Raw genomic sequence first — 60,948 nt, forward strand, 5'->3', positions numbered from 1 at the left:
AGACAGTACCAGCTGCCTAGAGACCAATGGGCAAGGTACTTGACCCCAGGGCTAAAAGGCAAAGCCCTGGAGGCATTTGCTTCTCTTCCGCCAGAAGCCGATGATGACTATGACGCCATAAAGCAGGCGCTGATCGCCAAATACCGGCTGACACCTGAGGTATACCGAAAGAAGTTCCGACACCTCCAACGTGGCCCACACGATAGCTACAGTGATGTGGTGCAAGGACTCAGGACCCACTTTGACCAGTGGATCCATGGACTGTCCGTTGAAACCTTTGAGCAGCTACGGGACCTGATGATCAAAGACCAGTTCCTGCATCTCTGCCCAGCTGAGGTCCGACAGTTCATCCTGGACCGCGAACCAACGAACGCGGACAAAGCGGCGCAGATCGCCGACAACCACGAGGCCAACCGGAAGCCCGAGACGCGGAGGCCAGTCGCCACCAGCTGGAAAGGGGGTAAGCCAGCAACCAACCCCAATGCCCCAGCTAGCCGTCCCTCCGGAGGCCCAGTCCCTGTTGCCAACAGCAGGCCGGCTACTGACAGTCGCCTGTGTCACCACTGCCAGCGGCCTGGTCACTTCTTTTACACCTGTCCGAATAGGCCGAAGAACCCCCCAGCCAAGGCCCCCGGGCCCAACGCCTCTGTTCTTTTGGTGGGAGGTGTGGTTGGGAGGGCTGACGACAACGTTCAACCTGTTCAGGTGGGGGCCCGTCTTGCTACAGGCCTCAAGGACACCGGGGCTGAACGAACCCTCATCCGTCCTGGACTGGCGGCCCCTGAAGAGTTTGTTGAGGGGAAAACCCTGACTGTCACCGGGATTGGAGGAACCCGTTGTCCCTTGCCAGTGGCACGAGTTTTTCTTGATTGGGGTGCCGGGAGCGGGTTGAGGGAGGTGGGAGTGTCTGAAAATTTGCCCACTGATGTTTTATTGGGGACTGACTTGGGGAGGATGGTTGCATACTATGTCCCTGACACCCTTCCCCAAACTGATAATAAGGGTAACGTTAACCCTGATGATGTTGATGATGGGAAACTGAATGTGTTACCTGCTAATGCCTTGATGAGTAATGATGCAACTAACAACCATTCTTTCCCCAGGTACGATGCTGATGCTGATGTGAATGTACCAAAGCAAACTGATAACCATTCTTCTCCTAGGAAGGATGATGATGATGTTGATGTATCTGTGCCGACTGAACCCGTTAACCCTTTCTTTGAAGCGGTAGATGTGTCCACAGGTACCGAAGTGCTCAGCCCCGTCACTCTGCGGAGTGAGACGGCTGAGGAACCCCTGGCAGGAGTAAGCAACGGTGCTCAAGGAAATGGGGAGGTGCATGGGGACCATGAGGAAGGTAATGCCATGCAGCTGACCAGTGCCACCGAGGAAGGTAACTGGCCCATAAGTAGCACTGCTCCTGAAGTGTTGGGGGTGGATGGGGAGGTAGAGCCCAGGGCAGCACCAGCTGGTGGGTCTGCAGAAATCCCCAGGGAGACAGCATACATAGCAGCTGTCACACGCAGTCAGAGTGCCCAGATCGCAGGTAACGCACTGTCTTCTGGACCCTCTGCTGCTACAGGAGAGACTGAACCAGAGGTGAACCCAGAGCCGGTTCCAGAGGGTCCCAGTAAAGAGGGGACCCTGACGTCACTTCTGGCAGCCTCCAGCATGGAGTTCCAGGCTGCTCTGCACTCAGATGCCAGCCTGGAGAAATTGAGAGGTCTCGCCGAGACGCCCACCTCCAAGTCTGATAAGGAGAGGGTGTTCTGGGAACGAGGAAGGTTGTACCGGGAGACAGTACCCGGAGATCCTAAAAAGGAGTGGATGAGGGAAAGACAGCTGGTCGTCCCCTATCAGTTCAGAACTGAGTTGTTGCGGATTGCCCATGAGATTCCACTCGCTGGACACTTGGGGATCAGCAAAACAAAGGCACGGCTGTCTCAACACTTCTATTGGCCCAAGATGGGGACAGATGTAACACACTTCTGCCGCTCCTGCATCACCTGTCAAAAAGTGGGTAAGGCGGGACCTGCTCTTAAGGCTCCCCTTATTCCTTTGCCGGTGATAGAGGAGCCTTTCCAGAGAATCGCGGTGGACATTGTAGGACCGCTGTCCGTCCCCAGCAGCTCCGGAAAGCGCTACATTCTCACCGTGGTAGACTACGCTACCCGGTACCCAGAGGCAGTAGCTCTGTCTTCAACCAGGGCAGATAAGGTGGCTGACGCACTGGTGACCATCTTTTCAAGAGTAGGATTTCCCAGGGAGATGCTTACCGATCAAGGGCCCCAATTCATGTCTCGCCTAATGGAGGCTCTCTGTGAGAAAATGCAGGTGACGCAGCTGGTATCGAGTCCGTATCACCCACAGACTAATGGTTTGTGTGAACGTTTCAACGGTACCCTCAAACAGATGCTCCGCATACTGGTTGAGACCCAAGGGCGCGACTGGGAGCGGTACCTCCCACACCTGCTGTTCGCTTACAGAGAAGTTCCGCAGGCCTCGACCGGGTTGTCCCCCTTCGAGCTCCTGTATGGCAGGTGAGTCCGGGGACCCCTTGGGTTGATAAGAAAATCCTGGGAAGATGAGCCAAACCCCACAGAAGTGTCCATCGTGGATTATGTCATGTGCTTCCGTGACAAGATGCAGACCTTGACGCAGTTGGTGCATGACAACATGACGCAGGCTCAGGCTGACCAGAAGCGCTGGTACGACCAGAACGCCCGGGAGCGGACCTACCAGGTGGGTCAAAAGGTGTGGGTGCTGGTCCCTGTACCAATGGATAAGCTTCAGGCAGCCTGGGAAGGCCCGTACGTCGTCCACCAACAGCTCAACCCGGTCACCTACGTGGTCACGCTTGACCATGCTCGGGGTAGGCGCAAGGCCTTTCACGTCAACATGCTGAAGGCGCACTACGAACGTGAAGCTTGCGTCCTACCGGTCTGCAATCTGCCAGAGGATATTGAGGAAGATCCCCTCCTGGACATGCTGGCCCAGGCCAAGGCCGATGGGTCCATTGAGGACATGGAGATAAGTGGTTCGCTAACCGTATCCTAGCGGTTGCAGTTGATGGCCACCCTGGAACCCTTCCGGGTCGTGTTCACCAACCAACCGGGGAGGACGGAGTTAGCGGTTCATGAGGTGGACACCGGGAATCACGCCCCATTACGGCGAACACCTTATCGGATCTCTGAAGCGGTGCAACAAGTCATGCGCCAAGAGATCGATGAGATGTTAAGGCTGGGGGTGATTCGACGGTCAAAAAGCGCGTGGGATTCACCTGTAGTCCTCGTGCCTAAAAAGGATCGAACCACGCGGTTCTGTGTGGACTACAGGGGGCTCAACGCCATCACAACATCTGATGCCCACCCAATGCCGCGCATCGAGGATTTGCTTGAGCGGTTGTCGAAAGCCAAGTACATATCCATCATGGATTTGAGTCGGGGATACTGGCAGATTCCCCTGAGGCGCAGGAGAAATCCGCCTTTATCACCCCCTTTGGACTGTACGAGTCCACGGTCATGCCTTTCGGCATGAATAATGCCCCTGCCACTTTCCAGCGGATGGTCAACCACCTGCTTCGGGGACTGGAGGAGTACGCGGTGGCGTACTTAGACGATATTGCCGTCTTCAGTTCCACCTGGGAGGAACACCTTCAGCACCTCCAGGAGGTGCTCAAGCGTCTTCACCAGGCAGGCCTGACCATCAAGCCGGGGAAGTGCCAGATAGGCATGCGCAAGGTCCACTACCTGGGGCACCGGGTAGGCGAGGGTTCCATGAGTCCGGAGCCAGGAAAAGTGGACGCAATCGTGTCCTGGCCCACCCCCAGGACCAAGAAGCAGGTGAAGTCCTTCTTGGGCACTGCAGGGTACTATAGGCGGTTCGTGCAGGACTATAGCGCCGTTGCCAAACCCTTGACTGACCTCACCAAGCAGAGGCTACCCAAAACAGTCAACTGGACAGATGACTGTGAGGCGGCTTTCCAAGCTTTGAAAGCAGCCCTGTGCAACTCTCCAGTGCTGAGAGCAGTCGACAGCAGTCGCCCGTTTCTGGTACAGACCGACGCCAGCGAGTTTGGCCTCGGTGCTGTGCTTAGCCAGGTCGACTCGGGGGACCAAGAGCACCCCGTGTTGTACCTGAGCAGGAAACTTTTGCCAAGGGAAGTGGCATACTCGACCATCGAGAAGGAGTGTCTGGCCATGGTGTGGGCACTGCAGCGTTTGCAGCCCTACCTGTACGGGCGTGCCTTCACGGTGGTAACTGACCACAACCCTCTGAGCTGGTTGCACACAGTGTCCGTAACCAATGGAAGATTGCTCCGCTGGAGCCTTGCCCTTCAACAGTACGATTTTACTGTAAAACACAGGAAGGGCAGTGAAAACGGCAATGCCGATGGGTTGTCCCGCCGGGGCGAACCCGCTGAGGTGCGCATGGCCGATTACCGAGAGGTAATGCCTCCTTAGCGCCCTCTTAAGGGGGGAGGTGTGATGTACAATGTCTGCAAGATATGTTTTCTGTTGCAATGTGCTAACAAATCCTCCATTTTCTTTGAGAAGCTGCCTGCCAGTGTCTCAGTTACATTGCACACTGCAGCAGCTTCCCTTCCCCCGAGTGCCATAAACCAATTTCCTGGTTTAAAGGTTAGAAGTAACCCTTTAAGAGCCTGCCCTGCGAACACCGTACCAAGTAGAGATATGGAAATCATATTTTTGTAACCTGAGCGGTCCCAGCTTCGATACCGCATATCTTTCGAAGTTCTACCCTGTCCAGAACATGAGATAGGATTTCCGCCCAAATGGACGGTCATATCGCATAGATGTTTGATGTTTTCTTGATAGGCTCATTACGCTGGGAAACATGATACCACTGATGAGTCCATACCAGCTTCTCCCATAAAGTTATAGCTAATCTAAATTTTGTAGCCAAAACATAACTTGGATAAGAGAGGTGGGATCAACCCAGAATGCACCTCTCTGTGATGTCACATAGGAAAGTCTATAAGGCATTCCCTGGCAGAACCAGCTCAGAACAGCTCAAGTCGTCGTGCTAGAAAGATCCAGATGAGCGGAGAAGTGCAGCTCCGCCTCCACCCACCTTAGCTGCATGGTCTGCCTAAGGAACAATATGGAACTGTGAGTGTAATCTCTTTGTTTTCTCCACTTTTATTTTATACCTGTACTGTACATATTTTATGTCTCAATTTTATAGCAACTTTTATCTGTAATCACTGTCCTCTTTCGGAAAATAAATGAAATTATTTAGATCTGTCTCCATGCTCTAAGAATCGAACTATACGCCTTTGATAGATAATCGCTACTAATTCAAGGGGTTTGCCACGGACCCTCTTAATTTAACACTGTGAATTAAGTAACCGTGACTGGTGGCAGCGCGTTGTGTACGGCTATTACGGCTTGCTGGCAGTCTAGAAGGGTCTTATATTGCTGAGTAAGGGGCTTCAGCCACAGCATTGATAATTCCCTTACTGCAGAAGCCTAATTGCCGGTTCACAACAGGCAGCCCGTCCGGCGACTAATTATCCTAGGTGCAGTTCCCTGACTGACCTGAGGGTAAGGGGGGCGCCGGAGAGCTGCGAGTTCCAAAGTGGAACTGAGAAAGTGGGATATACATAAATCCCCGCAGTACTTGGAAGATTGATAGCAGTGGTGGGGCATCCAAATTAAACTCCCCCTGCGGCAAATTGTAGAGCGAGATTAGCTTGCTGGATATTTTTGGTCACATGGTGCCAGTGTTGGGATAACTAAGATAAGCCCCACTGCGCCTGTGATAGCCGTGTGCCGGCATTGTGTCACGCCCCTCCGTCCGCTGATACACCCGTGTCAGTGGTGGGACTGTGACATAGTGGTGACACAGGGTCCGCTGTCCGTCGCGTTTTGGTGGCAGCGGGACTCCCGTTAGTGTCGCCCGTAAGTGGACGAACGGCGGTGGGCTGTTCGTCACATATTGGTGGCAGCGCGGTGGGATAATCCTAGAGCATTAGTGATTTGGTTTGAGCAATCATTCCTCTCACTAAAAACCTGCACGGTTCCTGCGGGAATCCTGCATCATAGGTTTTGGAGAACAGACTCAGTGGTTACTAGTCCTGAGACATTAGTGTGTACTTGCAAGTATCCCCCTCCCGTTTCTTCGTTTTTCTTTTTCTATCTTTTATTTGGCAACCATGGCGGCAAAAGGAGAACCTTGGTACACCCGGCAGACAAAGGAAGTTCTTGCTGCGTTATGCACGTACCAAGGCCTTGACGCCACGAACAAAAACAGAGCTCAAATGATCGCGGCTCTAGTGCAGCTGGACAACGACCAGAATCCAGCGAGCGCAGAAGTTGGCCCAAGTTGCAATGGGGCTGCAGCAGAGGCTCCACTCCTGAGCGCTGGCCCCACATTCAACCAGAACGGGGTGGACCCCTATCTGCAAATGGCCTTGGACGAACTCCCCGCCGAAGACAGTGATGGGCGGGTGAGGCTGATCCAGCAAGCTCGAGAGAGAGCAGAGCAGCGAGCCGAGCGCCAGGCAGAGAGAGCTGAGCGCCAAGCTGAGGCTGAGAGAGCCGAGCGCCAGGCGCAGAGGGCCCATGAACTGGAGGTACTCCAGCGGGGTGGGAATGCCCTCACAGCCCGAAGCCGTGAGCCCAGCAGCGTCCAGACTCCTAAACCCCGGCCAGAGCATTTTCCCGTGATGGAAAAGGACGGGGACTTGGACACATTTCTGCGAGCCTTTGAGAAAGCCTGCAGACAGTACCAGCTGCCTAGAGACCAATGGGCAAGGTACTTGACCCCAGGGCTAAAAGGCAAAGCCCTGGAGGCATTTGCTTCTCTTCCGCCAGAAGCCGATGATGACTATGACGCCATAAAGCAGGCGCTGATCGCCAAATACCGGCTGACACCTGAGGTATACCGAAAGAAGTTCCGACACCTCCAACGTGGCCCACACGATAGCTACAGTGATGTGGTGCAAGGACTCAGGACCCACTTTGACCAGTGGATCCATGGACTGTCCGTTGAAACCTTTGAGCAGCTACGGGACCTGATGATCAAAGACCAGTTCCTGCATCTCTGCCCAGCTGAGGTCTGACAGTTCATCCTGGACCGCGAACCAACGAACGCGGACAAAGCGGCGCAGATCGCCGACAACCACGAGGCCAACCGGAAGCCCGAGACGCGGAGGCCAGTCGCCACCAGCTGGAAAGGGGGTAAGCCAGCAACCAACCCCAATGCCCCAGCTAGCCGTCCCTCCGGAGGCCCAGTCCCTGTTGCCAACAGCAGGCCGGCTACTGACAGTCGCCTGTGTCACCACTGCCAGCGGCCTGGTCACTTCTTTTACACCTGTCCGAATAGGCCGAAGAACCCCCCAGCCAAGGCCCCCGGGCCCAACGCCTCTGTTCTTTTGGTGGGAGGTGTGGTTGGGAGGGCTGACGACAACGTTCAACCTGTTCAGGTGGGGGCCCGTCTTGCTACAGGCCTCAAGGACACCGGGGCTGAACGAACCCTCATCCGTCCTGGACTGGCGGCCCCTGAAGAGTTTGTTGAGGGGAAAACCCTGACTGTCACCGGGATTGGAGGAACCCGTTGTCCCTTGCCAGTGGCACGAGTTTTTCTTGATTGGGGTGCCGGGAGCGGGTTGAGGGAGGTGGGAGTGTCTGAAAATTTGCCCACTGATGTTTTATTGGGGACTGACTTGGGGAGGATGGTTGCATACTATGTCCCTGACACCCTTCCCCAAACTGATAATAAGGGTAACGTTAACCCTGATGATGTTGATGATGGGAAACTGAATGTGTTACCTGCTAATGCCTTGATGAGTAATGATGCAACTAACAACCATTCTTTCCCCAGGTACGATGCTGATGCTGATGTGAATGTACCAAAGCAAACTGATAACCATTCTTCTCCTAGGAAGGATGATGATGATGTTGATGTATCTGTGCCGACTGAACCCGTTAACCCTTTCTTTGAAGCGGTAGATGTGTCCACAGGTACCGAAGTGCTCAGCCCCGTCACTCTGCGGAGTGAGACGGCTGAGGAACCCCTGGCAGGAGTAAGCAACGGTGCTCAAGGAAATGGGGAGGTGCATGGGGACCATGAGGAAGGTAATGCCATGCAGCTGACCAGTGCCACCGAGGAAGGTAACTGGCCCATAAGTAGCACTGCTCCTGAAGTGTTGGGGGTGGATGGGGAGGTAGAGCCCAGGGCAGCACCAGCTGGTGGGTCTGCAGAAATCCCCAGGGAGACAGCATACATAGCAGCTGTCACACGCAGTCAGAGTGCCCAGATCGCAGGTAACGCACTGTCTTCTGGACCCTCTGCTGCTACAGGAGAGACTGAACCAGAGGTGAACCCAGAGCCGGTTCCAGAGGGTCCCAGTAAAGAGGGGACCCTGACGTCACTTCTGGCAGCCTCCAGCATGGAGTTCCAGGCTGCTCTGCACTCAGATGCCAGCCTGGAGAAATTGAGAGGTCTCGCCGAGACGTCCACCTCCAAGTCTGATAAGGAGAGGGTGTTCTGGGAACGAGGAAGGTTGTACCGGGAGACAGTACCCGGAGATCCTAAAAAGGAGTGGATGAGGGAAAGACAGCTGGTCGTCCCCTATCAGTTCAGAACTGAGTTGTTGCGGATTGCCCATGAGATTCCACTCGCTGGACACTTGGGGATCAGCAAAACAAAGGCACGGCTGTCTCAACACTTCTATTGGCCCAAGATGGGGACAGATGTAACACACTTCTGCCGCTCCTGCATCACCTGTCAAAAAGTGGGTAAGGCGGGACCTGCTCTTAAGGCTCCCCTTATTCCTTTGCCGGTGATAGAGGAGCCTTTCCAGAGAATCGCGGTGGACATTGTAGGACCGCTGTCCGTCCCCAGCAGCTCCGGAAAGCGCTACATTCTCACCGTGGTAGACTACGCTACCCGGTACCCAGAGGCAGTAGCTCTGTCTTCAACCAGGGCAGATAAGGTGGCTGACGCACTGGTGACCATCTTTTCAAGAGTAGGATTTCCCAGGGAGATGCTTACCGATCAAGGGCCCCAATTCATGTCTCGCCTAATGGAGGCTCTCTGTGAGAAAATGCAGGTGACGCAGCTGGTATCGAGTCCGTATCACCCACAGACTAATGGTTTGTGTGAACGTTTCAACGGTACCCTCAAACAGATGCTCCGCATACTGGTTGAGACCCAAGGGCGCGACTGGGAGCGGTACCTCCCACACCTGCTGTTCGCTTACAGAGAAGTTCCGCAGGCCTCGACCGGGTTGTCCCCCTTCGAGCTCCTGTATGGCAGGTGAGTCCGGGGACCCCTTGGGTTGATAAGAAAATCCTGGGAAGATGAGCCAAACCCCACAGAAGTGTCCATCGTGGATTATGTCATGTGCTTCCGTGACAAGATGCAGACCTTGACGCAGTTGGTGCATGACAACATGACGCAGGCTCAGGCTGACCAGAAGCGCTGGTACGACCAGAACGCCCGGGAGCGGACCTACCAGGTGGGTCAAAAGGTGTGGGTGCTGGTCCCTGTACCAATGGATAAGCTTCAGGCAGCCTGGGAAGGCCCGTACGTCGTCCACCAACAGCTCAACCCGGTCACCTACGTGGTCACGCTTGACCATGCTCGGGGTAGGCGCAAGGCCTTTCACGTCAACATGCTGAAGGCGCACTACGAACGTGAAGCTTGCGTCCTACCGGTCTGCAATCTGCCAGAGGATATTGAGGAAGATCCCCTCCTGGACATGCTGGCCCAGGCCAAGGCCGATGGGTCCATTGAGGACATGGAGATAAGTGGTTCGCTAACCGTATCCTAGCGGTTGCAGTTGATGGCCACCCTGGAACCCTTCCGGGTCGTGTTCACCAACCAACCGGGGAGGACGGAGTTAGCGGTTCATGAGGTGGACACCGGGAATCACGCCCCATTACGGCGAACACCTTATCGGATCTCTGAAGCGGTGCAACAAGTCATGCGCCAAGAGATCGATGAGATGTTAAGGCTGGGGGTGATTCGACGGTCAAAAAGCGCGTGGGATTCACCTGTAGTCCTCGTGCCTAAAAAGGATCGAACCACGCGGTTCTGTGTGGACTACAGGGGGCTCAACGCCATCACAACATCTGATGCCCACCCAATGCCGCGCATCGAGGATTTGCTTGAGCGGTTGTCGAAAGCCAAGTACATATCCATCATGGATTTGAGTCGGGGATACTGGCAGATTCCCCTGAGGCGCAGGAGAAATCCGCCTTTATCACCCCCTTTGGACTGTACGAGTCCACGGTCATGCCTTTCGGCATGAATAATGCCCCTGCCACTTTCCAGCGGATGGTCAACCACCTGCTTCGGGGACTGGAGGAGTACGCGGTGGCGTACTTAGACGATATTGCCGTCTTCAGTTCCACCTGGGAGGAACACCTTCAGCACCTCCAGGAGGTGCTCAAGCGTCTTCACCAGGCAGGCCTGACCATCAAGCCGGGGAAGTGCCAGATAGGCATGCGCAAGGTCCACTACCTGGGGCACCGGGTAGGCGAGGGTTCCATGAGTCCGGAGCCAGGAAAAGTGGACGCAATCGTGTCCTGGCCCACCCCCAGGACCAAGAAGCAGGTGAAGTCCTTCTTGGGCACTGCAGGGTACTATAGGCGGTTCGTGCAGGACTATAGCGCCGTTGCCAAACCCTTGACTGACCTCACCAAGCAGAGGCTACCCAAAACAGTCAACTGGACAGATGACTGTGAGGCGGCTTTCCAAGCTTTGAAAGCAGCCCTGTGCAACTCTCCAGTGCTGAGAGCAGTCGACAGCAGTCGCCCGTTTCTGGTACAGACCGACGCCAGCGAGTTTGGCCTCGGTGCTGTGCTTAGCCAGGTCGACTCGGGGGACCAAGAGCACCCCGTGTTGTACCTGAGCAGGAAACTTTTGCCAAGGGAAGTGGCATACTCGACCATCGAGAAGGAGTGTCTGGCCATGGTGTGGGCACTGCAGCGTTTGCAGCCCTACCTGTACGGGCGTGCCTTCACGGTGGTAACTGACCACAACCCTCTGAGCTGGTTGCACACAGTGTCCGTAACCAATGGAAGATTGCTCCGCTGGAGCCTTGCCCTTCAACAGTACGATTTTACTGTAAAACACAGGAAGGGCAGTGAAAACGGCAATGCCGATGGGTTGTCCCGCCGGGGCGAACCCGCTGAGGTGCGCATGGCCGATTACCGAGAGGTAATGCCTCCTTAGCGCCCTCTTAAGGGGGGAGGTGTGATGTACAATGTCTGCAAGATATGTTTTCTGTTGCAATGTGCTAACAAATCCTCCATTTTCTTTGAGAAGCTGCCTGCCAGTGTCTCAGTTACATTGCACACTGCAGCAGCTTCCCTTCCCCCGAGTGCCATAAACCAATTTCCTGGTTTAAAGGTTAGAAGTAACCCTTTAAGAGCCTGCCCTGCGAACACCGTACCAAGTAGAGATATGGAAATCATATTTTTGTAACCTGAGCGGTCCCAGCTTCGATACCGCATATCTTTCGAAGTTCTACCCTGTCCAGAACATGAGATAGGATTTCCGCCCAAATGGACGGTCATATCGCATAGATGTTTGATGTTTTCTTGATAGGCTCATTACGCTGGGAAACATGATACCACTGATGAGTCCATACCAGCTTCTCCCATAAAGTTATAGCTAATCTAAATTTTGTAGCCAAAACATAACTTGGATAAGAGAGGTGGGATCAACCCAGAATGCACCTCTCTGTGATGTCACATAGGAAAGTCTATAAGGCATTCCCTGGCAGAACCAGCTCAGAACAGCTCAAGTCGTCGTGCTAGAAAGATCCAGATGAGCGGAGAAGTGCAGCTCCGCCTCCACCCACCTTAGCTGCATGGTCTGCCTAAGGAACAATATGGAACTGTGAGTGTAATCTCTTTGTTTTCTCCACTTTTATTTTATACCTGTACTGTACATATTTTATGTCTCAATTTTATAGCAACTTTTATCTGTAATCACTGTCCTCTTTCGGAAAATAAATGAAATTATTTAGATCTGTCTCCATGCTCTAAGAATCGAACTATACGCCTTTGATAGATAATCGCTACTAATTCAAGGGGTTTGCCACGGACCCTCTTAATTTAACACTGTGAATTAAGTAACCGTGACTGGTGGCAGCGCGTTGTGTACGGCTATTACGGCTTGCTGGCAGTCTAGAAGGGTCTTATATTGCTGAGTAAGGGGCTTCAGCCACAGCATTGATAATTCCCTTACTGCAGAAGCCTAATTGCCGGTTCACAACAGGCAGCCCGTCCGGCGACTAATTATCCTAGGTGCAGTTCCCTGACTGACCTGAGGGTAAGGGGGGCGCCGGAGAGCTGCGAGTTCCAAAGTGGAACTGAGAAAGTGGGATATACATAAATCCCCGCAGTACTTGGAAGATTGATAGCAGTGGTGGGGCATCCAAATTAAACTCCCCCTGCGGCAAATTGTAGAGCGAGATTAGCTTGCTGGATATTTTTGGTCACATGGTGCCAGTGTTGGGATAACTAAGATAAGCCCCACTGCGCCTGTGATAGCCGTGTGCCGGCATTGTGTCACGCCCCTCCGTCCGCTGATACACCCGTGTCAGTGGTGGGACTGTGACATAGTGGTGACACAGGGTCCGCTGTCTGTCGCGTTTTGGTGGCAGCGGGACTCCCGTTAGTGTCGCCCGTAAGTGGACGAACGGCGGTGGGCTGTTCGTCACAAGTACCATTTCTCCTGTCCTGTATACTGGGTGTAATTCTCAGTATCTGTATTATTCTGTATATCTACACTGCACAGTACCACTTCTCCTGTCCTGTGTACTGGGTGTAATTCTCAGTATCTGTATTATTCTGTATATATACACTGCACAGTACCACTTCTCCTGTCCTGTATCCTGGGTGTAATTCTCAGTATCTGTATTATTCTGTATATATACATTGCATAGTACCACTTCTCCTGTCCTGTATACTGGGTGTAATTCTCATTATCTGTATTATTTTGTATATATACACTGCACAGTACCACTTCTCCTGTCCTGTATACTAGTTGTAATCCTCAGTATCTTTATTATTCTGTATATATACACCGCACAGTACCACTTCTCCTGTCCTGTATACTGGGTGTAATTCTCAGTATCTGTATTATTCTGTATATACACTGCACAGTACTATTTCTCCTGTCCTGTATACTGGGTGTAATTCTCAGTATCTGTATTATCCTGTATATATACACTGCACAGTACTACTTCTCCTGTCCTGTATACTGGGTGTAATTCTCAGTATCTGTATTATTCTGTATATACACTGCACAGTACCACTTCTCCTGTGCTGTATACTGGGTGTAATTCTCAGTATATGTATTATCCTGTATATATACACTGAACAGTACCACTTCTCCTGTCCTGTGTACTGGGTGTAATTCTCAGTATCTGTATTATTCTTTATATACACTGCACAGTACCACTTCTCCTGTCCTGTATACTGGGTGTAATTCTCAGTATCTGTATTATTCTGTATATATACAATGCACAGTACCACTTCTCCTGTCCTGTATACTGGGTGTAATTCTCAGTATCTGTATTATTCTGTATACATACACTGCACAGTACCACTTCTCCTGTCCTGTATACTGGGTGTAATTCTCAGTATCTGTATTATTCTGTATACATACACTGCACAGTACCACTTCTCCTGTCCTGTATACTGGGTGTAATTCTCAGTATCTGTATTATTCTGTATATACACTGCACAGTACTATTTCTCCTGTCCTGTATACTGGGTGTAATTCTCAGTATCTGTATTATCCTGTATATATACACTGAACAGTACCACTTCTCCTGTCCTGTGTACTGGGTGTAATTCTCAGTATCTGTATTATCCTGTATATATACACTGCACAGTACCACTTCTCCTGTCCTGTATACTGGGTGTAATTCTCAGTATCTGTATTATTCTGTATATACACTGCACAGTACCACTTCTCCTGTGCTGTATACTGGGTGTAATTCTCAGTATCTGTATTATCCTGTATATATACACTGAACAGTACCACTTCTCCTGTCCTGTGTACTGGGTGTAATTCTCAGTATCTGTATTATTCTTTATATACACTGCACAGTACCACTTCTCCTGTCCTGTATACTGGGTGTAATTCTCAGTATCTGTATTATTCTGTATATATACAATGCACAGTACCACTTCTTCTGTCCTGTATACTGGGTGTAATTCTCAGTATCTGTATTATTCTGTATATATACACTGCACAGTACCACTTCTCCTGTCCTGTATACTGGGTGTAATTCTCAGTATCTGTATTATTCTGTATATATACACTGCACAGTACCACTTCTCCTGTCCTGTATACTGGGTGTAATTCTCAGTATCTGTATTATTCTGTATACATACACTGCACAGTACCACTTCTCCTGTCCTGTATACTGGGTGTAATTCTCAGTATCTGTATTATTCTGTATACATACACTGCACAGTACCACTTCTCCTGTCCTGTGTACTGGGTGTAATTCTCAGTATCTGTATTTTTCTGTATATATACACTGCACAGTACCACTTCTGGGTGTGATGTGGTTCCTTTTTATCTTGTAGCAGCATTCTAACTGTGGTATAATATTTTGCTTGGAAAATTCGATTTAATTCCAGCAGCGATTTCTGTTTTCAAATATTACGAGGTCCATATGGTGATGGTCCTGGTTATACAATGCTTGAGTCATAGATGAGAAGGTGGCACGTGCCACCGCATTACTAATCTGTAATGACAGGATGACTTCTTGACCCTGGAGACGTCTTAGCGTATGGGAAACATTGCATTCATGTTGCAGAATTATGTGGTCCCTTTTGCTGCTGCCTGGCCCGGAGTGTGCCCTTTTGTGTTCAGTGGCTAGGAATATCATGATGTCCTATAGTTAGAGGTTTTCCTCAGCTCAGACTCTTCTTGGGGTATGTTTGGGTTCTTGTTTATGAAGTGTTATAGTAAGGCATTACACAGGTCTTAAAAGCTGTTTGATAATTTTCATATAATATCCATGTATTTTGGTGTTTCGATATTAAAAAAATTATTGAAAAAAAAAAATCCTAGTAGTTAAGACTTTCCACAGATCTATAGGTTCTTCTACAAACTCTGGTGTGAATTATCGGCAGACAGCTTATTTTCTTTCCCTATTAATATCAATAGGAACTGTGTGATTGGCTGGTGGAAGTCAGATTGCTAGTTACATAATGTAAGGTCCTTATGCTTTCAAGAAACGTGCATTGGAATTTTATTCATCAACCGTGTAACGGGGTCTTCTGTGCTGTAATATCTCTTTACATTACCACCCCGTTTCTCAGGAGGTCCACTCTGCTTTTCCTCACTTCTGAATGAAGGACGCTGGCTTGAAAGGCTTTGTAACATGGGAACTTATAAAAGATCACTGCTTCTCCACGTATTTCCAGTGTGACAACATTTTACTCATCGGTCTCAGAATATATATACATACAGAGGGCAGGACAATAAATGTGTGTCGGGCCAGTAGATAACAGGCTCCAATTAAGACGCCAGATGTACATTTCAATAGCCATGGGATTTACAAAGGTGGGGGGAGGTCAGAAGTGGGATATCTCGCTTACCTCTGCCCAGGGGACGGAGCCAGTGGGTTGCTGCATTAAGGGCATGCATCTCACATTGCACCTATCATACATGCATCTCCTATTCGGGGTGCTGGGAGGTTCTGTAACACGGCTCCCCCTTTTCAGCGACGCGATCGGCATACACAGTCTGATCCTTATCGGATCGGCTTGGGGATGACCGAAGTCTATGGGGTTGGTACAAGTTCCGTTTGTCGACTTAGTCCATCGGCATTACCATTTTGTTTGCCGGGTGTCATGATACCAGTGCTGGGTGACCGGCGCTGCTGGGGTTAATGTTCTGACCTCAGTGCAGACTCTCACCTGCACACCTGGGATCTATTATGGTGGCCTCTCATTGGTTCTGGGGAGGCTTCTTATAGCCTCAGGAAGCTCCCATCCCCCGTCAGTTATACTTTCGCCCTTGGCATTGTGTGGTGACCCCTGAGTGTGTTAGTGCTGTGTTCTGGTTGCATGATTCTCTGTGTATGACTCGGTCTGTTCTCTGGATTCTGCTTTGGATTGTGCCTGGTACCTTCTACGTCTGTTTGGTTTTGATCTCTGCTTGGCTCTGACTATCCGTTCTGTCTCATCCCTGGTACTTTACTGATATCTTGTGTATGACCTTTATCCCTCCTGTACCTCGCTTGCCTGTATTGTGCATGACCCCCGCTTTGCCCGACTTTGAGTTTTCTACCTTCTTTGAAAGCAGGGCGCTAAGCCCCACCCCCTTGTAGTCACATGACCGTTCACATGACCATAGGTCCTGTGCCTACTTTCTAAACTTCTACATTCAGGTCCCATGCATCTTTATTGTCCGGCTGTTCTTGTCCCCAGGGGTCCCTACGGTGCAGGTGAGTCCCTGCCTAGCAGAGGCTGTACGCCGGCGCTGTCAGGACCCTGCCATTATAACTGACCATTAAGTTTTTGGGGGTTTTTTTGTGCAGAGAGTTATGGATCCCATACAGTCTCTGGCAGATGAAAAGTCTGAGTCAGATGTTTCAGGGTCTATCTCTGGAGCAGCAAGCTCTGGCTCCTTCTCTGCAGCAGGTTTCTGAGACAGTGCGGGGGGCTTTAGCTGCTTTAGCTGCTGGGTCTCTGGGGGCTGGGGTGAGTGATGTTGTTTTGGTGTCCCCAGAACCACCTGTTAAACTTCCTGACTTTTTTTCTGGAAACAAAAAAGAGTTCAGGATCTTCATGGATCTTCATGGAGGGGTGCAAACTTTTTTTTAGTTTGAGACCACGTTCCTCTGGGGACGAAAGTCAGAAGGTTGGGGTCATTATGTCTCTGTTAAGAGGGTCCCACAAGCTTGGGCTTTCTCCCTTCCTCCCACTGCCCCTGAGAGAGTGTCGGTGAATGCATTTTTTGAGGCCCTCGGGCACATTTATGATGAGCCTGACCGAGTGCGATTGGCAGAGGACATGGTGATGAGCGTCTGTCAGGGGAAACACTCAGCTGAGTGGTTTTGCACTGAATTCCGCCGCTGGGCTGCAGAGGTCACTTGGAACGACGCCACGCTCCGAGGACTCTTTCACAGAGGCTTGTCCGAGCGGTTACAGGATGCCTTGGCGTTACATCCCCCACCTAACTCTCTCGAGGACGCCATGACCCAGGCCGTCCGGATGGACCGCAGGCTGCGGGCCAGAGGGATGATGCAGGTGGAAACTCCATTGTTCCCCAGTGGAAAAGAGACTGCCCCTGAGCTCATGGATGTAGGCGCCCTCTCCCTGAAGGATACGGAGAGGAAACGCCGGAAGGACAAGCAGCTATGCTTTTACTGCGGTAAAACGGGACATTGGAAAAGGGAGTGTCCTGATTGCCCGTCTTCAACCCGGTCGGCGGGAAATGACTAGGTCTGGGTAGTCAACGGGGAGACTACTCAGACCCTCAGGTACCCTTTTCCTCGTTTTCTAAAGTATTACTGCATGTGGAACTGTTTGTGGACGGTAGTTCTTTTTCCTCTACAGCCTTCGTGGACTGCGGATCATCGATTAACCTCATTGACTCCCAATTGGTCACACACTGTAAGACAGGGACAGTTAGGCTCAAGGTGATGGCCATTGACTCCTCTCCCCTCACTAAGGAGGGAATTCTCTTTATGTCTGACTTGTTTTCACTCAGAGTGGGCGCTACTCATGTGGAAAACCTAAGTTGTATTGTTCTGGACAATCTACCTGCAGGGTTGGTGCTGGGCATTCCCTGGTTACAACGTCATAACCCAGTTATTAACTGGAAAACGGGGGAGATTGTTCAATGGGGGTTTAATGATTTTAAGTTTTGTGATAAATCCGCACTGCTGTTTGAACCTGTTAAATCTGTGTCTGTATCATCTGTCGAGCTGGAAGGTATTCCGGAATGCCTGAAGGACTTCCAAGATGTATTCTCCGAAAGCGAGGCCGAGACGTTACCGCCACATAGACCCTTTGACTGCGCTATTGAGCTGGTCCCGGGGGCTAAATTACCTAAAGCCCGTCTGTTTAATTTGTCTGGTCCTGAGCACTTGGCTATGAAGGAGTGCATTGCTGAAAGTCTGCGCAAAGGACATATACGTCCTTCAGTCTCACCTGTGGCGGCAGGTTTCTTTTTTGTAAAGAAAAAAGAAGGCGGGTTACGTCCCTGTCTCGATTTTCGGGAGCTTAATCAGATTACGGTACAGAATACGTACCCCCTTCCGTTGATTTCCGATTTGTGTAACCAACTATCAGGGACAAAGTGGTTTTCAAAACTGGATCTTCGGGGGCATATAATTTGATAAGGGTCCGAGAGGGGGATGAATGGAAAACCGCGTTCCTCACGACCGAGCGACTGTTTGAAAATTTAGTCATGCCATTTGGTCTTACCAACGCCCCCGCCCTATTTCAGAATTTCATCAACATGGTATTCTCAGATCTCATTGGTCGTTTTGTCGTTATCTACTTAGATGATATTTTGATATAATCCTCCGACAAGCATTCTCATTTGGAACATGTACGAACTGTTCTCCAAAGACTGAGAGAAAATCATCTGTAAGCCAAATTGGAGAAATGTGTATTGTGTGCAAGAATTGTCATTTTTTGGATTAATTGTATCCAGTGAGGGTTTTCGCATGGACCCCAAGAAGGTGCAGGCCCTTGCAGATTGGGTGCAACCCCGAGATCTTAAGGGTCTTCAGCGCTTCTTGGGGTTCGCCAATTATTACCGCAAATTTAGCTGGGGGTTTTCACAAGTGGTCAAACCTCTCACGAATCTAACATGCAAAGGTGCGATTGTGAAAAATTGGTCCTCGCTCACAAAAGAGGCCTTTGCGACGCTGAAAAAATGTTTTATGTCTGCTCCTGTCTTGGTACAGCCAGATCCTTCCAAACCATTTGTAGTGGAGGTGGATGCCTCAGAGGTGGGGGTGGGGGCAGTGTTATCTCAAGGGTCTGCCACTCTTACCAACCTCAGGCCATGTGCTTTCTTTTCCAGGAAGTTCTCTGCTGCTGAAAGAAATTATGATGTAGGCAATAGAGAGCTTCTTGCGGTCAAGTTGGTGTTTGAGGAATGGAGGCACTTTTTGGAGGGGGCCAGTCACCAGGTTACTGTGATCACTGATCACAAAAATTTGTCATACATTGAGTCTGCTAAAAGATTAACGCCCAGACAGGCCCGTTGGTCACTTTTTTTTTCTCTTTTCCAGTTTACTATTACTTTCCGTCCAGGGTCAAAGAATGTCAAGGCTGACGCCTTATCTCGTAGTTTTCACCCTGTGTCTGCCCCTGAGCCACCGTCCTCCATCCTGCACCCTGGGGTGGTGTTAGCAGGGATCTCGTCTGAATTGGAACGGGAAATTGAGGGGGCCCAGTCGCTGGCTCCTGCGGCCAAGCCAGGGGGCAAGTTGTTTGTCCCAGAGCAACTTCGCCTTAAACTCTTGCAAGAGTTCCACGAATCCAAGTTGTGTGCTCACCCTGGTATATCAGCCACGCGACTGGCGGTGGCTAGGATCTTCTGGTGGCCTACTCTTGGTTCTGATATAAACAAATTCATTTCTGGTTGTGGGGTCTGCGCTCATTCTAAAAGCTGTTGTGAGTTCATTTTTCCCTTCACCAGTGAGGTCTGATGAACTCCCACTTCTGGCAAAGAAAGGTAGTGAGGCTGATTACCAAACAGCTGAGCAGGTAGATGATGACTGGGTCACAGGAACTGATGACTGGATATAAGGCAGCCGACGCCCTGCTGCCTTGCTGGTGATCTTCCTGCTGGATTCTTGGAGACCAGTCTGATTTCTGATTCTCAAAGCTAAGTTTTGCTCTGCCTTTTGTACACTTTAGTTCTGGTTTTGTTTGCCTTGTTTTTTGGAGTTCAGCCATCCCCGGCCGGGGGTGAGCTGAATTCCATTTTTGTCTCTGATCTGTTGATCTCTGGCTCTGTCTTCAGAATATACCTGAGTGCTGATATAGTCTTTTTGAAGCCTAGCGACTTCAGGGCCTGTTTTTCCTATCAGTCTGTTGGTTCATTTTTGGATAGGGTTTTTGCAGATTGCAGACAGCAGCTTTTCTATCCTGTCCTATTTAGTTAGCTTGGGCCCCATCATTTGCTCAACCTATCTTTCTATCTGTGTTAGTGTTTTTCATCTTGCTTCACAGTAATTATATGTTGGGGGCTGCCTATTGCTTTGGGGTCTGCTCTGGGGCAGTTTAGATTTCCCCTTTCTGTCTTTAGGCTAATTTAGTTCTCCGGCTGTGATCGAGGGGTCTAGAGCACCGTAGGAACCCCCCCACGGCTACTGCTAGTTGTTGTGGATAGGTTCAGGGGTTTGCAATCCGATAGCTTCCAACTTCTCTGGTTTTCTGGACTTAGCTATTTTTTTTGTTTTTTCCTCCTTTGGTGACTCATCCATAACAGAATCACCAGCCATACCGCAGATCCTAGGGTACTCAATAGCAGGAAAGAATTGTAAGAAAAAAAAAAGGTATCAGAATTTCTTTGTGTATATTTTTCCTCTATATCTCTGAGGCCGTAGGGGGAATTTTTTTTTTCTCTCAATAGAGATGAAGCAATTGTCTGATCGTGTGGAGCAGCTCGCTGCCGAAGTGCGGGGAATTTCCGCCTATCTTACTCATTCACATGCTGCTGAACCAAAGATCCCCACTCCTGATGTGTTTTTTGGGGATCGGTCTAAATTTTTGAATTTCAAGAATAATTGTAAATTATTTTTTGCCTTGAAGCCTAACTCGTCGGGGAGCTCCACGCAGCGGGTTAAAATTGTCATCTCTTTGCTGCGCGGCGATCCCCAGGATTGGGCGTTTTCTTTGAAACCTGATGATCCTATTCTAAATAATGGGGATGCATTTTTTCAAGCCTTGGGGTTGTTGTATGATGAACCTAATGCTATTGATCAGGCTGAAAAGGCCCTGTTGGCATTGAGCCAGGGTGGGGATTCTGCAGAGTTGTACTGTCAAAAATTCTGAAAGTGGGCGGCCCTTACTACCTGGAATGATGATGCCTTGGCAGCTCTCTTTCGGAAAGGTTTGTCAGAAACCGTAAAAGATACTATGGTGGGATTTCCTGTTCCCTCTGGTCTTGATGATTCTATGTCATTAGCCATTCAGGTTGATCGGCGTTAGCGTGAACGCAAGACTGCACGAGAGGTGTTGCCACCTGTTGAACAAATGTCTGAACCTATGCAATGTGATAGAGTTTTGTCCAGGGCGCAATGTCAGGAGTTCAGAAGGCATAATAAGCTGTGTTTTTTTTGTGGAGATGCCTCGCATATTATTTCTGTCTGCCCTAAACGAGAGAAACGTTGTGCTCACACGTTTTCTGTGGGTGGTGTTCAACCTAAGTTTCTTCTGGCAATTACTCTGATCTGCTCCCTGTCCACATTTTCCGCCAAGGCTTTTGTGGATTCGGGAGCAGCTCTGAACCTGATGGACTTGAATTTTGCTAAACGTTGTGGATTTCCTATGACGCCTTTGCGGACGCCTATCCCTCTGAGGGGTATTGATGCGACTCCTTTGGCGAAAAATAAACCTCAGTTTTGGACCCAGGTGGTAATGCGTGTCGTCCCAGACCATCAAGAAAATTGCAGATTTTTGGTGTTGCATAATTTGCATGATACCATTGTTCTGGGGTTTCCCTGGTTGCAAATCCATAATCCAGTTTTGGATTGGAAATCTGTGTCTGTGGTGAGTTGGGGTTGTCAGTGTGCCCTTAGTGATGCTCCTGTTTTCTCCACCTCTCCCCAGTCACATGATGTTCCTGACTATTTTGCTGACTTTTATGATGTATTTAGTGAGAATGAGTCTGCGTCTTTGCCTCCTCATAGGAGTTATGACTGTGCAATTGAGCTTAGCCCGGGGTTTGCGATCCTATATTAAGGAGTCGTTGGAGAAGGGTCATATTAGACCATCCTCTTCACCCTTAGGTGCTGGGTTTTTTTTTCGTGGCTAAAAAAGATGGTTCATTAAGGCCTTGTATTGACTATCGTGCCCTCAACAAAATTACTGTTAAATATCAGTATCCGTTACCCCTGATTTCTGATCTATTCTCCAGAGTTAAAGGTGCTTGCTGGTTTACCAAGCTTGACCTCAGGGGGGCGTATATTCTTATTCGCATTAAGCATGGGGATGAAAGGAAGACGGCGTTTAATACTCCGGAGGGACATTTTGAGTACCTGGTGATGCCTTTTGGGCTCACTAATGCCCCTTCTGTCTTCCAGTCCTTCATGAACGATATTTTCCGAGACTTTGTGGATAAATTTTTGATTATCTATCTGGATGATATTTTGATCTTTTCCAAGGATTGGGACTCTCATGTGGAACATGTTCGGACTGTGTTCCGGATTTTGAGGGAGAATTCCCTGTATGTCAAGGGATCGAAATGCCTTTTTGGGGTACAGAGGATTTCATTTTTGGGATTCATTTTGTCTCCGTCAACTATTGAAATGGACCCGGCCAAGGTACAGGCCATTTATAATTGGGTTCAGCCCACTTCTTTGAAGGCCCTCCAGAAGTTTTTGGGTTTTGCTAATTTTTATCGGAAATTTATAGCTAATTTTTCTAGTATTGCCAAGCCATTGACTGATTTGACTAAGAAGGGTGCTGATGTGCTGAATTGGTCTCCGGAGGCTGTTTCTTCCTTTCAGGAGCTGAAGCGAAGATTCACTTCTGCTCCGGTTCTGCGGCAACCTGATGTCTCACTCCCGTTTCAGGTAGAGGTGGACGCCTCTGAGATTGGTGCAGGAGCTGTTTTGTCCCAAAAAGATCCTGTGACATCTAAAATGAATCCCTGTGCTTTCTTTTCCCGAAAGTTCTCCCCATCCGAACGTAACTATGATGTGGGGAATCGGGAACTGTTGGCCATGAAATGGGCATTTGAGGAGTGGAGACATTGGTTGGAGGGAGCTAAACACCAGGTCATGGTCCTTACTGACCACAAGAATTTGATTTACCTGGAGTCGGCCAAACGCTTGAATCCTAGACAGGCTAGGTGGGCCTTGTTTTTCACACGTTTTGATTTTGTGGTCTCTTTTCTTCCTGGCACTAAGAATGTCAAGGCAGACGCCCTCTCTAGGAGTTTCTTTGCTGATTCTCCTGTTGTGACCAAGCCTGCTACCATCTTAGGCGAGGGGGTAGTTCTTTCTGCCATCTCGCCTGATTTGAGACGTGCTCTGGAAGAGTTTCAGGACAAACCTGAGCGTTGTCCCAGTGGAAAGTTGTATGTTCCTGACCAGTGGAGGAAGAGAGTGATGTCTAAAGTTCATTGCTCTGCAATGGCTGGTCATCCAGGTATTTTTGGTACTAGAGATCTGGTGAGTCGGTCTTTTTGGTGGCCCGCCTTGTCTCGTGATGTCAGGAATTTTGTGCAGTCCTGTGGGACTTGCTCCCGGTCTAAACCTTGTTCTCGCTCTAGTGGGTTGTTGATGCCTTTGCCGGTGCCCAAGAGGCCATGGACCCATATTTCAATGGATGTTATCTCTGATATGCCTGTCTCTCAGAGAATGACCGTTATTTGGGTGATTTGTGATAGATTCTCTAAGATGGTCCATCTTGTACCACTCCCTAAGTTGCCATCTTCCTCTGAGTTGGTGCCCTTGTTTTTGCAACAGGTAGTTCGCTTGCACGGGATTCCTGAGAACATTGTGTCTGATAGAGGAGTTCAGTTTGTGTCTAGATTTTGGAGGACTTTCTGTTCCAAGCTGGGAATTCAGTTGTCCTTCTCCTCTGCGTTTCAACCTCAGACCAACGGGCAGACGGAGAGAACAAACCAGACTTTGGAGTCCTATTTGAGATGTTTTATTTCGGCTGATCAGGATGATTGGGTTTCATTTTTGCCCTTGGCCGAATTTGCTTTAAATAATAGAGCTAGTTCTGCCACTTTGATGTCACCTTTTTTTTGTAACTTTGGGTTTCATCCTCGATTTTCTTCAGGGCAGGTGAAGCCTTCTGCCTGCCCAGGTGTTGACACTGTGGTGGAGAGAATGCACCAGATCTGGGATCAAGTGGTGGATAAGTTGTCTCTCTCCCAGGAAAAGGCCCAGTGGTTTTCCAACCGGCATAGGACCATTGGTCCCCAGTTTAAGGTGGGTGATATGGTTTGGTTGTCATCAAAAAATATCGCTATGAAGGTGGCTTCTCCTAAGTTTAAGCCTAGATTTATTGGACCTTACAAGATTTTGGAGATTATTAATCCGGTCTCTTTTCGGTTGGCTCTTCCTGTCACGTTTAAGATTCATAATGTGTTCCATAAGTCCTTGTTGAAGAGGTTTGTTGAACCAGTAGTTCCTGGGGTGATACCTCCTGACCCTGTATTGGTTGAAGGTAACATGGAGTATGAGGTAGAGAAGATACTGGATTCCCGTCTGGCTAGACGGAGACTCCAGTATTTGGTTAAGTGGAAGGGTTATGGTCAGGAGGATTCCTGGGTCTCTGCCTCTGATATTCATGCCGAAAGATTGGTGCGTGCCTTTCATCGGGCTCACCCTGATCTCCCTGGTGGCATGGATGAGGGTTCGGTGACCCCTCCTCAAGGGGGAGGTACTGCTGTGAGTTCATTTTTCCCTTCACCAGTGAGGTCTGATGAACTCCCTCTCTTCTGGCGAAGGAAGGTAGTGAGGCTGATTACCAAACAGTTGAGCAGGTAGATGATGACTGGGTCACAGGAACTGATGACTGGATATAAGGCAGCCGACGCCCTGCTGCCTTGCTGGTGATCTTCCTGCTGGATTCTTGGAGACCAGTCTGATTTCTGCTTCTCAAAGCTAAGTTTTGTTCTGCCTTTTGTACACTTTAGTTCTGGTTTTGTTTGCCTTGTTTTTTGGAGTTCAGCCATCCCCGGCCAAGGGTGAGCTGAATTCCATTTTTGTCTCTAATCTGTTGATCTCTGGCTCTGTCTTCAGAATATACCTGAGTGCTGATATAGTTTTTTGAAGCCTAGCGACTTCAGGGCCTGTTTTTCCTATCAGTCTGTTGTTTCATTTTTGGATAGGGTTTTTGCGGATTGCAGACAGCAGCTTTTCTATCCTGTCCTATTTAGTTAGCTTGGGCCCCATCATTTGCTCAACCTATCTTTCTATCTGTGTTAGTGTTTTTCATCTTGCTTCACAGTCATTATATGTTGGGGGCTGCCTATTGCTTTGGGGTCTGCTCTGGGGCAGTTTAGATTTCCCCTTTCTGTCTTTAGGCTAATTTAGTTTTCCGGCTGTGATCGAGGGGTCTAGGGCACCGTAGAAACCCCCCACGGCTACTGCTAGTTGTTGTGGATAGGTTCAGGGGTCTGCAATCCGATAGCTTCCAACTTCTCTGGTTTTCTGGACTTAGCTATTATTTTTGTTTTTTCCTCCTTCAGTGACTCCTCCATAACAAAAAGCTCCCATAGCCGGCCGGCGGGGGAGCTGATGCCCTTGGAAGTTCCCGAAAGACCGTGGACCCATCTGTCCATGGATTTTATTACCAATCTTCTCTCTTCCAGGGGTAATACGGTGGTATGGGTAGTGGTGGACAGATTTTCAAAGCCGGCTCATTTTGTACCCGTCCGCATTACCTTCTGCTGAGACCTTATCCAGATTGTTTGTGCAGCATGTGGTCCGCTTGCATGGGGTACCCCTGAATGTGGTGTCTGATCGTGGTGTGCAGTTTGTGGCTAAGTTTTGGCAAGCTTTCTGCAAAAAATTAGGGATATCTCTGTCCTTTTCGTCTGCATACCATCCTGAGAGTAATGGTCAGACGGAACGCACTAATCAGTCTCTGGAACAGATCCTCAGATGTCTGACTTCTGCTAGACAGAATGACTGGTGTGATATACTGCCATTGGCTGAATTTGCTTTCAATAGTCGGGTGAGTCAATCCACAGGTCTGTCCCCTTTCTTGATCAACTATGGGTTCAGTCCTCATTTTGGTGAGTTTTCTCGTCTGGATTCGGGGTGCCCCGGGGCTGAGGACTCTGTTCAGCGGTTAAAAAATACATGGGCAGAAGTCCAGCGGCGTATATCTAGGTCTCAAGGCAGGTATAAGTTTTTCATGGACAGGAAACGAACACCTGGTCCCATGTTTCAGGTGGGAGAGAAAGTTTGGCTCTCCACGCGAAACATTAAGTTAAAGATTCCGTCAGCCAAGTTGGGCCCCAAATTCATTAGCCCGTACAAGATTGTGGAAAAAAATCAACCCAGTAGCGTAAAGGCTATGCCTTCCACCCTCTTTCAAGATCCCTAACGTCTTCCATAGATCTCTACTGAAACCGTTTGGGAGAATCCGAGACCGCTGCTTCTCCGGTTTCGGTTGAGGGACATGTGGAATATGAGATTGGTCACATCGTAGATTCTAGGTTGGTACTGCGGGCAGTACAGTACCTAGTTCATTGGAAGGGGTATGGGCCAGAGGACAGGTCCTGGGTGCCGGCCCGGTTGATGCATGCGGAACGCCTGGTTCGGGCTTTCCATGCTAGGTACCCGGGCAAGCCTGGGGGTCCAGAGGCCCCTGTTGAGAGGGGGGTACTGTCATGATACCAGTGCTGGGTGACTGGCACTGCTGGGGTTAATTTTCTGACCTCAGTGCAGACTCTCACCTGCACACCTGGGACCTATTATGTTGGCCTCTCATTGGTTCTGGGGAGGCTTCTTATAGCCTCAGGAAGCTCCCATCCCCCGTCAGTTATACTTTCACCCTTGGCATTGTGTGGTGACCCCTGAGTGTGTTAGTGCTCTGTTCTGGTTGCATGATTCTCTGTGTATGACTCGGTCTGTTCTCTGGATTCTGCTTTGGATTGTGCCTGGTACCTTCTACGTCTGTTTGGTTTTGATCTCTGCTTGGCTCTGACTATCCATTCTGTCTCATCCCTGGTACTTTACTGAGATCTTGTGTATGACCTTTGGCTTTGTCTGACCTCCCGTCTTTTTATCCCTCCTGTACCTCGCATGCCTGTATTGTGCATGACCCCCGCTTTGCCCGACTTTGAGTTTTCTACCTTCTTTGAAAGCAGGATGCTAAGCCCCGCCCCCTTGCAGTCACATGACCGTTCACATGACCATAGGTCCTGTGCCTACTTTCTAAACTTCTACATTCAGGTCCCGTGCATCTTTATTGTCCGGCTGTTCTTGTCCCCAGGGGTCCCTACGGTGCAGGTGAGTCCCTGCCTAGCAGAGGCTGTACGCCGGCGCTGTCAGGACCCTGCCATTATAACTGACCATTAAGTTTTTTGGGGTTTTTTTGTGCAGAGAGTTATGGATCCCATACAGTCTCTGGCAGATGAAAAGTCTGAGTCAGATGTTTCAGGGTCTATCTCTGGAGCAAGCTCTGGCTCGTTCTCAGCAGCTGTTCTTGTCCCCAGGAGTCCCTACGGTGCGGGTGAGTCCCTGCCTAGCGGAGGCTGTACGCCGGCGCTGTCAGGACACTGACACCGGGTCTGTAGTGGATAGTGAAGTCTAGAGGTTGTAGGGCTAAACTCCACCGCAGTAATCTGGCGAGGTCTCGAGAGACCCGTTTACGCCACACTAGGGGATTATGGTCTGTTAGGAGAGAAAACTGTCATCCATACAAAAATGGTTGTAACTTCTTGAGTGCCCATACTACTGCCAGGCACTCCTGGCCGCATAGCTTACTTTGCGGGGCAATAGTTTCCGACTCAGGTAAGCTACGGGGTGGTCTTGACCGTCTGGCCCGACTTGGCTCAGCACTGCCCCCAATCCAAACATAGAAGCGTCTGTGTAAACAAGGAAACATTTAGTTGGATCGGGTGCGCCAATACCGGGGTATTTGTGAGGGCGTCCTTTAGCTAGCGGAAGGCTTCCTCACACTCGGGGGTCCAGGTTACCTGGCGGGGGGAGGTTCTTACAGGTCAGATCAGTGAGGGGCTTGGCTACGCTGCTGTAATTGGGGACAAATTTCCTATAATACCCTGCTGTCCCTAGAAACGCCATGACCTGGTTTTAGTGCGTGGGGTGGGCCATTTGGCTATGGCCTCAATCTTGGCTAGTTCTGGTCGCTGTTTCCCACCCAATGTCCTAAATACTGATCCTCTGCTTTGCCCACGTGACACTTGTTGGGGTTCAAGGTGATTCCGGCCTTGTGGATCCTGTCCAATACTGTCTCTAGGTGATTTAGATGCTCATCCCATGTCGCACTGTAGATGGCGATGTCATCCAGGTAGGCACAAGAATAGTCCTGGAGACCATCCAGAAGCCGGTCAGCTAGCCTCTGGAAAGTCGCAGGGGCATTCTTCATCCCGAATGGCATAACTCGAAACTGGAATAAGAACTGGGTGACAAATGCAGACTTGGAAATAGCGTCAGGACTTAGGGAGATCTGCCAATAGCCTTTGCATAGATCGCTGGTGGTCAAATACTTTGCCACCGCCAGCCGGTCTAACAACTCATCCACACGCGGCATGGGATACGCATCCGTCACCGTTTTCTCATTTAGCTTGCGATAGTCTACACAAAACCGGGTAGTCCCATCCTTCTGGGGCACTAACTGAATATTACAGACTTTATGAAAAAAAGCATAGTTCACATATTTCGGCCTAAAACTTGGAGATCAAGATAAAATGTGCAAACGGTGTGTTGAGGACCTCTGACACTGGTTCAATGATAAGAAAACTTTCCGTTATGGGATTCCTATCATATGGTGAGAGCAAAAGAACCATAGTGACGACTGTTACTTTTGTTCATACAATGTGAAAGTGTTTAATTTCAAATGGAAGTATTGCATTTCATACCCCAATCTTCACTCAGCAATTCGTCCTATCCCCCAAGGCACAGTTATACTAATACCCAAGGCCACTGCTACCTTGGAAGAGATACCTAGCTCCGACGTAGGTGGAATCATACCTGAAACAGATGATTAAGTTTTGACTTTGATGAGGATACAAGACCAACATTTTTTCCCAGGACTAGATGAAGAATTTATTAAGAGACTTGACTCTTCCCAAAGGTTCCACTGAGTTACTCAAGTCAAGGCTCAAAAGTAGGAATTTCATGTTATCAGGAGTGTCTTTTTCATGGTTCAGACATTGTGAAAAGCAGTTTGTTCCTTACCTTGCCCTGGAAGACAAGTTGGTTTATTGCATCAATGTTGAAGGTTTAATAGGTCAATTCAAAATCCAATAGCATTCATCGCTATGGCGTCTTTTTATAGATTCTTTAAAAAGAAGTCTCAAAGCAGTTTTACTCCACAACAGCAGTTTTTACACTTCCATCCCTGTAGGGCATTCCATACACTTGAAGGAAAACTACGGGAACTTGAAATTGGTTCTTCGTAAACTTAAATATGACCACGGTTGAAAAGTGTGCGGCGATTTGATGGTCTTGTGCATGCTGCTCGGGCAACAAGCTGGGTATACCAAATATCCTTGTTTTCCGTGTCTCTGGGACAGTCAAGACTGACAAAATCACTGGACCAAGAAGAGTTGGCAGCCGAGGGTGCTCACTGTCAAGTGAAAAAAAATGTCCTCCAAGAAACTTTTCGTACCTGCTTATAAAGTTCTTCTATCACCTCTCCATATAAAATTGGGCTTGATGAAGCAATTCGTAAAATCACTTCCAAGAGCTTGGGAATTCTTCAAATACTTGGTCACCAAGTCTCTCAGAGGCAAAATTGAAGGAAGGTATGTTTGTCGGACCAGACATTAGAAGACTTACAACTGATTAAGAGTTTGCCAGTACCATGACGGATCCTTAAAAAGAAGGGTGGATTGCATTTAAAGATGTTGTAGAGAAATTTTGAAACAATGAAAAAAAAAAAAAGATCCCAAATACAAAAAGATCGTCGGATGAATGCTGAAAGTATTTCAAGCTTTAGGTTGCCTGATGAGTTGCCCAAATTTGGGAGCTGTGAGTGAAGGGCAAGGTGAATGATTCCACCAGGACATTAAAGAGATGGAAAGAAGATACCAGGGAAGATGGAGCATTGCAATGATGGCAGACTACTGTTGGATGCTTCAGAGACATTCCAGATGCTACTCACGTGCATAAATGTACCAAGAGGAGCCTCACAGGGAGAAAAAAAATAATTAAGTTTAGTGAGTATTAGGCAGAGACAGACTGCCGTATTTCTCGTGCAAGAATCCCATCATAAACCTTGTACTGGCTGTCGACTCTCCTGACCTGAGCTTGACAGCTGCATAATAATCCATCATGATTTCTTGCTCAGGTCAGGAATGGTGCCGGCCAGTCCATGCGGGACACTCCGTGCAATGCGATGCTCCGAGTTATACAGCCGTCTGACTCAGCCCTAAGGCCTGTTTCACACTTGCTTTTTTTTGCAGCGCGTTTTTCCCGCAAAAAAACGCATTGAAAAACGCATACAAAAGCATACAACTGCTGCGTTTTTTTCAAGCATTTTTATGAGCATGCATGAAAAAAACGCAGCGTTTTTATGCGTTTGTATGCGTTTTTAGTGCGTTTTTACCGCGTTTGCGTTTTTTTCCAACATTAGGTGGCCCCTCACACTAACCCAAACCATGACTTTACTAACCCTAACCCTGACCCTTAACCAAACCATACTTAACCCTAACCCTGACCCTAACCCTTAACCAAACCATACTTAACCCTAACCCAAACCCTAACTAACCTTAACCCTAACCCTTAACCAAACCATACTTAACCCTAACCCTGACCCTTAACCAAACCATACTTAACCCTAACCCTGACCCTAACCCTTAACCAAACCATACTTAACCCTAACCCTGACCCTAACCCTAAACCCCCTTAACTAACCCTAACTTTACCCAAACCCCTAAATTCCATTGTCTAAACTAATGGTAAAAAAAAAAACGCATGTGCAAAAAAACGCATACGTAGGCATGCCAATGCGCACATATGCTCACCATAGACTTATAATGGGTGTCTTGCTGTAAAAAAAACGCATTGCGCGCGCATGCGTTTTTTTGAGGCAAATCGGACGCACAAAAAATGCAACAAGTTGCATTTTGTGCGCCCGAGCGCATACCGCAAACGCATGAGCGGTAAAACGCGTACAAACGCATGTGTATGCGCACATAAGCGCATCCCATGCAAAGTATAGGGAAAAAAACGCATGCGCTATTTAGCGCTAAATTACCGCGAAAAAAAACGCAAATGTGAAACCAGCCTTAGTGAGCTCATTTGAGTTCAAAAATGATTTTCATGAAACGTAATAAAAAATTCATTTTATAAGTCTGTTTTCATTTGTTTCACATTATTGCCTTATTTAAGTTACCTAAATTATCAGGAAACGTGATGTCCTATGACAAAATGGAGGTCATTTTCGGATTCAGCTCACCAAAAAAATAAAAAAAAAAACAATGATTATGTGGAATAACCAAAACAGCTCTTGAAATTTTATTTTTTTGCAGAACTGTGTTATCTGATTTGTTGGAATTCCACAAGATAGTACTGAATCTGTACAGTTAGCATCATAGTAAACACTTAGGACTGGCAAAAAAATACAGGAGGACGTGCAGGGATATAAAGAGTTTATTGTATAGTTCTCCTATGGGTTCATCGATTCTACACAGTGCAAAAGCTGCTCACAGTGTCGGCCCTCAGGACAGCCGGGAGGGGGATGGGTAAAAAGTACGAGGAGGAGAATGTTCTGGTCATGCAGTTCTTGGATTGAAAGTGTAAAGTTGAGATGAGATCAGAAAGTTTCTGAAAATTGAAGGTGGTAGAGACAGCCCCTTAAAATAATTTCTAAACTAGTGAAATGGGGGCAGGTTCCCTAGTCTGCACACCTAGTGCAGTCATAATTAAAACCGCATTACTTTTTTTTCCAAAAAAACCTGGCATTTAGTTTTCATCCTGGACCGGGACCAAGTGCAGCGCCAGCATGAAATATCACCACAAGAGTTAAATGTACACTGAGTAAAATTACAAACTCCTTGCCTCTCTTGTCTAGCACTGCTATTCAGTTACATTATGTTTTTACCTCAAGAGCTGCATTCAATAATTAAGCTGTCCTAATGGGAACAATAACCACACTCTGAGCAGTTTATTGACAATGCTATGATGAACGAACTACAAGAGCTGGCCTGGTATAACCATGATGAACTAATACCATTTTCTTCAGACTGTAATGCAGCAGGGAATGTTGGTGGCTGTGACCTTAAAATACGGTTCTGGCAGGACAGCAACAGTAGCATCCTATAAGTAAATGTAGTTCATCAGCAATCTCAGTGCATGGCCTGTCTTATCCAGACACTAAACAAGCAGGGGGTGCTGGTAGATGAAAGCTGGGTGCCATGAAGAGACCAATAGCATTCTACTAAAAAGGCAGGTTGCTACAGTGTATTTCTTCTTTTATCCAGACTGAACCAGTAGGTGTTGTGTATACATAAAAAGTCAGCTCCAAGGAGAGGCCAAGAATTATGAATGCAGTTTCAGGAACTAAATCAAGAACAACACAAAAAAAAAAAAAAAGAAGTAAAGCAAGTTAGCTGCAATTTTACTATGCAGACACTAAATCAGCAGTGGGTACTCTATTATGTAAGCTCAGAAGAAACCTGCAGTTATAAATGCAGCTTTGGGAGGTAACCTGAGAGCAGCACCAGATAAGGAAGGCAGAACATCTGCAATCTCACTATGCCGACACTGAACAAGCAGGAGTGGTGCCATGAATAAATATTTGATTGTGGAGCTGCACTTTCGGTTTGTGACCTTTTCTACAGCATTACAGTCTGTTCACAAGGACACTTGGGGTAAGAGGTTTATATAGCAAATTGAGAGTACAAAACATTGGTCCATAGTAGCAGCAGCAGGATAAGGATGGACAGAAAGAGTCAAAAACTGGTGACAACGATGAACAGCAAAAGATGAATTCCTTAATATTTACACGAGTGTTAAAATACAGACTGGAGGAGTAATGATCGTACATGATAAGCAAGGCATGGGGGGAGTCCGATAGCAAGAGTAGATGCAGCCATCTTGTCAGGGCTTAGTGCTCCCCTTTAAGACAAGCTGTCTGATACTCCTTTGTAACATACGGTACTTATACAGTTCCCACATCTCTTCCGTGACTATACTTATGGATCTAATGAAGATAAAGGGAGAAGAAAGCTACGGACCATAACAGGGATCACCAAAGATACAAAAATAGTTTATTAGACACAAAAGAACACCTCCATATAAAAACATTTAAAAAGTCATGCCATGACATAGAAGCTACATATGGTTGCCCATAATAGAGCTACAGTCCCCCAAGGTGTAAACGTAGAACAATTTAGGCTAGTTTCACACTAGCGTTTATGAGCGCAGCGACGGCCTGCGCACGGCCGCCGCTAAGCCCCGCCCCCGCCGGTAGCTCCGCCCACCGGCGCATGACGCTGCATGCGCCCTGCGTCCCCTATCTTTATCACAGGGGGCGCAGGCCGTGCGCAGTATGCGTTTGGCGGCGCATGCGCCTTTTTGACGGTGCGCCGACGCAACCAAACTGCAGCAGGTTGCGTTTGGCGCAGGTCGGCGCACCGTCAAAAGGACGCAGGCGCCGCCAAACGCATACTGCGCACGGCCTGCGCCCCCTGTGATAAAGATAGGGGCCAGCGGCGGCCGTGCGCAGGCAGTCGCTGCGCTCATAAACGCTAGTGTGAAACTAGCCTAAGATGGGCACTATCTTATATATACACACACACACACACACTCTAGCATCATGCTGTGCAAGATGGAAATGGTTGACACCTGTATAAATAACACATAAAGACATAAGGTAAATTCCTAGTAAGAAGTGGCAAATAAACCTGTTATAAACAGCAATAATAGAAGGCAGATGGCACCAATACTACAAAGATATACAGTGTACAACCTTCCAAAAGATGAGTCAGGTGTGAAAAAAAAAAATAAGCAAGCATGCCACTAATCTGGGTCAAAAAGGGAGCTAATGATCCAAAATGCTGGTAGTAATGTGCTATAGTGTCCAACTAAGTGGATGTTAAATGAGCATGAAAGTGCAAATCGCAAGACATGTCCAGAACCAAAGTTCTATGGCAAGAAAGTAATCACCCAGTAAAGGTGTATGAGTCCGGGTTGCATAATACCAGGTCCATTGACCGTATGTGGAAAATTCTCATGCATCCTATAAGTATCTAAATACAATGAGAGATCTAAAGTGGCTGCAGCGCTTCCCAGGAGGGAGGTGGCCAGAGCAAAGCGGAAATACGTCACAGGAAGAGACAAGTTGGTTTATTGCATCAATGTTGCTCTGGCCACCTCCCAGCTGGTAAGCACCACAGCTGCTTTAGATCTCTCATTTGTATTTAGATATTTATAGGATGCATAAGGACGGCATCTTCAGCCCCTGACGAAGCCATTCAGTGCGGCGACACGCGTCGGGCATTCCATTCAGTTCCCCTTGGTGGCATTTCGCTGGCAAGAATTTTCCACATACGGTCAATGGACCTGGTATTATGCAACCCGGACTCATACACCTTTACTGGGTGATTACTTTCTTGCCATAGAACTTTGGTTCTGGACATGTCTTGCGATTTGCACTTTCATGCTCATTTAACATCCACTTAGTTGGACACTATAGCACTTTACTACCAGCATTTTGGATCATTAGATCCCTTTTTGACCCAGATTAATGATAGTGGTATGCTTGCCTAATTTTTTTTTTCACACCTGACTCCTCTTTGGGATGGTTGTACACTGTATATCTTTGTAGTATCGGTGCCATCTGCCTTCTATTATTGCTGTTTATAACAGGTTTATTTGCCACTTCTTACTAGGAATTTACCTTATGTCTTTTTTATGTGTTATTTATACAGGTGTCAACCATTTCAATCTTGCACAGCATGATGCTATTGTGTGTGTATAAGATAGTGTCCATCTTATTAGTTGTTCTACGTTTACACCTTGGGGGACTGTAGCCCTATTATGGGCGACCATATGTAGCTTCTATGTCATGGCGTGACTTTTTAAATTTTATATGGTGTTCTTTTGTGTCCAATAAAATATTTTTGGCGATCCCTGTTATGGTCTGTAGCTTTTTTTCTCCCTTTATGTTCATTGTGTGTTCATACAGAATACAGCTGGAGCCCTTAACACTGAGTGGTGCCCTCCTTCTATTTATACTTATATATCTGAGAAGGAAAAATGGTGGATAGGCTCCCCTTCCTGTCTGCTCTGTAGTGACCGGTGAATGTTGATATTCACAGACTGTCGCCCTCCATCTTTAGAGGATGTAACATGTTGAGTGACTGATAAATGACTCGTAACAAGCGCTGATTGACACCATGGGAAATCAGTCGGCACTCATAAAAGTTTTGTAGAACTGCCCATAACACAAGCCTTGGTTATGCAGGTTGATGCACTGCTGACTTGCAGTTTTTGTAAAAATAAAAAAAGCAATAGTAAACAGACAAATGATTAAGAATAATTAAATAAATTGAGGCCGTACAGAACCATACTGAATTGACGTTGAGCTACACATACGTGACGTACGTTCCATTTATTGCCAGACCGAGAGAAATGGCAGACAATAAATGGCGCAGCGGGCCGGCATGCATACCTACGCTCCCATTCATAACAGCTCTGCAGAGCATCAATCTTGGGATCATTGAGGGGGTGGTGGTGGGGGGGACATGGTTAACGTTCAGCAACTTTTCCCTTATCCGTGACGGTTTTAACGACAAAAAACAACCTAAACCTTTTAAGCTAAATGAGTTACATCATCATCATCATCATCATCTTCTTCTCTGGTCCCATCCAGTGCTGCATTTATAACTCAGCTGGTGGCTGGAGAGTGCTTGGCCTGGATACTATATCTTCCATAATGAGGTGTATTTCACAGATAATGAACCAGCAGGAGATGCAGAGACTTCTGGGGTAAGAAACTGCAAAGTTATGAATGCAGCTTTGGAGTAGAGGTCCTAATTTAAGTTGGCCATTTTATATAACAATTTGCATCCAAAAGGTGGAGTCAGTGCCTTTTTTTTTTAACCCCTTTTCAGACTCTCCCCTCACTAAAATTTGTGAGACTGTTTGTTTTTTTTTAGTAAATAGCAAACAAAAAAAACAGACTGAGAAAGGCAGAAGGGTCAGCGAGAAAGGGGGGGGGGGGGGGGGGGGGGGGGGATCTGTCCTCACTAGTTGTGTCAAACACCAAGAGTGGTCAGATAAGAAAAGACCCAGAGAGCAGCCTCAAGCTCCATGTGCTTGCCCTTCAGAAAGGGAGATCTGTGCTGCGTCTTCCCCAGTGGCTGAACCCTGGATCCATTCACACATGGCAGGACACGATGGTGGGGCTATAGCAGGACACAGTCAGATTCCTTCTGTCTCTGTCGGCGCTCGGAGGACGGACGTCCAGAGGTTTGAGACCTCACCTGGAATAAAAATTATAGATTTATCTGTGACGCGCCATTAAGAGTCAGCGATCTGCGGTGCTTGGGGTGCAGTACTTACGGGGGGAGCCAATTACACGCAGGGCACTGACTCACTGATTGTTCCTATGATTGCAGAAGATTTTTTTTCCTTTAGCCATTTCCAGACACCTATATAACTGCTGACATAATGTAGCAGATTACTGTGCACTGAAGGGCAAAGACAAAACCTCGCCTGGCTCTCCGCATGTACACCAGAAACCGATCTATGAGTCAGAGAGAGGACGATCATAGCTGCAAGTCGCCATCAAGTGGCTGGGATAAAGAACAACATCAATAAATGATGTGCACTACACTTAGAAACATGGATTTTTGTGATCACTTACCGTAAAATCCTTTTCTCCGAGACGCTCATTGGGGAACTCAGGTACTGTGGGGTGTATGCTACAGCCATCTGGAGGCTGATACTAAGTAAACAACACAAGGTTAGCTCCTCCCCCACGGTATACACCCTCTTCCCGATTGCGGGCTGAAACCAGTTTAGTGCAAAAGCAGTAGGAGAATAACAAAAAAAAAAAAAAAAATCAGCCTTAATGCAGATAACAATATGTCTGCAAAAGGACCACCCTGACATCAACAACAAATGCACATAAACAAAAAGCCAACTGGCTATCAGGGTGGGTGCTGTGTCCCCTAATGAGCGACTCGGAGAAAAGTATTTTACAGTGAGTTATCACAAAAATCCATGTTTCTCCTTCGTCTCATTGGGGGGACACAGGTACTGTGGGACGTCCTAGAGCAGTCCCTGGGTGGGAGATTGACTCACCGATCCAAGCTACATGCACCTCTTGTTAAAGGTGCGCCACCGCTGCTTGGAGAATCCTTCTACCTAGGCTTGCATCTGACGACGCCTGAGTATGGACACTGTAATGTTTAGTGAACGTATGCAGGCTGGCCCAGGTTGCTGCCTTGCACACCTGTTCCGTCAAAGCCTGGTGCCGAAGCGCCCAAGAGGCGCCCACTGCCCGAGTAGAGTGCGCTTTGATCCCTGATGGAACCGGCGCACCCCTGTTGCGATAGGGTTCCTGAATAGTTAGACGGATCCATCTGGCTATGGTCGATTTTGAGGCTGAGAGTCCCTTCCTGCGCCCCTCAGGAAGCACGAACAGCGTGTCCGTCCGACGAAAGGGTGCCGTCTGCGACACGTACCTCCTGAGTGCTCTCACCAGGTCTAATGTGTGAAGAGCTTTTTCCACGCGATGTACTGGTGCTGGACAAAATGAAGGCAAGACAATATCCTCATTAATGTGGAATGAGGACAAGACCTTCGGCAGAAAGGGGGGAGCTGGTCTAAGCACCACCTTATCCTTATAGAAGGTGAGAAACCGTGCTTGGCAAGACAGGGCCGCCAACTCCGAGACTCGCCTAATGGAAGTAATGGCTACCAAGAATACCACCTTCCAGGAAAGGTATGACAGAGAAATATCTTGTAGCAGCTTAAAAGGGGCTTCCTGCAGAACACTCAGGACCAGGTTAAGGTCCCAGGTGTCCATCGGCGCCTTATAGGGTGGTACCAAGTGGGAGACTCCCTGAATGAAAGTCTTCACCTGTAAGTTGGTAGCAATTTTTCGCTGAAAGAGGACAGACAACGCCAATATCTGTCTCCTAAGGGAGCTTGGGGCTAAACCAGAGTCTAGGCCTGACTGTAGAAAAGCCAAGACGTTAGGAATAGAGAATGTCAGAGGAGAAAGACCACGGTCCCGACACCAAGCAAAGGAGACCTTCCAGGTGTGATAGTAGATTCTCGCCGAGGTAGGCTTCCGGGAGTCAACCATTGTGGCGACCACTTTGCGCTCAAACCCCGCCTGGGTCAAAATCCGAGATTCAATGGCCACGCTGTCAAACACAGGGCCCCTGAGTTCGAGTGGAAGATCGGTCCCTGGGACAGTAGATCTGAGCGCTCTGGTAGTCGCCATGGGACGTCGGTGAACAGCTGCACTAGATCTGCGTACCAAGCCCGACGGGGCCAGTCTGGGGCCAGCAGAATTGCTGGAACCCCTTCTGTCTTGATCTTTTTGACAACCCTCGGAAGTAGTGGCAGCGTGGGAAACAAGTATGGAAGGCGAAACTGGCTCCATGGCATAACCAAAGCATCCACGGCGAACGCTCGCGGGTCCCGAGACCGGGCGACGAACACGGGCACATTGGCGTTCACCCTGGATGCCATCAGATCCACATCCGGTGTTCCCCACGGTTGGCAAATCTGCTGGAAGACCTCGGGATGCAGAGACCATTCCCCCGACGCGACCCCCTGCCGGCTGAGGAAGTCCACCGCCCAATTTTCCACGCCCGGGATGTGGACCGCCGATATTACCGAATGGTTCCTCTCTGCCCAGTGAAGCCGTGCCCCACCTCGCACATGGTTGCCCTGCTGCGCGTGCCCCCTTGATTTACGCAAGCCACCGCCGTGGCGTTGTCTGATTGTATCCGAACAGGGCATCCTGCTAGAAGGTGCTGAAAATGCTGCAGCGCCAGCCACACCGCAAGTATTTACAACAAATTGACCGGGAGACGTGCCTCCTGTTGCGACCATTGCCCCTGAATCGTGTGGTGGCGAAACACTGCTCCCCAGCCGAGGATGCTGGCGTCGGTTGTGACCACTAGCCACCAATCCGGGAGAAATGGTTTCCCTTGAAGAAGGGAGGACCTGATCGTCCACCACTCTAGTGACTGCCTGACCTGTGAGGATAGGCGGCACTGATGATCGAGCGTGAACGGGTTCTTGTCCCAAGAAGACAAGAGGGCATGCTGTAGGGGGCGAAGATGAAATTGGGCAAACGGAATTGCTTCTATTGCTGCCACCATCTTCCCTAGTACCCTCATCCTGAACCAAATGGTGTGAGGGACCGGCTGTAGAAGCTTCTGGACACCTTGCCGGAGCGCTAGGGCTTTGTCTTGAGGGAGAATTACCAACCCTCGGGAGGTGTCGAAGATCATCCCTAAAAAGCAAATCCTCTGGGCTAGGACAAGGGATGATTTTTTCCTGTTGATCAACCACCCCAAGCGGGAGAGTGTATCCAGCGTGATGCTGACATTCTCTTCGCATGACCGAAATGAGGGGTCCCTTCACCAAGAGGTCGTCTAAGTATGGCAAGACGACTATGCCCCGAGAGTGCAAGACAGCCATCACGACTGCCATTACCTTCGTGAATACTCTTGGGGCGGTGGCTAGCCCGAAGGGCAGTGCTGCAAACTGGAAATGTTGGCCATTGCTGGCGAACCGTAGAAACCTTTGATGCGGAGGAAAAATGGGAACGTGCAGGTAGGCATCCTGGATGTCGATAGAGGCCAAGTATTCTCCCTGCCCCATGGCCGATGTTACGTGCTACAGCAGCACTCAGCGCACAGAATGTGTATGTATGGTGGGTTCTGTGTGAGATGCATGTCCCTGATGCATCAGCCCACAGGCTGCGCCCCTGGGCAGAGGGGACACGATATTCTCCTTTTGTCCGCCCTCCCCCCACCTATGTAATTCCCACAGTAAACATCGGCAGGCTCCGGCCACCTGCGGCTTTTGTAATGCATGTCTGGCCTGCCGCTTTTCTATTGGCCTGCCCTCTGTATCTGTGTGATATATTCTGTGTCCTGTGAATGAAGTGTTGTCAGACTGGAAATACGTGGAGATGCAGTGATCTTTTATATGCGCCCATGTAACCAAGGAATTCCAGCCAGCGTCATTCATTCAGACTCCAGCCAACGCAGAGCGGACCTCCGAAAACACAGGGTGGTACTGAAAGAGGTACCCCAGCTTGGGTAGACCCAGTTACAGCCAGGGCTGTGGAGTCGGAGTCGTGGAGTCGGAGTTAGTTTTGGTTGGAGTCGGAGTCGGTAGAAATGTACCGACTCCAGCTTTAAAAAAAATGTATTAATATTTCATAATTGAACTTTCATATGAATTTTATAAATGTTACTCAAATATATATGTTCTATCAAACTATGAACAACAGTGATAAGCAGTTCTGCTGGAGATAGAGACATTTCTTACTTCTTGTGTGTCACTGTTCTCCACTGCCCTTATCTAATCTTATGCTTGGTTAATCTCATGCTTCCCCAACCCCCCTACTTACAATGTATGAAACTGAAAGTGAAAATGTGTTGCAAATTCTTAGTAGTAAAGCTCCTCCTCTAGACTAGATCATACTAGGTGTGCGTCTTCCAAGCATCTCACAGCTGCCTGCTACTCAGAAGAGGAAGACTGTAAGAAGTATTATCCTTTCAACAAACTTTGCATCAGTTAACTGTGAGTACATGAGGAATAACAACAGTATTACTGACCACTATATCAGTTGTACGACCTGGCAATAATTTTGTACAATTGTTTTTAGGAAAAACACTTGTCATATGGATTGTGAATGCAGAATTAAAAACCTGAGAATGTCAAAGAAGCATCACATTAAATCAGCTGTATTTGAACATTTCACCATCACTCAAGATAGAAAACATTATGTCTGTCAGTGTATGACAAATGATCCAGACGAAAACAAATGCTGTGAAGCCAAGATGAGTGCATAATCAGGCAAAGATAAAAATGCTCCTACCAGAGCTTCTAATCTAAAGAGACATTTACAGCACTTTCATCCAGAAGTACTGAAAGCAGTGGATGAGAAAGACTGCATCCAAACCAATGAACCAGTACCCAGCTCTTCCAGCCAAACAAATGAGCAGAGAACTTTGCAGCCATCAGTTGCAAGATATTTTGTCAGTGACAATGACAGTAGATACATTTAAAAAACAGATCATAGAGCTTGTTGTAAAGGATAGTGTGCCTATTTCATTATTTTCACGACCAGTTTTTATGTGTCTGAATGGGGAAATGGCCCACAAGCTTGGAGTTTCTCTGGAGAGAGAGAGTATTAGAAAATTAGTAATCGAAGAAGCTTTTAAACAAAAGGGAGAAGTTAAAAAAACTCTCAAGGGACGCTTTCTGTTTCTTAAAATGGATGCCTGCACACGTCACAGAGTGAACTATTTTGCCATCAATGTCCGATTTGTTTGTGACAAAAATGAAATAGTTACCAAGACATTGGCAGTAAAAGACACCAAAGCTCACCACACCAGTGAGTTTCTCCAGGTCTTGGTGGAAAAGGTTCTGCAAGACTATGAACTTAAAAAGAGCAAGTTCTTTCTGTCGTAACTGACAATGCTTCAAATATGATAAGTACTATTAAGCTAATGAATGAGAGTAATGATGGTGACCAGCAGCTAGAAGAACATTCTGGGTCCACAGACACAGAAATGTTTGAAATAGAGGAACACCGTATTGTAACTGAGGAGCAAACTGAAGTTGCTTCAGATGAACAGCAACATGATAGTTTAGATGATCTTGTTGAAACTGTGTCAATATGTTCTTTCATTCATCACATGCGCTGTGTTGTGCATACGCTACAGCTGGCTATAAGAGACAGTCTGCAAGACGGACATGCTGCTGCACTGATTGGCAAGGTGAGAAAATTGGCTACTGTTGCCAGAACCCCTAAAGTTGACTCAATTTTGAAGAGACGTGCTGGAAAAGGGGCAATTATTGATCAAGCCACACGATGGGGCAGTACTTACTTAATGATTCAGCGCTTGGTTGAACTGAAAACCTTTCTTGTAGACATGGCTAACCCTCAACTGACGCTAAATGAAAGTCAGTGGAATCAGGTGACTGAGCTGGAAAAATTGCTAGAGCACCCATTTACAGTGACTAAAAAATTACAAGCAGAGGACTTAACTCCAGGTATTTTCTTAAAGAAGTGGAAGAACCTGATGTTTCGCCTGTCCCAAAGAGAAGGGTTAATTGCAAGTGGCATTGCTACATCAATGAAACGGAGAGAGGAGCTACTATTACAAAATAACATTCTTTTGGCAGCTGTTTATGTAGACCCAATGCATCGGATTCTTCTAGATGATCAACAGCTAAGTAAAGGAAAAGAAGGTCTGTTTGAAATAGCAGTAAGGATGAAAGGGTTGCAGAACAGTCAGGAGGAACAAGAAGAATTTGGTGGTCCTGCCACATCTTCACCCTCATCATCAACTGATGAAGAATTTAATTTCGAAAAATATTTGGATCACAAGGACCGTGCAAAGCGTTCCCGCATAGAAGAGTCATCCCCATCAAGGAACACAGCCAGTACATTTCAGCAGAATTTTTCATGTGCACTAAAAGAAATTGAGAAATTTGACCGTTCATCAAAAATAACAGTGCAACAAGCGATTCCTCTGTATCCTGACATTGTCAGAGATGTTGCCCGAGTGGTTACTGCTTTGCCACAAACACAAGTTAGTGTAGAGAGGTTGTTCTCTGCTCTGAAAATAATTAGATCAGATTTGAGGGCATCCATGAAGGAGGATCTGACAGAGGCAATACTTTTTCTGAGGACAAATTTATAGATTTCTTCTTATTAACTGCATAAAAGTGTTTATTGCATATTTACTTACAGTTTAGAAAAGTTTAGAAAAGTTATTTGCTATATTCTAATTGTATTCAAATAAATGTAGTTTTTGCTCTAAGTGGTCTGATTACTTATATGATTGTGAGAAACTGAATAAGCACGATGTTTAATATTTTACAACAGTAAATTTGTTGTTATGAATTGGCCATTTATGAAGGAGTCGGAGCCGGAGTCGGAGCCTGATAAAATCCAGGAGTCGGAGTCGCAACTGTGGCTTACCGACTCCACAGCCCTGGTTACAGCCGATATAACTGGACGGAGAGATTCCATTCTGAAATGTTTGATCCTCATGAATTTGTTCAGGAGTTTTAGATCCAAAACCGGCCTGACTGTCCCGTCCTTTTTGGGGACTGCAAACAGATTGGAATAAAAACCCTGAGCTTTCTCGTGCTCTGGTACGGGAACAATGACTCCATTGTGCTGGAGTGAATTGATGGCCCCTAGCAATGCTTTGGCCCGGGGCTCCACTCTGGGAAGTCGGGACAGAAAAAAATGTTTTGGGGGATACTTGATAAACTATCTTGTACCCCGAGGACACCAGTTCCGCCACCCATGAGTCGTGTGCCACCTTGACCCAGACATGGTGAAACCAGAGCAGGCGGCTGCCTACCCTGCTGATGTCACCTAAACGGCGCTCTGAGTCATTTAGCTGAGGACCTCTGGGCCCTAGTTCCCCTCGGCCTGGGCAGGCGGGCCCGCATTCTCCCCAATGGGTTGGCTCTATATGAGACCTGTCACTCCCTATCCTGATTGGCGCGACTTGGAGCGGCAGAGCTAGCTCCTGCCGACCATCCGGGGTTGCGAAAGGCCCGAAACCGTGACGGAGCCTGACGAAACGGCTGTTTAATCTTTTGCTGCCGGAGGAAGCTGCTTTTTCCCCCCCGTAGCATCGGAGATGAGTTGATCCAACTTTTCCCCGAACAGGCGGTCTCCCTGATAAGGCAGGGAAGTCAAGGACTTCTTGGAAATAGAATCAGCCCGCCATGTTCTTAACCATAGGGCTCTCCTGATGGCTACTGCGTTTGCGGCCGCAAATGCCACACAATTGGCTGCATCCAAGGAAGCACTGATTAAGTAGTCCCCCGCCATAGCGATCTGACTCTTGATCTCTGATACCTCCGCAGGCAGGTCTCTATCCTGCAAGATTTTGTTCAATGACTGACATCATGGCCTTGGCTACCCATGTTGCCGCAAACGAGGGAGAGAGAGCCGACCCCGACACCTCAAAAACGGAGCGAGCTAAACTGTCTGTGAGCCGATCAGTGGGATCCTTAATGGACGAGCCACTAGGTACCGATAACAAGGTTTTCGAGGCCAAGCGTGACATCGGCGGATCCACCACTGGGGATTCCGCCCATTTCTTAAGGAGCTCCGGGGCAAACGGATATCTCGCCTCTATTGTCTTCTGGCCCGAGAAACGCCTATCCGGCCGTGCTCTGTGACGCTGTACTATGTCCCCAAATTCTGGGTGAGTGCCAAACACTCTGTGCGGTCACTTAGACCGCTTAAAGGATACTTTATGGCTTGAGGCCAGGGTGGCGTCATCCTCAACCCCCAGGGTCTGAACAACAGCTTCAATGAGGCTGTCAACTGTTTCTCGACACCCCGGGGTATCTAGGTCCAGTGGCTCGTTTGAGTCACAATCTGAACTCTGCCCGCTCCCAACAACTGGTGAAGGAGAGCGCGATGCCGAACTCACGGATGCCGACGCACCGGATGGGCCGGGAGATACTGTGTGGGTTCGTTTCCTGTGCGCCTGCCTGGAATGAGAGCGGCCCCTGCAGGCCGGAGGCTCTTGTGAGGTGGAGGACCCTTCCCAGATAAGCGAGCCACTATCCTTGCCCCCATCTGGGGCGCGAATAGACTCAATCGCCTTTGTAAGCGATGCCATAGACTGCGATAGTGAAAGGGCCCATTCCGGAGGATTTGGATCACTGGACTCGGTCGCAGGGGAGGGCTCCTGGGTGCGTTCGGAGTCGCAGGCTTCGCACAGTTTGTTGCTCTGCGCCTGCGGAAACGAAGCCCTACAGGAAACGCATGCGTCTTCCCTTTCCCAGCCATATTGTATCCGCCAGGTGACAATACTGCCCTGCCAGGGACTTGAGGGGGGCACCCCTCGAGCTGTAGCGCCTTGCGGACTGGGCCGCACTTACCCGATCCTGTGTCCCCCGCACACGCTGCCTCTCCTTTCCGATCCTGGGGCCTGTGCGCCGATATGCTGTTGGGCTGGCCGACCATCCTTTCTCAGTCGCGGCCTGCCCTGACGTGAAGCCGGGGGCTCAATTTATCTGGCGTCCGCCCAGACTCTGGAGGGCGGGCCGGTGGAAGTGATGTCACGTCGGGAGGGCGGGACTTCCGCTGCAGCCTACCCCCGGCCGAAGCAGCGGGCTGGATTTTTAGAATCGGACAGGCCGCCACTAACAGAGGACGGCGCCGGTCCGTACCCGGCTCTTTGCATGACCTCGGACAAGCGGGGGCTGCTGGAACAGCACCCGGGTGGCAAAACGGGGGGGGGGGGCTTTGTGGATTTAAGTGCTGGAACCCTGCTGACCGCATGAAGCGCTCCACCTGGCAGCCACCTGCCTAGAACTCCTCGGACGCCGGAGAGCCCTCCCAGCTGCATGTACCTCCATCCATGCCCTGGACACTGACGCCTTGATCCGAACAGGTAGAGGGAAGGGGGGGGGTGATATCCAGGATGATGCAGGCACCCTAGCTCCGTCACCTTCCAGGGATGAGGAGAGGGACCGTCTGCCGCCTTGCAGCACCGCAGTCTAGCGTTGGTGGAGCAGTGGGGGCCTCACGGACTAGTCTTGTGCCTCTGTACAAGCCCATGGTTTCAATACCTAGGGGTGGCCAGGGCTAAGTCGGCATTGTGTTCCACGTCGCGGGAGAGGATACGTGGAGGGACACTCGCACGTGCTCGCCCGTTGATGGTTTAGGGAAATCGGACCCTTTCAATAGGGTCCGTTGCCCCTGTCTAATCTTCATTTAAAAAGAGGAAAAAAAAAAAAAAAAAAAAAAAAAAGAAGGCTGGAGAAAACCAGACGTGTGTGCCTCCAAAGGACACTAAGCAAAAAACTGGTTTCCGCCCGCAACCGGGGCGAGGGTGTATACGGCGGGGGAGGAGCTAACCTTGTGTTGTTTACTTAGTGTCAGCCTCCAGATGGCGGTAGCATACACCCTACAGTACCTGTGTACCCCAATGAGACGAAGGAGAAATGCACATGTCCACCTACACACTGCTCCGTCCAATGCTTGGCATTGTGTTTGGTGATGTAAGGCTTTTGTATGGAGTGGGTGGAGGGCACCCCTAGAAAAATATTAGCAAGAGGGCTCACCATGGGTATGCATAAGACAAGAAAAAGATCAAACCCATAAAAGAGGGAACATCTCGATTGCACAAGAAGAGCATGTATATATTAATAAATTTAGCTTTACTGACCAATAACAAAAGGGTATAATAAATATATCTGTCTATCCATCTCTCAGCAGGACAAGACACACACAGAATAGTATTAAGTTACGTACCACTAACGGTATTTTTCGGAAGCCCATGACAGCACCACGAGAGAGGGGATCCGCCCTTCAGGAACAGGAAACCTACAGATACAAAAGGGCGGCACCTCTCCCACGCATCAGTTGAATTACAGAGCTTGAGAACCTACCATGGTTAGTGGCACAGCATATATAAAATATATACAATCCATATCTCCTATTTACAATTTCTATACCATCTCCTATATAAGGTAAATATGTGAAACAATCTTCTAAAGGAGTGCACCCCTATACGTGAACAAGGGAGGGAACTAAGGGTGTTGTCATGGGCTTCCGAAAAATACCGTTACCGGTACGTAACTTAATACTTTATTCGGACTCCCATGACAGCACCACGAGAGAATTACAGAGATGTAAACTAATTTAGGGAGGGACTACAGCAGGGGTGGGGAATCTTTTTTCTGCCAAGGGCCATTTGGATATTTATACCATCCTTCGGGGGCCGTACAAACCCCGCCCATAAAGTACATCCTGACTCTGGCACTGGTTTCATGACTTAATCTTTCACTGCATGCCCTTCAATGTTCAGTAGTGAACACTGTGTGTGCTAACAGAGCAAGAAGAAATTAATAAGCTTGTGGCAATTAAGATACAGCTCCCTGCCCAAGAATGCGGTCCCTGAGAAACTGCTCGGGGGCCTGATAAAAGGTTATCGAGGGCCATAAATGGCCCTGGGGCCTGAGGTTCCCCACCCCTGGACTACAGCACCCTTAGCCTGAAGGTGAGATCTGAGGAGGCACCCATGTCTAACCAATAGTGGTTAAAAAAGGTGGAAGGAGATGACCAGGTGGCCGCCTTACATATCTGGTCAATTGACACTTCCAATCTCTCTGCCCAAGATGATGCCATGGCACGAGTGGAATGCGCCCTCAAATTCTATGGAGCCGGACCGCCACCTGCTGTGTAGGCAAGAGAGATAGCCTCCCTAATCCACCTTGCCAACGTGCGTTTGGATACTCTACACCCTTTCCTGGGACCTTGGAAGGATAGAAATAATGCGTTCTCCTTCCTCCAAGCATCCGTGGCTGATAAATATTTAAGTAGGCATCTTTTAACATCTAACGCCTGAAGTTTTTGTTCCTTAGGAGCTGTCTTGAGTGATATAACCTTTAGTGAAGCCGAATCTAGGGGTTCGAAAGGTTTTTCTGTCATGGCTGTAAGAACTAAATTTAAGTCCCATGGAATACATCTGTCCTTGTGTATGGGTCTCGATCTAGCAGCCGCTTTGATGAATCTCGCCCCCCAATAGTTGCTGGCAATATCACATGCAAATAGGGCCCTTGAGGCTGAAACCTGTACCTTTAATGTACTTGTGGAGAGACCCAATTCGAGACCCCTCTGGAGGAATTCCAGAATCTGTTTTGTGGGTATTCCATCCCTGACATTAAACTCAAAAGGTGGACAGGAATCGCCTCCAGGTTCTAGCATAGATATTTGTGGTAGCTTGTTTTCTGCTTTTTAGGAGGGTATCAATTACATTTCTGGATAACCCTCTATTCTTCAATAGTGTCCTCCCAAACACCACGCCGTCAAATGAAGTCCCGCTACCTGTGGGTGGCTGACTGGCCCCTGGTAGAGGAGATCCGGAAGGTTCGGCAGTACCCAGGGATCGCATACCGACATGGTCCTCAACCATGCGAACCAGGTCCTTCTGGGCCAGAAGGGGGCAATTAATATGACCCTTGCTCGATCTTCCCTGATCTTCCTTACTACCAGAGGTAAGAGGTTTAATGGTGGAAAGGCATATGCTAGGGAGAAGTCCCATTTTATCAGGAGGGCGTCCACTGCCAGTGGATTTTCCCTGAGATTCAGAGAGCAGAATGTTTTTTCCTGTTTTCTTTGATGGCAAAGAGGTCTACCTCTGGCTGACCCCATTTGCGGACAATCAGGTTGTAAATGTCCATGTTTAAAGCCCATTCTCCTTGCCTTAGGGCCCTGCAGCTTAGAAAGTCTGCCTTCATGTTGTCTTTCCCTCTGATGTGGAGCGCAGTTAAAGATTGAAAATTTTCCTCGGCTATCTGAAAAAGACGTTCCGTTATCCACATCAGGGCCTCGGAGCGTGTTCCACCTTGGTGGCTGACATAGGCTACTGCTACCTGGTTGTCCGAGAGGATCCTCACATGATGACCCTGTAAGTACATAACGAGTTCTTTAACTGCTAACTCAATCACCAACAGCTCCCTCTGGTTAGAGGAGGTCTCCACATCGGGGTCCCAATGTCCCTGTACCACTATGTCCCCCATGTGGGCCCCCCAACCCAAGGGGCTAGCATCTGTGGTTATGCGGGTTATCCGCGTCACCCAGGGCACCCCTGAGGATAAGTTTTTGTCATCGAGCCACCACCTAAGAGATGTAAGAGTCAAAGGGCTTAGCGATACTTGACCCTGTAGAGACCCCTCTAAGGCCCTGCTATTAACTAGGACGTCTCTCTGAAGGGATCTAGTGTGATATTGCGCCCACCTGACTGCTGGGATACATGAGGTCAGAGAGCCTAACAGAGACATGGCTTGCCTGAGGGTCATGGAGGGTCTATTAATTGCCCGAAGTACCTGCTGTTGTATATGTTCTAATTTATCCGATGGCAAAAGACACTGCTGAGTTTCTGAATTTAACAGTAAGCCTAGAAACTTTTGGACTCTTAGGGGCTGAAATCGGGATTTCTCGTAATTTATTATCCATCCGAGGCGCTCTAGTCTGGATTTAGCCATATTTATCTGGGATAGACAATGGTCCACCGAATTCCCCACAATCAAAAAATCGTCTAAGTACGGGACAATCAAGATATCGGCCTCCCTCAAATGATCCATGACCTTGGCCACTATTTTCGTAATACCTGAGGCGCCGCTGAGATACCAAAAGGAAGAGCTCTAAACTGAAAATGACGGATCAGACCGTCTATTGAAACCGCTACTCTTAGGAACTGCTGGAAGTCTGCGTGGATAGGCACATGATAGTACGCGTCTTTCAAATCCACGACTGCCATAAAACACCCTTCAAACAACATCTTTATTGTTGAATTGATGGATTCCATCTTAAAGGTGTGATTAACCAAAAATTCATTGAGGGAACGTAAATTAATGATGGTTCTAAATGTCTTATCCGGTTTTTTGGATCAGGAATAAGGGAGAGCAGAAGCCTCTACCTCTCTCCGATTCCAGAACCTCCACCAGGACATTTTTCAGGCACAGGCTTTTTACTTCTGCCTCTAAAGCAGCCTGTTCAAGGGGCGAAGATCTTGATAGTTAATTTAAAGGTATTCCGTGGAACATAACTGAACTCCAACCTGAGACCGGTGGATATTACATTCCGCACCCAGTCACTATTGGTGATCTGCAACCATGCTGGGAGAAAGGCCGACAGCCTACCCCCCACGGGAATTGCTAGTCATTGGCTCGGTTTCTTTCGCTCTCTTGAGGAATGCCTGAACATGAAGCCCGTACCTCCTCTTCTATCTTCCCATCTGGGACGGTCTCTATTAGGTGAAGGATTGCACCTTCTCCCCTGACCGAAACTCCTTCTATTGAATGGACGTCGGTATGATGCGGACCACAAACTCGGGAACTTTTTCTTATCGTCCCCGGCTTTCTCAAGCAGCTCATCCAGAACTGCTCCGAACAAATATTCCCCCTCACATGGGATAGTACAGAGTTTCGCTCTGGATTGAATGTCTTCCTGCCAGCACTTTAGCCCCAGGGCTCTACAAGCCGCATTAGAGTCCTGCTGTCTTGGTGGCCATTCTTACCGCATCAGCAGAGGCGTCCGCTAAGGAAGGCTGCGGCCTCATGGATTACTGGTAGGGCCCCAAGAATAGTCTGTCTAGACGTCCCGTTTAAATTGTGATTCTAACTGGTCCAACCAGATCATCATGGACCTGGCCGTACATGTTGAGGCTACTGCTGGTCTTAAAGAACCAGCTGCCATCTCCCAGGTACTTTTAAGGAAGGTATCTGCCTTCCTAGCTAAATGATCTTTAAGGGACCCCATTTCCTCAAAAGGTAGTGAGGACCTTTCTGATGCCTTCGCGATTGCTGCATCTAATTTGGGGGCTTTGTCCCAAGTGTTCACCGTCGGATCATCGAAGAGGTATCTACGTTTGAGGGCTGGTGGTAGCGAACCCCTTTTATCTGGTTTCTTCCACTCTCTACGGATTAGATCTTGAATCTTTTCGTTCAAGGGGAAGACCCTTCGCTTCCTCTGCTTCAGCCCACCGAACATGACATCCTGCATGGAAAACTGAGGTCTGGGCTCCTCCACTTCCATTGTTCCTCTCACCGCTTTTACCAGCTTGTCCACTTGGTCAAGCGGCAGACAAAACCGACCCGAATCCTCCTCCTCCTCCTCTGAGAAAGAGGGGGATGAAACATGGGAGTCCTTACTTCTCCATTCTACCGAGGAATCAGCCTCCACAGGATCCCGACCCCTTAAGCTTCCCGGTTGGGACAGGGATTTCAGGGTTTCCTGACTATCACAGGGTTTCAGGACTATCCACAATTTGCATAGTTTTAGGCGCTCCCTCAAAACACACCTGTTCAGAGCGGCCTATCACATTCATTAATCAAAGTCATTCTCTGTGTAAGTGTGCGTGTGTAGCCCATTCACGATCTCCATCCATCCTTCACTCCCGCAAGATGGCTGGACCTTCATTGTAAATACACATCTGTACTCTCTATCTCCCTCACCTCATTGTAGATTGTAAGCTCTCACGAGCAGGGTCGTCTTATTTCGTCTTATTTTGCTTTAATTATTGTATTGTTAGCGTTGTTACTTATGACTTGTGTTTTGAAATTGTTAAACTGTAAAGCGCTGCGGAATATGTTGGCGCTATATAAGATTATTATTATTATTATTTCCTTCATCTCTGCCTGACTATGTCCTTTAAGCTTGCAGCTACCACGGGCGATTCTTCTGCCACTGTCTGCTGGATACAGGGGGGGACACAACCTTTTGGGGCACGAGTCTGGCAACGGGCATGCATACAGTGCGCATTCTATGTGTTTTGTTTTACTTGTGGCCTTCTTCCCCTAAAATAAAACATAGAGGGAGGCCCCGTCACTGATTGAACATTCACGTAGATCACTTACCAGTGCCACAATTAAGTACCGGAGAATGAGGGGGATTTTTCTCAGTCGATGCTCCTGTCCGTCTAGAGGAGCTTTTATGACTGGATTGGTCACTTCGTCCCGCATGCACTGTCACGGGACTCTCTCTCTTCTTTTGTTTGATCTTCCGAAGGTCCTCCAGGGGCGGCAGTGATGCTTTTTGCTGCTGCCGCCGTTGCTGCTGCTGATCGCTTTCCATTACTGCGCTGCAATAATGTGGCCAAGGCATGGCACCCATCTAGGGTCCTGCCTATATACCCCTCCTCCGGACAGCAGACATGCCACGCCCTCCCCCCCTAATAGGGCCCCCCTCCCCAGCTGGCGCTAGGCGCCTCTCCCGATGGGCGCCGCCATCTTGGGGCCTGTGCAGTGGCGCCGCCGACCTGGAAGCGCCCCCAGGCTCCGCCTCCCGACGAAACCGGGAGTCACGTGGGACGCCCGGGCATTCCCCCATGCAGCGGCACCGCCCCCCCCGACCCCCGCAATCGCGCCGCGGGAGCCGGGAGACCCCGGGGGGCATACTCACCAGCGGCGGCTGATTCTTCCTATGGAGGCGGACATCCTCCGGACGCCGCTCCCTGCTGCACACGCCACCGCCGTGCTGCCTATCCAGGGCCACCGTGGCGTCCTCCAGGAGCTCCGCACCAGGCAGAGGTAGGAGACCCCTCAGCTACCTGCATCGGCCGGGGATCCATTCTGTCTGTAGGATCCCATCCCCTCAGGAACAGGAAACCAACTGATGCGTGGGAGAGGTGCCACCCTTTTGTATCTGTAGGTTTCCTGTTCCTGAAGGGCGGATCACCTCTCTCGTGGTGCTGTCATAGAAGTCTGAATAAAAATACATCCAATATATGCAAAAAGACCCAACGAAATGCCAAGTGAGGAAGCCACCCTCTGTGTGGCGATACGTGTGGGACTTCATCCCACACTTTGGTTCCCTTCATCTTTTTGGCACTGCTGGCTCTGCTTCAGACCCTCGACATATTGCTGCCCAGGGTTCACTTAACTTCTTGTGTGTTCCACATACCTACCAGATTTACCATTTCATGTGCTTCTACACCTTATGTGTCCTTCACATCTGACTCAGTGAGCAGTCCCCACTTGTTGGGGTCACTTCTCTAACCTTTTAGCATTTATATATCCATGCTACATCACGAATGCTGTTAGACCCATTTGGTATTGTATATCTACCATTATATTATTGTTTTTTTGCACAGATGGGACACATTTATTGATAAGTGGTTGATATTTATGGCTTATCTTAGGATAACTTATTTGTAGCCAGCTATTTTCATTGATGTAGTGCCTTGGCATTTGATTGGGTCTTTTTGCATATATTACATGCATTTTTAAGTGTTTTTATCCTGTATGTGTCTTGTCATGATATATATTATATATACACATACCCTTTTGATATTGGTCAATAAAGCTTAATATATAGATGCTCTTCTTGTGCAATTGAGGTGTTCCCTCGTTTATGGGTTTGATCTTTTTCTTGTCTTATATGGTGATGTGAAGCTGGCATGAAATTGGCAGCAGGGGCACAGTGTTTGTGCTGATGAGGAGGTTTGGACACTGCAGTTATAGAGTCAGCAAGTGGAGGTGACTATGTGGCGGAGGCGATGGTACAATGTTTGGGGGGGGGGGGGGGGGGCGGGTGTAAGAGGTCACATACCTGCTGTGGAGTTTGTGGCGGTGTCTGTGGTGCTGACAACTGTTGCTGATACTCCTCTTTCTGCAGCTGTCGGGCCAGCTCCAGGTCACTCATGGGTAGAGGTCCCTGTTGCTGCTGCTGTAACGACAGTGCTATCATGTAGTCCTGCGAGAGTCGGAATACAGGAATCAGCCCACTACATACCAAACAATACCTGGTGTGCCTGCTGAGGACGCTACAGCATTACCTGATCCACCTGTCGTTGCTGCAGCTGCTGCGGGGAGCTGCATGCCGCGTCCTTCTCCATGTGCTGAGTGAGGTGGAAGTCTGAGTCGCAGAAGCAGCTGTCCCCCTCCACATTGTGCAGACTCTCCCAGATCACCTTCTCCTCCTGCAGGAAGCCCTGGTCCGTGACCAGCAGATACAGATGACCCTAAAGGAGGAGGCGCATTTTAGAACAGTAGAACCACCATCAGTCCAGCAGATTTATAAAATTTCACAACAGCGATTGGTGCTATTTCTAGGACACTGGTGGAGAGGATGATCCCTCACCGCTCAGTCTGAAGGAACTAGATGGAAAGGGTAGGGGGTGCGGGAGGAGCAGAGATCACATAATGCTACCTTGTGCTTTATTAGCGTGCTGAAGTGATTGTTCCGGAAAAAAACACTAAGCTCGCCCTCCTTCACGGCTGTCATCAGCTCACACAGTCCATGGTAGGTGAGCTGCGCTGCCGACGACTCCAAGAACTGCTCTGCAAGGAGACCTGAGGACACAGAAGGGGAGAGCTCCTTAGTATGCAGGCCACTGCTATATCACCACCCACAAACACGGGGCTGCCTGGGCAACCTGTGGCCACCGCTATACTCCCCCCCCACTGAGGCTGCCTGGATAACCCGAGGCCACGGCTATACCCCCCCCCCCCCCCCCCCCCCAACCACACACAAACACACCCTGGGGCTGCCTGGGCAACCCAGGGACACTGTTATACCCCCTCCCTCAGGGCTGCCTGGGCAACCCAAGGCCACTACTACCCCTGAGGGGATAAACCGCAGGGATCAAAGTTGGCTCCGATCTCCACACTCTAAATCAAGTATGTCCTGGAGCACTAAGGGGTTAGTCAACGTATAGCTAAAAGGGTTTGTGCAGGATTAGTTAAACGTGGTTGCTTTTTTTCAGCCTCTAAATATAGGTTATGTCTGATATTACTACTCAGCTCATTTGAAGTGAATGGAGCCGAGCTGCTAAACCATACATAACATACATTCAGGTTGTGGCGCCGTTTTTAAAAAGATAGACATGCCCATTAAAGGAGTTGCTGTTTCAGAATCTCTGCTCACTTCTGTGAATGAAAACCAGAAATTACATCCTGATCTAACACTTGTCACACCTGAAGGTTTCTTACAATTGTATCTGCCAGCACTGATACACTGTAACAATGCTTCAGCTGTGAGAAGGAATTCCATCTGGTCAGGATTTTTTTTTTTTTTTTTTTGTCTCTGGACATAAACGTTTTCCCATTCGCTGGCAAAAAGCAAATGGCAATGAATGGAAACATGGAGACTATTGGAAGACATAGCTGAGCTGTGGCTGTACCTTCCGTCACCAAGTTGGGATCACTCGAATGCTTGCAGGTGATGATCTTCTCCACTAGTTGGTTGTAGCTCAGTTTGCCGACGGCGTGCACGGCCTCAGAGCTCTGTATGGGGTTAAAGGCAAAGTGTAGCGGTATCATGTCTGGAAAAGCCTCGCTACAACCCCCTAGGACCTTCCACCCTTGTGACCCAGCAGAGACGACAAGAAGCAGCTTACATTTATATCACTACTAAATGATGTGCTACCTGAGGGTCCACCAGCCAGCCGTGGTACAGCGGGATACTGAGGAGGTCGAACACTATGCACTCAGGGGTGTACTCGAAATCTGACACGCCTGTGAAGCGAACGTTCACGTCCAGTCCCGTAGACAGTTTCGACAGCACGGTCATGGCGTCGTTCACATTCTGCAACGAGAGACACAACGACTGAACGTTAACTAAGCCAGATGCCTCATGGTGTACAACAGGACAGGGAGTAACGAAAGCCATACAATCTTTAGCCATTGCTGGTTCCTTAACGGGGCTTTCTGCTTTAGAGTTTCCTCCTAAAGAATTCACTGTTCACCCCCCCCCCCTCCCAAATAACAAATGGGTACCTTGTAATACCACATCTCCTGTGGGGGCAGTGTGGTGAAATTGAGCACAGACAACAGCTAATCGCTGGTGGTCCTGGCAGGTGATTCGCACATTGTTAGGGCACATTTAGTTTTTAATTAACTTTTTTTTTTTTTTTTTTTTTTTATGTTCGCCATGGTCAGCGAGGGGCTTTTTGGTTTTCCAAATGTTTCAGGCCATTGATATGTCTGATCTGTGGGGGTGCTGATCAGCTGTCCTCTGTGCGGCAGGAACTGCTCCATCTAATGTCAGTGGCAGCGGCCGAGTACTGCACATACACCTAGTATTTAAAATCAATGAGGCTGACGTGCAGTACCCGACGCAGAGTACAGATGATTAGTGGAGATGCCGGGTATTGCACCCACACCGATTAACATTGATGATCTATCTTTAAGCTACAGGTCATCAATGGTTGAAGTAGTGGACAACCTCTTTAAATGACCTGGCCATTATGGACCTCAGCATGAAAGGGGTTAAGATGCCAACACCAAGGTATAGGCTCCATACTGCGACCCTCAAGTAATATACATATACTCGCTAACATAGGACGGCCAGAAGCCGAATCTCCCAATCTAATCTTTATGGCCCATTCCATCATCGGGTTTCAATGCCAGCGATCTCAAAACTTTGGGATTTAGTCTGCGCAGTCACTGACCTGCTGGAAGTTGAGCTGCAGCGCCTCAGAGTTCTCTTGCGGCTGAATGGACAGGATGCAATCACCTGCACGGGAGATAAGATGCACATTAGACAGGTGGTTGTGAAGGGGTAAATACAATGGTGATGGCCGCCGGGTGCAGAGCAAACATTGGCACTGGCACCTTCCTCTGGGATCAGTAGTTTCTTTTGGTAGCGAGTGGAAATCGCAAGAAATATTGTACCGCGTATTCAGAAACTGGGCATCGCGCCAACCGAAAGAGGCCCCCACACACACACACACACACTTTTACTGTCAAAAAATCCACAATGCAACTCCCACATCCCCAGAAGGGGATCGTCTCTTACCGAGATGCGCCATCAGCTCCTCCGATGTGATCAGCTCCTTCTGAGGAGGCAGTTTTACCTGTATTAACAAAGCAGATCGGTCACCAACTAAAATCAGAAACTACAGGGTTAAATCAACATAATTAGTGCTCATCATGTATCAGGTTGTAAACTCTAGTTACATCCGAAGCTGCTCTCAAGAGTTGTTTGCATCTCCGCACTGCCTGCGGACTGGTTAAATGTCTGTATAATCTGAGCCCCCTGGGTGTGCGAGGGCGTGTGATGCCAGATACAAGGCGAGGTGAGCTCTGTATACACAAAACACAGTGTGACGCAAGTGCTGTATACTGTTAGCGCTTGTATCGGCGTCGCACAGAACACAAGATAATGGAGTGGTGAAGATACTAGCTGGGTCAGGTCTGCTGCAATACAGCGACCTGCTCCTCACCCATTAATGACCAGCCTGACAGCATTCCTGATGTGTAGTGTCCTGCGCTTTACACCATACAGGACAACACTAAAGCAACATCCTGCATTATACTCTAGAGCTGCACTCACTATTCTGCTGGTGCAGTCACTGTGTACATACATTACATTACTGATCCTGTACTGATCCTGAGTTACATCCTGTATTATACCCCAGAGCGGCACTCATTCTGCTGGTGCAGTCACTGTGTACATACTTTACATATTCTGACAGACAAGCTGCATTATACCAGACCTGCACTCACCTTCCAACGCAAAAACAAGATATTCATGATAGCGATTAGGGGGCAGGGTCCATTCTCACTCTGGGTGATCACCGGTGTCCGTTCTCCCTTCCAGTTTATCCACTTCACAAAGTAGTAGTCAGCCCCTGAAGCTTCGTTTCCTGCCGGCTTTGACGCTCCGGGTTCTAAGGCCTCTTCGCAGGGGCTGACGCTAACGCTGGAGCACAGCAAGTTCTGCAGTGATGGGTTCTCCGTCTTCGTGTGATCGTCTGTTGTCTCACAACTCCCAGGCGGCTCGGATTCTGCTGAAGTGGACATCTCAATGGGTTTTCCCAATTCTGGAATGGACTGGCAGTTACCGTCGTCTGCTCCTCCTTCAGACAGGCTGTCACTTGGGCGGGTGATGCTGTAAGTGCTGCCATCACTAGAGCCAGACGTCTCTCGCTCCTCCGATGTCTCTCGACTCCTTTCTGCTGTTTCCTCAGATACCAATTCGAAGCTTCCCCCTCGAGCGTCAGTCTCCATCACGTGTACCTCCACCTCCTGCGGTTTATCACAGCTTTCTGCCTGCAGATCCCTGGTGGGTGCGGATTTTACCTTTACGCCCTGATTCATGTCAATATCGTTTCCCAAAGGCTCCATGACCCAACCAAATAAAAAAAAAAAAAAAAAAACCCTTACAAAAATAAAAATTTCTGCCCCCCCCGCCCAAAAAAAAGTCCCAAAAATGTATAAATATTACCTGGGACTATTTAAAATTGACCCATGGCAGTTTGTTATTTTTATATAATTAATAATAAATCACAAATCGCAACTGAGAAAGTCACAAAAAGATTTTCTTAAAACAAAAAAAAAAAAAAAAAAAAAAAAGACAAAACGATTACAAATAAATTACATCAAAATCATGGTGAAAAAAGGCAGAATATACAATAAAAAAAATACATAAAAAAACTTGTTTCCTGTAGGTGGCGCTGTGGAATCAGGCAGGGCAAGGTGGACTGCTTATTGTAAAGGAGGTGTCTGCAGAGAGAAAAATATATTGGAACCTGATTATTTTTAAAGGAATTGTTCATTAATAAGATACTAGAACAGTGGGGGGGTCTGACCCCTCTGCTCAAGCAGGACAGTGCCATACATGGTATACCATCTTTTCAGTTAGCCATTAAAAGGTATCAACTACTGAGGACTCTCAATCCTGAATATTTTTCATACATGGTATAGTGGTCCCTGATGGGTACAGCATAGCTGCAGTACCCGCAATGCCCACTACCCCATGGATGGCGCTGTGCGGTTCTGGCAACTGATTGGTGGAGGCACTATGCTATTTATCACCTCTCCGGAGTATAAAATAAAAAAATCAGTATCTGAGTGTGGTAACGACAGCAATGAGCGCAATGCTGCAGACGGAGCCGCCATTTCATCATGTCACAGATCTCCGCATCAGCGAATAGAGACTGAGGAAGATGAGCCGAGGACCAGAGCGAAAGGGGACAACGGGCAGAAATATTGTATGTATGTGCACACACACACATCTATAACATAACCGGGGGAGCGTAACTCCTGTCTGAAGCTTTCAAAGACAGCGCAATCACGACGCGCCTGCGCAGTCTGGACCCAGAGGGTTGCATCCCCCAGGAGATCGCAGTATGCGTAAGCACTGAACACATACTGCATCCGATGTTGCTGTTGCCAGCGGGGTCTTGCGTCTTCAGGTGATGTCTGGAGTGGACATGTTGTGGTGCTGGAATCGGCGCCTGCGCAGTCCGCACTAACCACCGCGATTTTCTTGAAGACACTGCAGTGTGTCTTCAAGAACATGGCGGCGGAAAGCGAGGACTGCGCAGGCGCTGAGTCCGGCACCACAACATGTCCACTCCAGACATAAATCGGCGCCTGCGCAGTCCTTGCTTTCCGCCATGCAGAATAAATGTAATTAAAAAAAAAGGGGGTGATGGGACCATGTATACCAGGATTGGTGGTGGTGGTGGGGGGGGGGGGGGGGGGGGGGCGCGCGCGAGAGGACCACACATACCACGATAGGGATGAGGAGGCCATGCATACCAGGGTTGGGGGGTGAGGGGACCATGTATACAAGGATTGGGGGGGGGGGAGCCAGAGGACCACGCATACGATAGGGATGAGGAGGCCATGCATACAAGGGTTAGGGGGGGGGGGGGCGCGCGCGAGAGGACCACGCATACGATAGGGATGAGGAGGCCATGCATACCAGGGTTGGGGGGGGGGGCGAGAGGACCACGCATACCACGATAGGGATGAGGAGGCCATGCATACCAGGGTTGGGGGGGGGGGGGCGAGAGGACCACGCATACCACGATAGGGATGAGGAGGCCATGCATACCAGGGTTGGGGGGGGGGGGGGGGGCGAGAGGACCACGCATACCACGATAGGGATGAGGAGGCCATGCATACCAGGGTTGGGGGGTGAGGGGACCATGTATACCAGGATTGGGGGGAAGGAGCCAGAGGACCACGCATACGATAGGGATGAGGGGGTGCCACGCATACCAGGGTTGGGGGTGAGGGAACCATACATACCTGGAAAGGAGGGTGGCAGCACATACCAGGATGGGAGACCATATACCAATAAAAATGCACGCCACCTGGGCGTAGAACGGGTTCATAACTAGTGTATATATAATGGGCAGCACCAGATACTGCCAAGAAAAACAGGAAAAATCTCCACAAAAAAATTACCAAACAGAAAAAGTAAAGAACAGAAAAAATGTAATTCAAAAAGTAAAAAATAAAACAAATGTAAAAGATAAATAATCCAAATAAATAGAAGCAATGAATTCCCGCAGTTCGGCAGATAACGCGCCCTCGAAGTGAGCTCTGGACACACAGGAGAGGCCGCTCACTCCCTCTACTACGGCTCGGGGTTCCCCGCCCTCACCACGTACCTGCTCAAGGCCCGGGAGGGCGCCTCCTCCGCTCTGAGGCTACCGGACTCCTCCGGCCTCTTGTTTATATTCCGGGACAGTTCTCTGTAGACCGACACCAAGTGGGTACAGAACAGCAGCGGATAACACCAGCGCCACCTGGAGGCCAGGATGAAGGAATGCAGCACAGAGAAGGGCGTAGTCTATCACAGCGATTCCTAGCGGCCAAGAGGAAGGTGTAGTTTATCACGGCGACACCGGGCGGTTTGGAGACGGCAGTGCACTACAGATGAACAACTGTAATTTGTCACAGCGACACCTGGCGACCAGGAGGAGGTAGTGCAGACCAGAGGACCGGTAGTAGAGAGTTACAGCAACACTTGGCCGTCAGCATGCGATATTAAAGTACAGAGGAACAAGAGAGGTTTATCACGCTAACACCTGGAGGCCAGGAGGACGGTGTGCCCGATAAACGGAGTGTGAGGCATCACAGCGACACCTAGCAGCCATAAGGAGGTATTGCAGTACTTCCCACTCCGTATCGCACGCTGTACATTAGAAACACGGATCGTTAGTATCACATAGGTTTAGATACACGGCTCAGCAGGCAGTATCACACAGGAGAGGATTAGATACACAGCTCAGCAGACAGTATCACACAGGAGAGGATTAGATACACAGCTCAGCAGACAGTATCACACAGGAGAGGATTAGATACACAGCTCAGCAGACAGTATCACACAGGAGAGGATTAGATACACGGCTCAGCAGTCAGTATCACACAGGATAGGATTAGATACACAGCTCAGCAGTCAGTATCACACAGGATAGGATTAGATACACTGCTCAGCAGACAGTATCACACAGGGGAGGATTAGATACACGGCTCAGCAGGCAGTATCACACAGGAGAGGATTAGATACACAGCTCAGCAGACAGTATCACACAGGAGAGGATTAGATACACAGCTCAGCAGACAGTATCACACAGGAGAGGATT

At 48.7% G+C, this 60,948-nt stretch overlaps 1 protein-coding gene across 2 annotated transcripts; it reads right to left on the reverse strand.

Annotated features, from left to right (window-relative positions):
- Nucleotides 1–34,288: 34,288 nt before the first annotated feature.
- Nucleotides 34,289–60,386, reverse strand: MINDY1 (MINDY lysine 48 deubiquitinase 1). 2 transcript variants are annotated; one of them, XM_073566982.1, is made up of 10 exons: nt 59,971–60,386; nt 57,071–58,069; nt 56,361–56,418; nt 56,014–56,078; nt 54,990–55,148; nt 54,745–54,847; nt 53,772–53,914; nt 53,398–53,583; nt 53,172–53,288; nt 34,289–36,348 (listed from the first exon to the last, which is right to left on the reverse strand). In XM_073566982.1, exons 2-10 carry the CDS (start codon nt 57,689–57,691, stop codon nt 36,271–36,273), a joined length of 1,530 nt encoding a protein of 509 aa, XP_073423083.1. In that variant the 5' UTR covers nt 57,692–58,069; nt 59,971–60,386; the 3' UTR covers nt 34,289–36,270. The 2 variants fall into 2 exon arrangements, with proteins under 2 accessions (XP_073423083.1, XP_073423082.1); XM_073566981.1 differs by having other exon boundaries at nt 53,172–53,315; nt 59,971–60,371.
- Nucleotides 60,387–60,948: the final 562 nt, after the last annotated feature.

This window comes from Dendrobates tinctorius, unplaced genomic scaffold (assembly GCF_039654945.1).
Source record: "Dendrobates tinctorius isolate UK_male_01 unplaced genomic scaffold, ASM3965494v1 ptg000019l, whole genome shotgun sequence".
Classification (NCBI taxonomy): Eukaryota; Metazoa; Chordata; class Amphibia; order Anura; family Dendrobatidae; genus Dendrobates; species Dendrobates tinctorius.

Excerpts from the sequence above, each read along its gene's own strand:
- MINDY1 (XM_073566981.1), bottom strand. The coding sequence starts at position 57,691 with ATGGAGCCTTTGGGAAACGATATTGACATGAATCAGGGCGTAAAGGTA. Across the intron at positions 54,848-54,989 it reads GCTGGCTGGTGGACCCTCAG|AGCTCTGAGGCCGTGCACGC; the intron begins GTAGCACATCAT and ends AACCCCATACAG. Across the intron at positions 36,349-53,171 it reads CGCCACAAACTCCACAGCAG|GTGAGGTCTCAAACCTCTGG; the intron begins GTATGTGACCTC and ends TTTTTATTCCAG.